This window comes from Mustela erminea, chromosome 10 (assembly GCF_009829155.1).
Source record: "Mustela erminea isolate mMusErm1 chromosome 10, mMusErm1.Pri, whole genome shotgun sequence".
Lineage (NCBI taxonomy): Eukaryota > Metazoa > Chordata > Mammalia > Carnivora > Mustelidae > Mustela > Mustela erminea.
The window spans coordinates 15,743,136-15,813,556 of NC_045623.1; the positions used below are offsets into that span (position 1 = coordinate 15,743,136).

Here is a 70,421-nt window from a genome sequence, read left to right on the forward strand (position 1 = left end):
AGATAGTGTCCTTTGGAAAAGCTCCCCTAGAGAAGACCGTTCTAATCTGTGCTGTATAGCCCTCCTGTGGTGGAGACACACAGGGCAGGCTCTGTTTATTTTCAGCAGGCCTCTCTGTGGGAGAGACATATATACAAACGAAGAGGGTTTAAACAAGTCAGTCCTGTTCCACATCCCCTCAACCCCTCCTGAATCCTGACGCCACATGAAACCAATGCCGAGAGAGGGTATTGCTCAACTCTTCTTGCCCAGCTAACCTCTCCAATCAGGGCATATTTATTGAGTACCTACAAGGTGCAACTTACTGGGGACAGTGGGGGTGGGGGATCAGAGCACATTTAAGACCATCTTGCTGATGGAGAGAAGGCCGACACAAAGATGGCCGCCAGTAATTGGGAATCCAGAATCCAGTTCTAAACTCTGTGATGCCCAAGAGAAGTCTCACCAGGATGAACTTGTGCACAAGAGAAGGAGATAAAGAAGCTACAGAGAAGGAAGCTTTGTGACAACCATGACTGGGGTGGGTCTTCATGCCCCTGTGCTTGGAGAATGTATGGTATGCTAAGGCAAACAGCTGATGTGTGCCAGGGAAATGCAAACCAATGACATTTTCCATTAGAGGATGAGCCATGCCCAGGGCAGTTTCTTAAAAGGCAGATACCCTAAAACCACTGTTACCTTGCTGCTGCTAAAGGAACAGGTGCAGGTGAAGGTTTTTTTTTTCCCCCCCAAAGTCCACCTCCCCACACCCAGTGCAGTCCATTTGGTCCAGGGAAGCTCCATTGTTTAAATGCTAAGACATCATTAATGATAGCAGGAGTGATAAGCAGGGGTTCATGAAAAAAATGGGTATATAAGTTCTCTCTTTTTTAAATTGGTTTTTATTTATTTATCTGAGAAAGAGAAAGAGAGAATGAGCACAAGCAGGGGAAGAGGGAGAGGGAGATGGGGAAGCAGGCTCCCCCGTGAGCAGGGAACCCAATGCGGTGCTCCATCCCAGGACCCTGGATCATGACCTGAGTCGAAGGCAGACGCTTAACCACTGAGTCACCCAGGTGCCCCTGCGTGTATACGTTCTTGTAATTCTACATAAGTTAACTCAATATCAAAGTTCTTGGCAGGTCTGTAACCTAGGTTTTATTCCCAAAATGTTCTTAGCTCCTGGGTAACTCAGAATGGGGTAGGAGCTCAAACCTAAAGCAAAGCTTTTGAAAAGGATTTGGGTTGAACCCGGTTCAACCGTCTACTATCTCTATGACCTTGAACCTCAGAGAAGGGCTTTGTGGTTCTACTTCCTCTTTTTGACAAATGGGGTGATACCACCTAGGTTAAGGGTTGTTGTGAGGATTTAACGAAAGATTGTGTGTGGAATGCCTAACAGAATTGCTGGTTATTATCACCATAGCAGACATCTCGCCACATCTCATCTTGTCCCCAGACTCTCCCCTCCAAAGCTGCCTAAGCTACACATGTAACCGCTTCCTCCGTGCTCTCCTCACACCTCTAAGTAGCCATAGTGGTAAATAATAACAACAGCAACAAATTCTAACAGCTGTTAGAGTGGGCCTAGGACATGCCATGCCCCGAGCAGGGTAGGGGGTACTTGGCAAACCTCATCTCCAATCCTCAATATATCAAGCCTACAGAGCAAGCCCCTGAAGCTGAGAAATGAGAGGTTGACTTGTCCAAAGGAGATAGATGGGCTCAGAACTCAGGTGTTCTCTGTCCAAAGTCTATACTCGTCCCACTTGACCTTATTTTCTCTTCTGGAAAGATAATCTCCTTTCTGGACACGAAGACCAGAGATAGCGGCTAGCCCTTAGCGCCATTCAGACCTTTCCTAACAGTCTGCCTACAGACCATTCACTCATTCACTCCACAAACATTAATTGAGTGTTTACTAAGTGCTAGGGATGTAAAATTGATTAAGACCGTTCACAGATCTAAAGAGTTCACATTGTGATGGGGAAGAGGGATCCATAAAAGGAGAAGAGGGGAAGTCAGCTATTAAAGAAGAAGGCCCAGTGGACCCCCAGAGTCCAGGGGGAGGGTTCAAGGGAACAGTGATGGCATCAGGAAAACTTTCACAGGAGGTGATCTGGGTTCATTCATTATCCTGCTCTTTATCTCATTCATCCCAGAAACAAATTTTAAGCAATGACTATGGTTCGGGCTTTAGGCTAAACCCTGGGATTAAATATAGCTGGGGCTGGGTTCAGTCTACGCCCCTAAGAAATGTATGCCTAGCCAGGAGGGATGGATCATAAATCTCTGACTTCACTGAAATTGCATTGCGGGGCACAAGGAAAGAATTAATGCTCTAGGCCAAGGGTGGCTACAGAGGCCAAGTTTCTTTTAAAAGAATTGTTATTGGGTTCCCCCCCCCCTTTTTCCTGTTTGGTCTTTTGGCACTTTAAACACCTTTGAGGATATCCCACAGACCATGCCAAGTAAAAATAGCACATCCCAAACTACATTTATGTTTTACTACATTCTCCAGGGGAAGAAGCCATAATTCAAAGTTCCATTAACGTCGTTTAACCGAGATGTTGTTAGTTATAGAGATAGCACCCATTTTGATGTATCATAGTTCAAATTATTACATGCAATATCACAAAATGCAGTATTAGGTATGTTAAAAAATAACATAATAAAACAATAACTGGGGGCACCTGGGTGGCTCAGTGGGTTAAGCCTCTGCCTTCGGCTCGGGTCATGATCTCAGGGCCCTGGGATAGAACCCCGCGTCGGGCCCTTTGCTCAGCGGGGAGCCTGCTTCTCCCTCTCTCTGCCTGCCTCTCTGCCTACTTGTGATCTCTGTCTGTCAAATAAATAAATAAAATCCTAAAAAAAAAAAACCAAAACTGCCTGCTCTTTGCCCATGGTTGCCCTCTCTGGAGTGGACCATGGTGGGGTACAAAGTAGAGGTCCGTTAACTGTGTGACTCTCATCTCCTAAATCATTCCTTCCACCTAGTGAGTCTCAGACCCTGTAGGCAAAAGCAGGTTCAATAAAAAGTCTTCCAAAGTAAGGAAATGCAATAGATGATAAAGCTGTCCTTTTATATCACGGTCAACTGTATGGCCATTTAGAACAAAAATAAACTTGGAGCCATACTATATGCCTTTATACTAAAATAAAATCAAGACGAATCTGAGATATCTAAACTTTGAAAAATGAAATTCTAAAAGTGCCAGAAGAAAACATGGGAAGGTTTTTTTTTTTTTTAACTTTCATAATCTTAAAGTAGGAGAGGGTTGAAGCCATAAGAGAAAGTATTGATAAATTCAGACACATAAAAATAAAACTTCTCTGCATAGCAAAAAAATCACCATAAATAGTCAAAATCAAATAACAAACTGGGCAGGAGGGAGTATCCGAAACTTAGAATATGGCACAAAGGATAGCATATATAATAATATATCATACCATTTATATTAATATATATTTATTTATATTAATATTGTTTATATGTAATAGATTATATATACAATAAAATATAATGTCCTTATCATATAAATATAAAATTATCCTGTTTCATATTGCAGGTAGATCTAATCAATTAGAGGGGAAATATATATCTATAAAATTTATAATTTTGTATAGTAAACATATTAAATTTTCTCCAGAATTGCTAGGATCTCCTTGGGGCTCTCCAGGACCTCAGCTGCTTGCTCAGTGGAGTCCCTTGGCCACTGTCTTCATTATCTTGTCCCCAACACACTGCCTGGTTTGTCCTCCAACAACATGAAACCTGGGCAAGGGCCACAATTGCATTAGTGCCCAGATCTGGGAGATATGCCTCTCCCCTCTTCTGGACTCAGAAAAACACCATGCCGCAGGACACCCTGTGGGGTAAACATTACCTCTGAGAGATGGCAGATGGGAGGGAACTGACGGAGGATATCCCATTCTCCCCATTCTCATCAGGCCTGGCCCCTGATATTCACACAACCGAGTGATGGTCTGTTTCTTTGTGAAGCTGTGAGCAGCTTGGTAATGGCCCACCTGGTATTTGCTTTCCCTACTCTCTGGCCTCATTCCCATTTCTCCCTTCATTCTTGCTGTCCTGGGATTGCACTCCCCCAATAAAGCACTTGCATGTGAGCTTTGTCTCAGCCAGTTTCCTAGGCCATCTGAGTCAAGACCACATATAAAGAGCTATTGGGAGGCAGTATGAAAAAGCCCAACAATGTTAAGGACAAATAGGCAGATAAAAATAACTAGTTCACAAAAAAGTAACTGCAAAGGCAACTATAAATAACTCTTTAAAAACCTGAAAAGACCCTCAACCCTACTCATGATAAGAGAAATACGAAGTAAAATTATAATCATCTATACTTTTTTATCTATCCTGTGGAACACTTTGATAACATAGTACGCTAGCGAGACTATGGAAATAGGTATTGCTATGACCTCTGGAGAGTAATTTAGTAATATCTTTAAAAATAAAAGAAAATTCGAAAAAATAAAAAATAAAAGAAAATTCACATACTCTGGAACCCACCAGTTTGAGCTCATTGTTGCTTTCTTTGTGAAAAGTCTGGAAATAACCTAACACCCATTCGTTAGAAACTTGTTCAGCATATTATGGTATAACCATAAAGGGACAGTTATACAGCTATTAAAAAGAAGAAAGAGGAGGTTTTTTTTTTTTAATGTACTGATATGTAAAGATCTTCACCTCATATTAAGTAAAAATATCTGCAAAAAGCTACCCAAGAAGGTTGCCTCTGTTAGGGCCACTAACAAAAGGGCCACTTTGCACCTTTTGAATTTTTCTTTTTTTTTTTCTTTTAATATTTTATTTATTTATTTGACAGACAGAGATCACAAGTAGACAGAGAGGCAGGCAGAGAGAGAGAGAGAGAGAGAGAGAGGAGGAAGCAGGCTCCCCGCCAAACAGAGAGCCCGACGTGGGGCTCGATCCCAGAACCCTGGGACCATGACCCGAGCCCAAGGCAGAGGCTTTAACCCACTGAACCATCCAGGCACCCCTGTACCTTTTGAATTTTTAAAGCACATGGATCTTTCCTTGCCGAATTTATTGTTTATTGCATAGGTAAGCCATATCCATTTAAAGGGCACAATGTAATAAGTTTTGAAAATTGTATACACTTGTGAAACCACCATCCCAAGCTGGATACAGAACATTTAGGTCATCTCCCACGGATTCCTTATGCCCTTTGCTGTCTCTCTCTCTCCACCCTGGTCCCTTGCAACCCCTGACCAGCCTTCTGTCACTAGAGGCTGGTCTGCATTTTATATAAGGGGAATCGAGCCGTATCTCTTTCATATCTGGCTCTCGCACACCATAGGATGGCTTAGAGATTTATTCACGTTATTTTGTGTATTTAAGAGCTTGTTCCCAAATAGTATTTTGTTGTATGGTTGTACCATATTTTGTTTATCCAGCCACCGTTGGTGAACATTTGGGTTGTTTGCAGATTTGGGTTACGCGAATAAGACTGCCGTGAACCTTTACCTGTACATCCTTGGGTGAAAATATGTTTTCTTTTCTTTTGAATAAATACCTCAGAGTGGAAAGGTTAGATTGTACGTGTGTATATGTCAATTTCATAAGAAATGCCGGTTTTCCAAAGAGATTGGACCCTTCTCCATTTCCACTATCAGGGCATGAATTCCAACTGCTCCACATCCTTGCCAGTATTTGGCATCTTTGGTCTTTTAAATGTTATGATGTATGTATAATGGTATTACCTATTTTACTTAATTTAAAACATTGTTTTATTAGAGAGAGAGAGAGGGAGGGGCAAAGGGAGAAGGAGAGAGAGTCCTAAGTAGGCTCCAAGCCCAGTGCAGAACCCGATGTGGGGCTCGATCTCACGACCCTGAGATCGTGACCTGAGCCAAAATCAAGAAAGAGTCAGACGCTAAACTGAATGAGCCAACCAGGTGTTCCTTACCTATTTTAAAAGATACACTTAAGATTAAAATAAACAGATAGATAACAGCTTATAGCCTCTACCTTCAAGTCTATAAATAATGAGATAAGAAAGGCAGGTGTTGAAATTTTGAGAAGGGAGGTGTATTAGTTTTCTATTGCTGTGTAACCAATTACCACAATATACTGGCTTAAAAACAACCTACATTTATTATTTCACAGTCTCTCTGGGTCAGGAGTCCAAGCATGGCTTTGCTGGGCCTTCTGCTTAGGGTCACACAAGGCTACAATCAAGGTTTTGGCTGGGGCTACATTCTTTTATGGAGCTTGGAGTCCTCTTCAGACATGGCTGTTGGCAGAATTCAGTTCCACTGATTGTAGGACTGAGCTCCCTGGTTTCTTGCTGGCTGTCATCTGGGGCCTGCTCTCAGCATCCAGAAGTCACCCACATTTCTTGGCATGTGGCCCTCTCCTAGGCTTCCACAACATGGCGGCATACCTTGAAGGCCAGTAGGAAACACTTTCTCTCTCCAGTCCTCTAATAAGACAGTCTTATCAAACCTACCATAATCACAGAAGTATCACTACCACTACCTTTGCCACACACATTCTGCCCACACTCAAGGGAGAGGCTTACACAGAGACAGGATGCATAGGGGGACATCTACGTCTGTTTGACATATGTGTCAGACTTAGGCAGTGGTTCTCCGATTTGAGTGAGCATGAGAACCCCCAGAGGGGCCCATTCAGTTAAGATGAAGTTAAGATTCCTGGGCTATATCCGCAGGGTTTCTGCCTCTATCAGTCTGAGCTGGGGCCTAGGAATGTGTTTGTTTGTTTTTTAAAGATTTTATTTATTTATTTGAGAGAGAGTATGAGAGGGGGAAGGTCAGAGGGAGAAGCAGAGCTCTGCACTGAGCAGGGAGCCTGATGTGGGACTCGATCCTGGGATTCCAGGATCATGACCAGAGCCGAAAGCCATCACTTAACCAACTGAGCCACCCAGGCGCCCAGGAATGCGTTTTCTTAGTGAGCAGTTAAGGTCTCAGGTATGTTTTAAGTGTGTGGTCCCCAGGCCACACCTACAGAAACGCCGTCATGGAGGTTAGTTCACGGCTTTCGAGGTGGCACACTTGAATCTGAGCCTCCCCTTTGCCCATAAGCCAGTGACATTGGCCAATTCCATCTTTCCTTCTTGAAGACTGAAGGAGAGGCTGGGTACGACTTACCAGCAGAGCCCTACAGAGGCAAAGAACACCGCCAGGGACAAAGAAGACCAGGAAGTAGAGAAACCCTGAAGACAAAATAGTCTATAATGACATTGCGAAAAGGCAAGGCTAACAAATCAAAGTAAAACCCACTGGCAATATAAGGAAGTTTTCTTTATGGTTCTATCACTTACTAGATGTAAAACATTGACACATCGCTTAACTTCCTTGGGCCTCAATGTCTGCAAAATGAGGATTATAATACCTGCTTCCCAGATCTATTACCACATGTCAGTGAGACACTGCTGGGGGAAAAAGCAAAAAACAAAAAACAAAAAAACCTGCTTTCCAATATCTGCCAAATCCTACCCGAAAAACCTAGAATCTCAAAAAGGATTCCAGACTGTCAAAATACTACCACAAATGTTGATGCTTCTGTTTCTCCACAGAGACAAGTAAAAGAAAATAGGCAAGTAAAAATAAGAAGAAATAATGATAAATGTAAAGGGCAAGAAAAGATCATACAAGTATATAATTTCTATTACATGTCAAGGGGATAAACCTCCCTATGAGGAGAAAATAAATTTAAAGTCTGGGTTATAAAATAAATACAACTATTCCTTACCTATAAGAAAACTAATTAAAACCAAAAGACTTGGGGCACCTGGGTGGTTCAGTGGGTTAAAGCCTCTGCCTTTGGCTCAGGTCATGATCCCTGGGTCCTGGGATGGAGCCCCCAATCGGGCTCTCTCTCTGCTCAGGAGGGAGCCTGCTTCCCTTCCTCTCTCTCTCTGCCTGCCTCTCTGCCTACTTGTGATCTGTCTGTCAAATAAATAAATAAAATCTTAAAAAAAAAGTCTTTTCAAAAAGAAGACCAAAATGATGGGCGTATTCTGACTATGTAAAAAACAGAATGTCAAATAAAGTAGATTTTACAATCACAAACATTAAAGGTGACAACATACATCAAACAATAAATGCCTAACAATTCTCAAGTTTTGGGTCCTAAATAATACAGTAGAGACATGAGCCAAAAGCTGGTAAAAATTAAAGAGAAGGAAAGAAAAATATAGTTGCGTCTGGATTCCTTGGCACTACATTAGTTAATTTCCATTGTATTTATATATTTATTTTTAATTTCCATTTTAGAAAGAGAAAATGTAGCAAATTAAATCAGAAGTGAAAAAGAAACTATTTTTTTAAGTATGTACTCGTCTATCTAGCAGTTGAAAAGAGAGTCAATAAAGTTTAATATTTATTCCTCATTGAAGCTTTGAAATAAGATGTGGAGATTTTTATTCTTTGAGGAGAAGAACCATGTACTCTTTCTTAAGGGTCAATGTCACACTTACTAGCGACTGAGGATGGTTCCTCCCGTTGAAAGCAGTAGCAGAAGTGTCACCCAGTGCTGTTCTTTCAACATGGTATTGGAATTGCTGGAAATAGCTATTTGCGCAGGACATAAAAATATAGAGATTAAAAAAAAATAGTACTTTTTGTAGTTGACATGATTATATACCTGAAAGTTCCAAGAAAAGCAATGCCTAAATTGCTAGAAATAATAAATGAATCCAGCAAAGATGTAGCCAAAAGAAACCCATACAGAACAATTTTATTTCTAGCTGTTAGTGAAATACAGCCATGTATTAATAAAAAGATAAAATAAAGAAGAGAGAAAGATTCCATTTATAACCACAAACCAAAAATAAATTTGGTTGAGGGTTTTCTTTGAGCCACAATATATATTCCAAGATGATTATTAAACCATAACAGGAAAAGGAAAGGAGGATGTGAACAAATGGAGAGATATACTGGATCATTACTGAAAAACAAAATCTAATAAATGTGACAGTGTTTTCAAAGTTGATAGATTTAATGCAATATTAGCTTAAGGCTTTATAAAATACTTATAGAAGCTGAATAATTGATGTCCATCTTAGAGAACAGTGGGAAAAAACAAGGACTCTCTCACAGGATTGAAAATGCATTGTAAAAAGCACATTTATCAAAATGAGGTCCCCAAAGAGTTAAAAAAAAAAAAAAAATCAGTGGAACACCTCCGCAAGGTATAGCATCTTAAGCTTAAAGCAGAACCAGTTCAAAACCAGTTCAAAATTCCCACTGTTCTTTCTTCAGTCTGTTTCCATCTCAGTATAGGCAAAACCACCCTTCCAGGAGTGCCTGGGTGGCTCAGTGGGTTAAAGCCTCTGCCTTTGGCTCAGGTCAGGTTCTCAGGGTCCTGGGATCGAGTCCCGCATCGGGCTCTCTGCTCAGCAGGGAGTCTGATTCCCGTTCTCTCACTGCCTGCCCCTCTGCCTACTTGTGATCTCTGTTTGTCAAGTAAGTAAATAAAATCTTTAAAAAACAAACAAATAAACCCACCCTTCCAATGGTCTGGCCAAAATAAGTGAAGTCATCTTTGACCTTCTTTATTTCAAGTCAAAAATAAATCCAGAACCCACCAGTTCTCACTGGCCCACCACCTGTGCCCCTGAAGGAGGCCCCCCAGCCTTCTGTCCTTACCGTAGCTTGGAGCCTCCTCACAGACCCACTGGCTTCCCTTCTCTCTTGTGGGCTTTCTAGCACCCCAGCCAGAGCACGTCAGGAACTTGATGTTCCTTTACAACTGTTGCTCTCTTCTTGCACCTGCTTTCCCCCAGATATGTGTGTGTGTGTTAAAGATTTATTTATGTACCTGAGAGAGAGAGTTCGAGCCAGCACGTCCATGCATGGGGAAGGGGCAGAGGGAGAGAATCTCCAAGCACACTCCACACTCAGCATGGAGCCTAAGTAGGGCATCGATCCCATCACGCTGAGGTCATGATCTGAGCAGAAACCAAAGTCGCTCAATGGACTGAGCCACACAGGTGGTACCTACTCCTTGCCCCCATATATGCATGCTTGTTCCTCCCCTTCCTTCTTGTCTTTGCTCAAATGTCATCTTCTCAGTGAGGTCGTTAAGTTCCCCTTTGGAAATTTCAACCCCATGCCAGTCTCCTTAACATTTTTCCTACCTTACTTGTTATTTATTTATCCATCTATCGTGTATTTATTTAAAGATTTTATTTATTTATTTGACAAAGATCACAAGTAGGCAGAGAGGCAGGCAGAAAGAGAGGGGGAAGCAGGCTCCCCGCTGAGCAGAGAGCCCAGACATGGGGCTCGATCCCAGGACCCCGGGCTGATGACCTGAGCCGAAAGCAGCTGCTTAACTGACTGAGCCACATAGGAGCCTATCATGCATTTTTTTTTTTTTTTTTTAGAAATTAGGTTTTTTTTTTTAAAAGATTTTATTTATTTATTTGACAGAGAGAGATCACAAGCAGGCAGAGAGAGAGAGGATGAGGCAGGCTCCCCGCTGAGCAGAGAGCTGGATGTGGGGCTCAATCCCAGGACCCCGAGATCACGACCTGAGCCGAAGGCAGCGGCTTAACCACTGAGCCACCCAGGCGCCCCCTATCATGCATTTTTAAAGAATTTATTTCCCTCCTTCCTAATCCTTCACCAGAATGTTGGCTCCATGAGGGTAGAAATGCTTGTTTTGTTCTTAGCACCTAGAACAGTGCCTGGCACATTGTAGGTGCTCAAACAAAATTTTTTTTTTTGTTGAGTGAATGAAACAAAACAAATTCCTGTGGATCAGATGTCCTACTTTATATACTTAATTTAAAACAAATGAGAAACAATACAACAATGTAGAAAGAATTCATTGCTCACTAATTGTTCAGGCAATGGGATAATAGAAAGGACGTTCATTACTTTATGCCATGTGTTACTTTAGAGAAATACTTTATATCACATTGAATAACAAATTTCAGAGTAAAATGTGCACTAGTATTTTTAAGAATAAGGAAAAATCTTGTGTTTGAAGGAGTGATAAAGGTCAGACTACTGAAGAGATGACAAATATTGAGGACGAGATAGAGAAATAGGAATATATAGACATAATTCTTAAAAAACAAAGATTATTTAAAAACTTATGGTAGACACGGGCTATAGAAAAAATAGATGTGAAAATATAATTATTGGAAGCTTATCCCAAAACAGGAAAGAATGGATGCATATATAGTTCTGTCTGGATTCCAGTTTGTAAGTTTCCAGAGACGAGTAGTTTATTAACAAATAAAAAGGAAGAAAAACATCACATAGAAAATATACGGCCTTGAAAGCAATAAAGAAAAACATATCTAAACAACTTTAAGATAATATTCTGGAACTATTAAGCTTGTAAAAACAAATAAAAATGATAAATCTCGTGTTAACAGGACTACAAGGCCCTATGTACCTACATGTTGCTGGTGATGTTATGTTCGGGTAATTCCTTAAACAATCAAATGATATGTACCAAAAGCTATAAAAATTTTCATACTGTCTGGTCATATCTCCCGGACTATTTATTCCATTTTCGGAAGCTGACCCACCAGGAAGTAAATGAAACACCGAGGCTCTTGTCATTATTATGCCCTTGGAGTGACCTGCCGACGTGAGTGAAGTGCCTGGAAGCTGGGGTTGGTTGGAGAATCAGGCCGGGCTAGATCGTGTGACAGCATCGGGAATTTATAGCCCAGAGTTACTAAACCAAGTGAGATTTTACTCAGACTCATTTTTTGGTTTTTTACTTTAATTTGGAAGGAGGAAGAAGGAAGGCTTTCAAGGCATTCACACTGGAGATGCTGGGCTGCCTTGGCCAGGTTGCACGTTCCAGAACCTTGGGGCCAGATAGGCCGCTGGGCAGCTCACTTCCTCACCCCTAGGAGTCAGCCTCTGGGCCCTGGCTGCAGGCTCTTCTGCTTGAATTTCTTCCTGGGACAGAGGGCTGGTCCCGAATATGGTCCAAATGGGATCACTGGGAAGGAGACACAATGCCTCACAGACTCTGCTGTGGGGAAGACAGATCCAGGAACACACCCAGGAATTTAGGAAGTGGATAGTGTTTTGTTTGGTTTTTTTTCCTTCTTCTTCTAGTGAGAGCCTGCCCATTGGTTGAGCATGGGTAGTGTCAAAATTAAATCCTGATGCTCCTGCATTTTCCCTGGGAACAATGACAAATTTGGCTGCTGCTTGGGGCAGTGGATGGGCAGAAGAAGGGAGAGACTGAGTGAAGGGGTCTGGAGGGGAGGGAGAAATGTCTCCAGGGCATTTTTTTAAAGGAAGCTTTGCTATGTACTGCGCTGTGTGACCTCCTCCTCTCTGTCCCCAAGAGAATTTTGCTAAAGACTGACTCATCTTTTAAGGCTTTTTGAAGTCAGATTTAGATTTCTTCGGAATGTTGTCCTGTGATGATCTGAGGGCAGAAGCAATCCCCAGATATGGGATTATTTATTCACAGAAGCATTTATGAAGTCTGTATGGGATATGAGGCACTGTACTAGGAGCTGTAAATATGGAGGTAAGCGGGGTACAGTCCTCGCTCTCAAGTCGCTCCCGGTACCCTAGAGAGACAGGCATATATAAAATTAAAAGGTGAATGGTGAGTATTAAATAATGATAAAAGTGGCAGCCTGAATAATACTTCCTAACAACACATGAATGGTCTTCCCTGAGGATATTACCTGATCCAGGTGAACCTAAATGGAATCATGGGTGTCCTTACAAGAAAGAAGCAGGTGGAAATGTGACCCCAAAAGAGAAGAGGGCCATGTGAGGGGAGAAGCAGAGGCCGAGGGATGTGCTTTGAATGCGGGGTGACAGGGCTAGGAATGTGGGGGACCTCTGGAAACTGAAGAAAGCCAGGAAAAAGATTCTCCCTTCAAAGGCTCCAGAAGGAAGCAGCCCCAATCAAGACAACTGAATTTTAGGCCATTGAAACTGGAAACTGATTCCTGACTAATGTTTTCCAAAACTGTACGAAGATTAGTTTGTGCTGTTCTAAGCCACTGAGTTTGTGGTAATCTGGTACAACAGCAATGGGAAATGGACACACCAGGGTTCAGGGCAGTAAGGAGCACAGAACAGAACGGGTGCTGCATCATGCTGTCGACACAGTGCATACAGGTGTCCGAAGGGAATTCCAAGAGGAAAGGTATTGGCCACAGATGCTTCTGAGTGGAGAAGGACCATTCAGCCAGCACTCTGAGATGTGGAGAAATGAAGGAATCAGCCTAGGCCTATACAGGCGTATTCCCCAAGTACACATTTATTATCTGCTCCGAGCTAGGTCTTGTGTTGAGTTCAATGGGGATCTGAGGATGCATATAGCAGAGTTCTTGTCCTCAAGGAGTTTCCGGTCCAGCAGAGGAAAACCTGGCACGAAAGCCCTGGCGTGTCCTTACCGTGGACCAGTTCCCTCAAGTCTCTGGGTTCGGTTCTTTCTGGGTAAATCATAAAAAGAGCTACTTCACCAGATGTTGTGAGGACCAAGTAATAAAATAGGGGTAAAGCTGTTTTGTAACCTATGAATCATATTCCAGGGCTGAATACCAGGCTCTCCATTACCCTTCTGGGTCTGCAGATCTCCCTGCTTCCACCACCTTCGCCTTAGAGAGGCTCCCAGCTCCTCCATAAGGCCTTCAGAGTTGAATCCTGGCTGGGGGACAGCAATCAGGGCTCACCTCACGATCAGAGCCGTCTAAACCACAGGCGCAGACTTAAGCACTGGGTTTCAGTCACTTTTTTTTTCTTCCTTTTAAAAAATACTGCTCAGGTGAAATCTCTCTCTTTTTTTTTTTTTTTTTTTTTTTAAATGAGGAAGTTGCTCATTGTCAAATATGTGAAAGGATGAAGAGAATCGTTTCTGGGAAAGATGATCTGTAACTGTAAGCCAGAAAGTCAAATGCTGTGTCAAGTATGCTGTTTGGCTCTCTGCTGATATTCCCTATCAGATGATATCGTGCTGAAAAATTGGTGATGAATGTTTGCAGTGGAACAAAAGTCCCAGTTCAGGGTTTGGCTCCTGGTGAAAACTAAAGAGGGAAATCATCAGTTTAGAAGTTGCATGTGTCGTCACTTCCTGTTTGGTTCCTTTCGGCTCCACAGAGGCCAACCGAGTGTCTCCTCTGTCCGGCCATGTGCTGGGCGAAGGGCAGGCTCTGGGGGTGGAGTTCACACCTGGTGAGGCTATGGATCAGGTGTGATTCCTCTGCCTCAGTGTTTGGACTTTTAACTCAAAGGGTTATAATTTTTCCGGGAAGATTCTAGAGCTCATTTCAGATCTTGCTCCCTCTGTGTAGCTTCACTGATCCTTAGCTGAAACTCTGTCTCTCTGTGTCTCTTTTTCTCTGCCTCTGTCTCTTTATGTCTCTCTCTCTGTCTCTCCCTCCCTTCCCCATCCCCTTTTCTCCAAGGATGGCCTTTACTCTGCATCTCCCAGGACACTTCATAGTTCAAATATTTTCCTCCACAATCCCTACGTTAGAATGTGCTAGAAATGCAAATATTTTGACAACCAAGCAACAGCTTCTGAAATACTTTTGTATCCCCCAAATAATAAAAACAGCAAACACTGGCATAGTGCTATTTCCCAGGACAGTTTAGAGATAGGTACTATAATCATCCCTACTTTACAGATGAGGAAACTGGGCTATTCTCTGACCAGGTCTCCTTGGTCAGATCTTGTGGACCAATTTCCAGCTCAGAAAATGTGGTCTCCACAGTCACGCATCCTGTCTCTTCCTTTCTCCCTGGCCTTGTCCGAAAGTTTTGCACGTCTGTGTCATCATGGACACACGTGCCGTTATGGTCTCATCCCTTTGAACGCTCCTCCTTGCCTATCTTGTACATAGCAGATGCTCAGTAAATAATTGTGGATTAGGTGAATTGGCTCAGAAAAATACAGAAGCTAGAAGAATAAAAGAAAATCTGTAAAAATTGTAATGATGTGGGAGGCATTTCACGATTATAATATTAAGTATAAAATTGCTCTAAAACTGAATATAGGGGTGCCTGGGTGGCTCAGTGGGTTAAAGCCTCTGCCTTTAGCTCAGGCCATGATCCCAGGGTCCTGGGATAAAGCCCCGCATCGGACTCTCTGTTCAGCAGGGAGCCTGCTTCCTCCTCCCGCTCTGCCTGCCTCTCTGCCTACTTGTGATCTCTGCCTGTCAAGTAAATAAATAAAATCTTAAAAAAATAAAAAAATAAAAAGCACATAATTCTTATTAAAAAAACTGAATATACATCATGATATTAACCATATAAAAATATAAACATTGTACTTTATTTTGAACTGGAAGGAAATACAAAAGAATGTTGACAGTAGTTGTCACAGAATGGTGCAGCTAAGAGTAAATTTTTATTTTCTTATGTATGCTTTTTGTCTTTTCCCATTTATGCATCATTGGCTTATGGGAACTTCATAAACAAAAAAATGAAAGTTTGCAAATATATCATCCACTTAGAGGAGAGCAAGAACAACATGACTGGAAGCTTGCCCCGGTGATCTGTGGTCTCCCTGGGGGGTTGAGTGGAATTTAGGTTGTGGTATGGATTTCACAGCCTCTGTTTGTGTGTGTGTGTGTGTGTGTGTGACATCTGTGTTACAATCTGATGGTATACACGGGAGAACATAGTGTAAATGATTACTTATGAATGAGAAAGTGAAAGATTTCTCCCTTTAATATAGATCAAATGGCCCATGGGCTTTGGAGGAAACTGGTCCTAGAAGAGAGTAGATTGCCAACTTTGTTCAGGGACTTGATGTGGGTTAATCTCAACAGGAAGGAGAAGGTAGAAATCGTAGGTGGAATTCTCATTTCTTGCTCTATCTGGGTCAACCCTGCAGCCTGGTCCTGCCGTCCTGGCCGAGGGCCGCTCAGGCTCACCTTTGGTGGTGGGCTACTGCATTGGTCCAGCTCAGTTAGCCTTTCTGATATGTTCTCTACTCTTTTCTAGGCCTGTGCACATCAGCAGACTGTGCTGTGACCAAAATGACCATTCAGAGACATCAAACAACCTGTCACCAACCAGCAACTGACCAGTAATTTGCTCAATTGGTCAAACTGCCTTTATTTGTTTAGGTTTCGGCTCAGAAGGTAACATTTTGTGGCGGGAAGGATGGCTTCAGGAAGATCATGACTTCGCACATGGAAGTAGAAGTTTCACAAAATATTTTGAATCATTTTTTCCAATTATAAAAGCAATATGAACATTTTATTAAAAATTAGAAAATGCAGAAAAAAGAGAGAAAAGAAATCCCCCATAATCCTAACTTTAGTGATAACCTCTATTAACATAACTGTTCTTGTAATTAGTGGTTCCTCCTAACCTTTTCCCTCTGTATAGATACATCACGTACTGTATGTATATTTTATTCCTGCTTCTTTCCCTTAAAATAATATTATAAGCTTTCCCCGTATCTCTCAATATTTTGAAAACTTTGATTGCAAAGGACTGCATAAAATTCCACGGTAACAATGAACCATCAGTATGTAACCATTCTGGTTTCAGGCATTGAAACTGTTTCTGTGTTTTAAAAATAAAAATGTTGTGATGCCTGGGTGCCTCAGTCGGTTAAGCATCTGCCCTCGGCTCAGGTCATGATCCCAGGGTCCAAGGATGGAGCCCCAAGTTGGGCTCTCTGCTTGGCAGGAAGCCTGCTTCTCCCTCTCCCATCTCAGCTCCCTCCTTGCATTCCCTCTCTCACTGTGTCTCTCTCTGTTAAATAAATAAAATCTTAAAAAAAAAAAGAAGAAAAGAAAAAAGAATAAAATAAAAATTAAAAATGTCATTAAAAAAAAAAAGAGACAATCAGCCCTGGGTATCTCCTGACCAAAGTACACACCAGCACCTCTAATATATAAGAAACAAGTGACAGAGAAACACATTAGTGACACTCACAACGCATTCAGAAAAATCTGGATTCCAGGAAATTATAGGACAAATGAACCAGATTTTTAGGGACTGAAACTGCCAGAGTGGGGGTGGGGGAAGAAATGAGCAAAGGGAAATCTAGGACAGAAAGAGGCTTCAGAGGAATGTCAGTCACTCGCAGTGTATGAATGACATTTGGGTTCACATGCAAACAAACTCCGAAAAAATTTTATGAGACTGAAAATTGAAACACCAACTTAGATATTTGATAATATTAAGGAATTATTAATTTTTCAGAGGTGATAAGAAGTTTTTGTGGTTATGTTTTAAAAACCAATCCTTACCTTTTAAAGACGCATGCTAAGTGTTTTACATTTGAAAGGATGTATTTGGGATTTGCTTTAAAATAATGGGAAGGGGGCAGAAGATGGTGAGTGGGGGTAGAGGTGGGTCCAGATTTGCCATAGTTGTTGAAGCTGAATGATGGGTGTGTGAAGATTCGTTTTACTGTCTCTTCACTTTAGCGTATGTTTGATATTTTCTAGAATTAAAAGTTAGAAAGGAGAACCAAGGAAAAGGAAGCCAGCATCTCTGAAGGCCAAGTGCTGAGCTGAGCTCTGGAGGAAACTGCCCTGTGCTTGAATGAGACAGACTTCATTTAGTCCTACCTTTTACACACTGGCTGTGTGTCCCTGGACTTTTACTTAACCTCTCTGAGCCCCAGAGCCATCACTTATAAAACTGATGTTATAAAGTCTGCCTCATAAGATTGTCGTGAGGAGGAAACATGATCTTATCTGAGAAAGTGCTTGGAAACCTAAGTAACATTTGAGTATTTTATCTCAAGCGATGAGTAGAGCATAAGGTCCAGGAGAATCTGCCCCTTTACCCTCCTCAGGGAGTTAAGGCTCCTCAGTTTTTCATTGACAGCTGAGAGTGAGCCTTTCATAGAAAAACACTCAGGTACACCATTTTAATTCCCTTGTTATTTCTTTTATTATACACTTTTGAATAATTTTCTTTTTGTTTATTGGGGGAGTTGAATTATTTTGTTTTGTTTGGTTGTGTGTGTGTGTGTGTGTTTTGAATTGTTTTCTTGGTGGTTATCCTAAGGATTACCATCAGCATTTTAGAAAAATCTGGCTTAGATTACACAAACTTAATTTTTAAAATATTTGTGATGTTTACTTCTTCTCAAGCATTGTGACATGAACAGTGAATTGAATACACTATTTATATTAAAATGTTGTTCTGAAAATTTTCAAAAATCTGCAACAGCATAGATTAGATGAAAACCAACTCCCACGCAGCTGTCATCTTACCTTGAAAATGGTCAATTCATAAATGATTTGGGTTCTGTTCCCATGGAATGAACCTGCAGACTGAGACTGCAGAGTGGGTTTTTAAAATGATTTCATGGGGTGCCTGGGTGGCTCAGTGGATTAAGCCTCTGCCTTCCGCTCAGGTGATGATCCCAGGGTCCTGGGATCAAGCCCCGCATCAGGCTCTCTGCTCAGCATGGAGCCTGCTTCTTCCCACCCCGCCTGCCTCTCTGCCTACTTGTGATCTCTCTCTCTCTGTGTCAAATAAATAAATAAAATATTTTAAAAAAATGATTTCATTTATTTATTTGTTTTTTCGTTTGTTTGTTTATTGAGAGAGCAGTTGTGGGGGAGAGGCAGAGGGAGTGGGGAGAATTTCAAGTAGACTTTGTGCTGAGCACAGATGGCCATGACTCCCTGCTAAATCAGGACTTGATCCAAGAACTCCGAGATCATGACCTGAGTGCAGTCAAACGCTTGACTGACTGAGTCACCAAGAACCCCATCCTTTCCTTCTTGGACTCCTATTATGCATCTGTTGGTGTGGCTTGTTCTTCTATCTGTCTCTGAGGCTTCATTGGTTTTCCTTCTTTCTGTTATTCAGGCAGGATTATCTCAGTGGATTTATCTTCGAATTCACTGATTCTTCCTCTGGATGTCCAAGCCTACTGTTGAGTACCTCTGGTGAAATTCTCCTTTTAGTTATTGTACTTTTCAGCTCCAGAACTTCTATTTTGATCCTTTTTTGTAATTTCCATATCTCATTGACATTCTCTCTTTGTGAGATATTACTCACGTAATTTACTTTAGTTCTTTTTTTTTTTTTAGTAATTTATTTTTAAATAAATGCCCAACATGGGGCTCGAACTCATAACCCCGAGACCAAGAGCTGCATACTCCACCCATGGAGCCAGCCAGGCACCCCTTCCTTTAGTTCTTTAGACCTGGTTTCCTGTAGTCTTTGAACACACAATACTAGATTTAATACCTTAGCCTAGTAAGTCCAATGTCTGTGTGTCCTCAGGGACAATTTCTATCGAATGCTTTTCCCCCCTCATGTATGAATCAACTTTCTTGCATCTTTATGCATCTTGTAATTTGCTGCTGTTGTTGTTAGAACCAGATTTGCAAAAGTATATAATGTAACAATTCTGGAAATCAGATTTCTACTCCCTCCCCAGGGTTTGTTGTTGTCGCTGCTATAGTAAAATACACAGATTCATAACACAGGCCTTGGGCCAAATTCTCTTCAAGACTAAAGCTGTTCTTTGGGAGACTAGAGACAACTTCTCACGTGTAGGCATGGAGGTCGTATGAGGAAAACCAACGTGGATTGGGTGTCCACAGGGCACTCTAATAATGACGCCTCTTTGAGGTTCCCGCAAACCTCAAAAGCAGAGGGAGGGTTATGGCCTCAGCCTTTTCTCTGTCTCCTCAGAATGATGAGAGTGTGTCAGACCTACGGACGTCACAGTGATCCTGTCATCCTCTCTTGTGCGATCCCAGCCTATGACAACCTCCTCTGGAGATCTGGCTGGTTATATGGCAAGCATATTTCCAGTCTCTTCTCCCAAGAACGTCATGATCAGGCAAAATAAGAATAATGTCAAAGCCTGCTGCCAACTAAAGTGATCAGTGCCCAGATGTCACCTGGGCCAATAATTAGCCAGGGGCCTGGGAAATGCACAAAGGGTGGACAGGGAGAAAACACAAGGGTCACGAAGGATCCAGCCCAAGGAAATCAGTAGAGGGGTTGCCAGTCAAGAAGGACCTTCCTCTCCTCCCCACAAATAGGGGTGCTTGGGTGGCTCAGTTGTTAAGCATCTGCCTTTGGCTCAGGTCATGATCCCAGAATATTGGGATCGAGCCCTGCATTGGGCTCCCTGCTTGATGGGAAGCCTGCTTCTCCCTTTCCACCTCCCCTGTGCTTGTGTTCCCTCTCTCACTGTGTCTCTCTCTGTCAAATAAATAAATGAATGAAATCTTTAAAAGGGGGGGGCTTTTCCTGAGGCCCAAGTGGTGGGCACATACCTGGGAAGGACCCTCCTCTCTTCCTGGTAGATGTAGGGTTAGCAGTAGGGCCAAATATGAATCTGAGTAGAAATCTGTCATAGGTACCCCTGGCCGGTGCCAGACTAAACAATCCTTCTGAGGGGAAGAAGAAGGAGGACACTAAGGCCCTGGGGACCCTCGGTGAGAAGTGGCCGTTTATTGTGCCAGATGTAATGAGCTTATGTTAAATGCCCACTAGACTGTGATCTAACAAGGCTGACAAGACCTTGAAAACAGCCAGGTTGGGGTTCAAAGCTAGGTTCTGCCACTTACCACCTTCTGTGACCTTGGCCAAGTTCTAAGTGTCACTAGACCTTAGTTTCTACATCCGTGAAAGAGCGTGTTACCACCCACTCATGGGGCTATTGGAGGATGGAATGACGTCGCATTTTTGACAGAGTGCCTCACTCACACCAGGCAATTAGTCAAGGAAAGTTGTTCATCTTGTTGGCAGCGTTGGATCAGGAAGAGGGATAGACCAACGCCACACTGCTTGAAATCTTTCTGTGCTTTCCTCTGCCTTGATTTTCCTGCAATCCTGCACGGCACTGTACCCTCTGGTGTAAGCTCTCCCGGCATCTGTATCTTCCTACCTCTATTTCAGCCTTATGCTCACTTATTTGTGTGACTGACTAATACCTGTCTCCCTCACTGACTCCTTGGCTCACCATTCTATGCTCAGTATCTAGCAATTCATGGGGAAAGGGATGAGTGAATAAGGATAAGCCTTTGGCCTCCGCAGACCTTACTAGGTGCACATGCTGGAAGGAACCAGACAGCAGAGTGGCTGGGGGCAGGTGTCTTTGACCTCAGAACAGTGCTGGGACCTGGGAGCCCCAGCTACTGGAGCTCAGCTTGGGGCTTTCACCCAGCTCTCCTCCAGGAGTTTTTTGGACAACTGCTTGACCCAGCCTCCTCTACTTCCCCCATCTGTAACCTCTCCTGCCCCACTGCCCCCCAGTCCCAGAGCTGCATCAATATGGACTCCGGATAAGGACATGGGGGTCAACCTGCGGGCCTTCCTGTGGTCTCAGACCAGGGATGGCGCTCTATGGCAGCCATAGTCCCTGCAGGCCTCAGTGACCCTCTCTGTGGGTCAGTCACTTTGCCATGGGGCTTTTCCAGCCAACGTGGTCCACCTTATTCCCTCAGCAGTCCCAGCCTCCAGGCCAGCAGAGCCTGGTCACAGGCCCTTCCCAGAAACCGAAGTGGGAAACTAGGGGGCAAATGTGCTGCTCTGGCAGAGGGGGACTTCACTGGAGTAGGGGAAGGTGGCTCTTCTCCCTTGGCTGCCCAGCAGCTGACCTGGGCACTGCCCATTCCTCCATCACATTAGCACCTTGTTCAAGGTGTCATCAGACGCCCAGCCAGACCCCAGGCCACCACTGGTCCCTTCCTTACAGGACCAGCCTTCTACAAGAGGTTAACCTCAGGCTTCTTCCTCATCATCTCTGATTCACTTTCCTGTCTCTGGCCGGATAATGGTTTGGGGTTTGGCCAGACCCTTCTCTGGCGTACTCGAAGACAGAGTTCCTGACCCTCCCTGCTGATGGGCACCTACGGCCTCCCAGAGCCACTTTCTCCTGGGTCTCCTACCTGTCCCCTGCCTCTGGTCAGAAATCTCTGAGCTACAATGTGTCCGAAACCTCACCCAGTTGGGAAACAGCCAGCTCTGCCAGCTTCCGCTGAGACGAGTCAGGCCATGGTAGGCTCCTGGCTCCCTGGTGAGACGAGTCAGGCCATGGTAGGCTCCTGGCTCCCTGGTGGTTGGCCAGAAGGGAGCTGTGCTTAGACCGGGCCCTCAGAGACCACTTGGCAAGAATAACACCAGAACCCTCTTTATTTGGGAGCAGCCCTTTCGAGTCCATGTGGTCCCTTCTGGTGCGTCCCCTCAGACGAAGTACACCTGATTTGTATTCTGAAACCAGTTCCAAGGATGAGGAGGAAGCCCAGGTTCAGAGAGGGCACATAATTGAAAAAGTCCGCCCAGCTCAGCAGTAGGAGAGCCAAACCAGCTACCTACGTTCTCTTGCTCTGAATCCAAACTATTTTTCCATAGATAAGAAACTCCTCAAGCAGCTGCTTGCAACCTGGGAAACCCAGGAAAGTCCTGCTGAGACTCTCTGGACTTTCTTTGTGGATGTTTCCTGAGGCTTCTGAAAAGGGAGGTGAAGGGCAGCCATGTTTTTTCTTGGTTGGTTGGGTTTTTTTTGGCCAATCTATGCTTTAAAGTGTCCATTCCATCCATAGCCCAGTGATTAGTGAGGGTTCTAACCTAACCTCATCTCCATCAGAATGCCAGGAGAACCTTCCTCTGAATGTTCCTCCTCTCCTTGGCTAATGAATGAGTATAGTTATTCAATATACATTCCACGGATTAGGACCAAGTAAGGCCCTAGAAAAGGACATCTGAGAATTCTGGTCAGAATTTGCATTGTTATGCCTTGTTCACTCATTCAGTATTAACCTTTTGACACGCATTTATTGGACACTTACTGTATGCCGGGTAATCTTGGGCACTGGGATACACTGGGAAGGTTGCAGAACATTTCCTCCTACAGTTCATGGCCCAGTGGGATGGACAGACAAATTTGCAAGCTCTCAGTTGGTGGGAGCACAGAGGAGGAAAGCACTAAGCTTGGGTGGGCCTGCGGGGCCTATGACAGGGCAGAAAGGCTTCTCTGAGGAGGTGATTTTTAAGTTGGGCTTCGGAGGAAAAACTATGAGTAAGCTTCTTCAAAAATCTTTTCTGAGGGGCTTTTCATGAAAGATGGGATAAGCTTCGGGGAACGGATGAGGAATAGGATGGTAGTTGGTGGGGGGGGGGTGGTTAAGGTACACAGAGGGATGACAGAATTACCTGGACACTTAGTCCCTGGCCAAGTTTGTTTAGGGCCAGTCCTGGCCCTATAACCTTGGTCCCTTAAGTGCAAAGACCCAAAGTTTTCAGTCAGCATGCTCCAATAAGATTTCTGTGATGGTTTGAAAGATCTTCCGTGTCCTCCAACATGGTAGCCACACGTGTGGCTAGTGAGCCTTTGAAATGTTGCTAGCATGACTGAAGAACTGGATGTTTACTTTTATTTCGTTTTAATTCATTTCAAAGTAAATAAACACCATGTCAGACAGTGCACCTCTACGTGCTTCTCACCCTGGATCACATTTGAATCGCTTAAGATATCTTTCAAATTTCTGATGCTTGGTGTCTGCGTCTTTCCCGGTGAGATTCTGATTTTCTTGATCTAGGGTGGGGCTTTTTGGGGCAACAACTCAAGTGACTCTCAGGTGAGCAGGGGTTGAGAACTACCGATCTAAAATCTTGTCTGCTGCATCTCACAGGTAGGGAGGGCCTGGTTTCACAGGGCTACTTAGGGTAAGTGTCTGGGCTGTGCTGGGCCTTCAGTCACCCTGGCCTTTCCCAACACCTGTCTACCCCTCCAGGCCACAGTGCCCAGTGGGAGGATCAGGCCCTAAGACCCTTCACAAAGGATCTCAAAAGAGACCTGTTGACTCTCCCTCTGCCAGCCTCACCCACTCCCTAGCAGAGGTCACACTCATCCACCTGAGCCCTGCTAGGCCGCAGTCTCCTGCCCCTGGAGAGCAGGGGACAGCCAGGGTCGGTGTCAAGGAGCCCCGTCCTTGCAGGCCTGGGGCCCTTGGACAGAGCCCAACCAGCCATTTTCCCAGGCTGGGCGAGGCTGGGCTAGAGCAGGGGCCACGGGCCAGGCCTGAGGTTTGGCTGGTTTCTGTCTACTTTCCCATTAAACAGATATGCCAGTGAATGTGTTTGGGACAGCAATGATGCAGAAGGTTTTGGTAACAAGACTGCAGCTTGGAGAGAACCCTCTTTCCCCATGTATCCTGGAAAAAGTTTTCTGAGCTGGAGCTCACCCAGCAGCTGCTGCCCGCCCACCCCTGTTTTTGCCCCCCACGCCCCAAAAGCACTTTTCCATGACTCACACATGGCAGCTTGTGCACTTCTTTTATTATTAAATATATAAGCAGCTTCCTATTTTTTAAATAGATATTTAAATGACTTTATATAAAATAATTCACCACTTCCAAGTATAAAAACAAAATCTCACAGTGTGTGAGCCAATGTTCCCTCTCAGCTTTCTCAATGAAAGGATTCCTGTGCAGGTAGCCGGGGGTGGGGCTCCCAGAGGTCTGGGGGCCTTCCCACACCTGTGTCACCAAACGCCCACAAAGAGCTTCTGCAATGGGCTGGCTTTGCTTTCTTCACTTTTAAAATACTATACGTTTGGGATGGGAGAGGAATGCCTTTTTTCTGTGTTTGTTTGTTGGTTTTTTTTTTTTTTCCCTTTCACTTTTAAATACATATTTTCTGGCATCAAATATAGAGTCTGTGACTAGTAGGAGCCCCACAAGGCAAGTTCCCCGCTGCCCTTCCTTCAGCAGAGAGCAGCAGGGCAGGGGCGGGGAGGGGTTGCGGGCAGGAGACCCCCACTTTTGAGGGCAGGAAGAAAAGTTCATAGGCCCTTGCCCAGCGGCCAGGAAGGCCGGGATCTCTCACTGGTGGGCCCAGGACAGCAGGAGAGGAGGGGCACAGCAGCACAAAGGGACCAAGGCGGGGTGATCAATGGCCCTGACACCTCCTGCCAGCTCTCAGAGCAGTGGCCGTGGGCTGGCCCAAGAAGCTGAAGCCCTCAAGGCAGACTTGGAAGTGGATGCCTGGGCTCTTTCCCACCCCGGCTGCCTTGGTCAGAGAGATAGTGGAGGGGCGACAGCTGGGGAGATCACTGCCTACCTGGGTGGGGAAGGAGAGGGTGGGAAGAGGATGGGACCTGGGTGCCATGCTGTGAGGTCGGCACAGGCTTGCCGCTGTGATGGGGCCAGGGCCTGGTATGGGAAAGGAGACCAGGTGGCAGGGTCGGGGTGCAGACCCCCTCCCCCAACCACCTTGGCAAACCCATAACTGCGAAGACCCAGTTTCAGTGGGAGCGCCCCCTGCAGCCTTCCCCCGGGGGTGGGGGGGTCTGCCTCTGTCCTCCCTTCCACTAGTCACTTCCCTCTTGGGAATGTCAAAGTGCAAGACGCAGAAACCTGCGAACAACAACAAGGATGCAGCCTGAAGACCAGCTCCGGCTGGAGGCCCAGGCGTTTCTCCTGCCCCACCCACCCTGGGGAGTCGAAGCCTCGGTCAGCAGAAGGTCAGGGGCTTAGGGGCTCCCTCAGTCGACACACAAGGCCAGCTCGGGCACTAGGCGCAGGCTGCTGGCAGGAGGCCGGAGGGGCGGGAGGATGGACGGACGTTCGCTCACAGGGATGGACAGGGCAGGCTGTTCAGCAGGCAGGTTCAGTATTCACAGTGCAATGGCTTCCTTCAGGAGGGGAGCCTCTGCGCAGCCTCCCGGAGCTGGAGGGAAGGTGGGGCAGACGCCGGAGCTGGCTCTTCCCCTTGGCCTTGGAGCCAAGCCAGACAGGTCCTGAGGGCAGGGTTGACCTCCCCTCTCCACCTGGCAACCAGCAGAAGACACCTGGGCAAGCGGAGGGTGTAGGCACCCCCCAGGCTGTCATCACGGACCGGCAAGCCCAGAGGCCTTCTCTTCCCGGCTTTTGGGCTGCACATCTTGACGGGAAATCTAGCCGACGCTGGCCCGCCCTGCCGAGCTCATGCTTCTCTCTCCGGAGACAAGTCCCTGCTTGTCGGTGTTGGGATCCCTTGGCACCAGGCAGTCCTCTGAGCACCAAGGCTCTTCCATTCCTCAGTGCCCATCCTGCTCTCCCACGTCCTTTGGGCATCTGGGTCCCTGGCCCATCACGGTCCCTGAGGCACAGAGGGTCCTCAGCGGGGCTTCCCAGCCTTCCTCTAGTGAATGGGAGCCTCCAGGGCCCATGATAAACATTAGCAGCGTGGGGGACATCCTCCAGCCCTCTCGTAGTCAGTCCAGAGTCTGAGGGTCGAGGGCAGAGGGACCCCAGCCTCGCTGCTCTGGTCTAGTCCTGGCAGGCAGGAGCTCTTGTGGTGGGCAGGTCACATTCCCAGGAGAACAGCTGGGGGGGGAGGGGTGGTGGACACTCCCATCACATCTCTCCTGTGGAGAGACTATCCTATGTGCCCAGCTGTAGGGGAGAGAAAGAAAGACCAGTCAGCTGAGTGGGAGTGGAGGGAGGGGTCACTGAGGACATGAGTGGGGGAGGCTTAGTGTTCCTGTGGGCTCATGGCCATGCTGCAGGCAAGACTTCCATCCGTCTGCTCCCTCGCCTTCCCAGCCACCCCAGACACCGCAAGAGACCAGGCCGCTTTTCCTGGCAGTGATCCAAGCCTCTGGCCAGACTGGCCTCACCTCCTACCTCCTCCTGGGGAACTAGGGACCGCAGAGGGAGGTAATGGGGCCTGGTAGAGGCTTAAGCAGGCTGGGGGAGGGTGTTGACCACTGCTCGAGTGGCAGAGGCTAACGGGGAGGGAAGGGGCATTAGAGGACCCTTAGACCCCTTTTCAGATAAGACCATCTCACTGGCCTTGGGCCAAGGAACGAAGGGTGATTCCAGCTAACTCTAGCAAAGAGTTATACCCTACACCATTCATCACAGAGGGTCATCACACGTGTTACTCTGAACAGCAAGTCATGGGTAACGAAGAGGAAGAACCAGAGGCAGTTCCGGAACAAGGAAACTCCCATTTTGCCAGTTGGCATGCTAACCCCTAAGCCACCCAGCCTCCTTCCCAGTGGGCTGAGGGACTTGCCTCCCTGCACCATCCATGGGAGCCGGAGCCCTGCTCCCTCCGACGCCACCCCCATCGTACTCCCTTGCCCAGCATCCTCGGAACGCTTTGTTCCCAGAGCAGAAATCCCCTGGACCCTATCCAAGAGTTTGACTTTGGATCCTGTGTGGAGCTTCCCATCCTGACCATCCATAGGCCCTACTGGCAAAGTCCATGTTGGACAAGGAGGGCAGATGGGGCCACAGCTTCTGGCTCCCAGCCCATTCCCATGCTCTGGGGAGGGAAGAAGGGAGAATCATAAAATGGACATGAGCCTCCCTGGGTACAGCTGGGCCCCTGCTGGAGCTAGGAGGGAAACAGGACCAAGTGGGTGAGCTCCACTGCCCCTGTGTCCTCGTTCCTTGGAGTGGAAGGATTGGGGTCTGTGTTTTCTTTCTGAGCATCCCTCTATCAATCTCTCTGCCTGTGTTTTTTCCTGTCTCTTTGTCAGAGTGGTAGGTACCCTACGGACATGCCCTGAGTCTCCTGTGGCTCCTGGGGCCTGGGATGGACCTACTGATCCAAGCGGGGTCTGGATATGGCCCCTGCCCTGGGTTCCCTCTCCCAGTGAGATTTTGAGGGGAGAAAGGGGGAAAGCTTGTCAGGGCCTGAGAACAGGCAGGCGGGGAAAACAGAGAAGGAGTATAGAGGAGATGAGGCAGAAGGTCAAGACCAAGGGGGGAGGCTGGCAACCAGTCAGAAGGAGGTGTAGCCTTGGGCCATGAAGGCCCCAGGGTCCTTGGTCCCTCCTCTGCTTTCCCAGTCTTGAGGAGGTCTGGGCTAGTCTCATAGCCCTGCCCGTGTCCCGTCTGATCCGCTCACCCATCTTAGCCTACCCCACCAACGAGGGGGGACCCCAGGGTTCCAGATATGTTGCTTCGCGCTCTTTTCTAAATAGACTTTCCTGATTTTGAGTGCTCGATAGGTCCCTTTCACGTCGAGGAGTGGCCCAGACCTGTCACTGTACACATGGGAAGGTCCTAAGGTACTCACTTGCTTTTGGCATGTGGTATAACGAGAAGCCCAAATGGGTTACCCCAGCTGGTCAGCCAGCCGGCCAGTTAGTCAGCAAATCAGGCTATTAGCCAGCTAGCTAGCCAATCAACCAGTCAGCTCACCAATCAACAACCAGCCAGTTAAGCAGTTACCAGCTAGTCAGTTGGTCAGTCAAAGTCACCTCATCAGCCGGTCAGTCAGTCTGTCAGAGTCTATTAGTTAGCTGGCTAACAGGTCACCCAGAAGACCAGTTGGTTAGAAACAACCAGCCAGGCTCAGGTGGTCAGTCAACCCTTAAGCCAACCAGGCCACATTTATTGAGTTTGTGACAAGTATGGAGAAGCCCTCTCTGTATAAGAACATGGGACAGAAGAAAATGGCAAAAAAAGTGGAAGACACAGTCCGTGCCCTCAAGGGGCTTACAGCCTCCTTAGGGATGCAGACTATACATATGCACACAGAAGAAGGTTTGAATATGTATAAAAACAACTTCCAAGTAAATGCAAATTGATATAATATGAACCAAATACAGAAGGGCTGAGGGATAGGAACTGAGGAGCAGGCAGGGGTTGGGGAAGTCAGTCTGGAAAAATGGGAGGTGGTGGGGTGGGGGGGCTGCCTGGAATTGGGGAGCCAGGGCTGAGGAAAGATAAGGATCACATCTTTATCAACAACGTGGGTGAGGACAACAGAAGGCACTCCTCAGTGTGCAGGAGACACACTTGGGAGGGCTAGGAAGACAGAATGAGGATTTAAAAACTATTTCCATGGGCTCAGGTGCTGGGCAGAAACCAACGAGGTGGTTTCAACAAGAACACACAGAAACTCCTACACCCGGGTTAAAAAAACAAATCTGTCCACGTAAGGGAAAGAAGGCCTGGCTTGACAGAGGTTTATGGGAAATGGAATTTGGGGTTTTAACAGACCACAAGCTCAACATAGGACAATAGCACGAGGTAGCTATTAAAAAACAAAGCAGAAAACCCACTAACGCAATATGAATCTGTGCAAATAGAAGAATACTGTCCAGATCAAGGAAGGTAACAGTCCCACTGTACTTGGAGCTGGTAGACAACATCTGATGCACCATGTCCAGGGCTGCAGGCCCCATTTTCAGAGGGACATTGACAAACAAGTGTGTCCAAAGGAAGGTCGCCAGGATGGTGAGGGGTCTGAAAACCACAACATATAAGGAACGTTTGAGGCACTTAGCCACACTCAGCTTAGAGAATTCTTTAAGGGGAAATGGATAACAGACTTGAGACACTGGAGGGCTCTCATGAGGGGGGAGAACCATCATGAAGAGAGCAGGGAAGCTCCCTAGAGGAAAGACCTCCTCCCAGCGCTCCTGGGAGATGAGAGGGAGCTTGCCTGGGACTGGGAGCATGGGCCCAGCAGCTGGCTGACCCCGTCGGGTGTGAAAAGGGAAGACCCCCATGGTGGGGGATGCTGGCCAAATGACCTCTAAGAGCCTTTCCAAGACTTAGGTTCTGTAGATCCATGAATCTAAAGCAGGGACATAGAAACGATCTTGGCTGGGGAGAAGGGTCAACTAGGGTACAGGCCGATAGGAAGCCAGTAAGAGGTGAAAGTTAGGGCTAGCTGCTGGAAGAGCCTGGGAGCCCAGTTGAGAATGGTGGGTTTGAAGTGGGTAGCGGTGCAAATTCCCCAGGAGGGTAAAGACTTTACACAAGATTTTGGTTGCTCTGGAATGAAGAGTGGCAGCAAGACTAAAAAGCGAATACAGAAATAATAACCCAGTACACGGGTAATAGTGCCTGGCTCAGACTGGGGGGCAGGGAGAGGGAGCGGGGAAGACCTGAGGATCCCGAAAGGAGACAGTTGGCAGGATCTGGTGATGGGTGGAAAAGGGAGTGGGAGGGGAGGAAGTTAAGTGTGGCCCAGCCTTGGGGGAGTTGGAGGTTTCCCCAAGGTCGAATGACTGGAAAGGGGCTAGCTCATTTTAAGGGGTGGAAAGAGATCCAAATCAGAGTCTTACCTTAGAGACCCCTCTACACGGGCAGTTCTACCTGTCTGTCCTCATCCTGGGTCAGGGGGCTGCAGGCAGAGCATAGGGCTGGTATAAGACTTCAGCAGAGGCTGAGGAGTGAGGGAACCCCTTACGTTTGTCCCCCAACCCTCCCATACATGTGCTCCAGCCCTCTCAGATTCAGAAGACCCAGAACTGCCTAGCCCTAAGAAGAAATCAGGAAAAATCCCAGCTATCTGGTAAAGAAGAAACGCCCTTCCTCCTCTCCGCCTCCCATCCTGCTCCACTTCCTCAGAGCAAGAGAAAGAAAATCTCCCCCAGGTCTAGAAGGGAGACAGATGCCAAGACACACACCCCCACCCCCGTGCCTTCCAGAGCATTCCCACCCCGTGGAAACTCTCACCTGCCCTCTGGTCGCTCCATGGGAGAATCCACTGTCTGAGGCTCTCGATGGCTCTGGGGACAGACAGCAAAGAGCAGGTTCACTGAGGAGCTGGGGACTGATGTGGGAACTGCGGCCTCACCCCCAGGCAGGGGTGCCCAGGGGAGTAGCTGAGTGAGTTATCAAAGTCGCCCCCAGCTACCCAGATGTGGGGATGAGCCACAGGCCAGGAGAGATTTCTGAGGCCTCCCTTCTAGGTCTCACCCTCTCTTCTCCCCAGGCTGGCTGCTTCCAATCCCGGGGGCTCCCTGGGCCCAGGCTCCACAGAACTTCCAGCGAACACCCTACCCTCATAGCACTTTGCTTGGCCATGTTGGTTCTCTTCCCATTCTTGGCCCAAGAATATTCTCTCCCCGTCCCTTCCCGTTGACTTTATAAGCTTGGGTTTCTCGCATTTTTAAAGAAACCTTCCATTTCAACCTCTTATCTTCTGTGTTCGGTTGGGCCCCCGTCTTGGTGCCGGAGGAATCCAGCAGGGCCCAATAATCCTCTGACCTGCTCCTCCCCGCAGAGTGTGCCCCTCCCCCCATAAGCTGTCCTCCCCTCTTGGGGCCTCTCCTTACCCGCCATCTCCGCCTGTAGAATAGGAGGCCACCGACGGCCAGCAGGACCAGGATGATGCTGGGCACCAGCAGGTGGAAGGTAAACCGGGGGAGCTGAGGGTCAGAGTGTCTCTCCTTCTGCCTCTCATGGCCTGTGTCAGTCAAAGGAATGGAGTTATAAGGGGCGGGGGCCCTGGCTGCCCCCTCACTTGCTTGTCTTCCTTCCAGCTCTGTGGGGCTCCTTCGATCCCTGGTGCTCCTTCTGCCCTCCAACTCCCCGAGGGGCAGCACATGGCCCCAAGAGTGCCTTCTGGAAAGCTTTGGGTGTGCAGAGAGGGCCGAGGGATTGCTGAGGCCTCGTGGCGGCCGTGACGGGGTCCTGGCAGAGCTTGGCTCCTGGTGGTCTCTGGGCGGGTCAGACGGACGGTCTGTCTTCTCAGGTGTGTGACTCTGGGCCTGGCCAGCGGATCTTGCAGGTCCCACCGTGGGCAGGGGAATGCCAGTCATGTCCTCTGGCTGCTGTCCCCTGGCTGAGTAGGACAGGGGAAAAGATGTTGACAAGAGGTCACTGGGCCTGGCGGTCGTCTCGGCCTGGAAGCTGCCTCCTTCCAGCCTGGTGGAAGAAAGCTCTGCCCCTTGGGGTACGGGACCCTCACTAGCCTCTCCAGAGGCCTCTTCCACGGTCCAGTTGGTGCCCAACGCAGAGTTAAGAGTGTCCTCCATCCCCAGGTCGGGGGCCCCGACAGAAGGCTGGGGCTGAGGTGACTCTCCAATGGAGCTGGCCCCCACACCTGGGGGCTCCGGAGATTCAAAGCTCTGGCAGGTGCTCCTGGGTGGTCGCTGCTTGGCGCTTCCTGGGTCCAGGTCCACTGTGCGAAGGGGCTGCTCACTGGGCAAGAGGGAGCTGCCCTCTGTCCCCTCAGAGTCAGCCCGGGTCAAGCCAGCCATAGGGGCCATGGAGGGGGCAGGGGGCTGCTGAGGGGAGACAGAGGCCAGGTCACTGCTAGGGGTGGCTTTGGGGTACAGGCAGTTGCAATCAGGCTTGGTCACCACATCTGAAAGAACCACAGAGAGAGGGAGAGAGAAAGACGGGGAGGAGATAGAGTCACCAGCCTCCAGCACAGCTTTCCCAGGTGGGGGAGGGGGTCGAGAGGGGGATATGGGTCCAGGGGCAGTCCCTCACCCCCTAATTCAGCGCTGGGGCGGAGGAGAGGACAGTACTGGTGCCAGAGCTCAGGACACAGGCCTCAGGCAGTGAAGGTACAGATTGCGGGGTCTCACAGGCAGAGAACAAAGAGTGGGTGTGTAGACACAGATCGGGGGCCGAGGGCAGGGAAGACAAAGGAATACCCTTTCCTGAAGTTCCAGCCGGCTAGGTGCCAAGCCAGGGTTAAGCAGCAGCTAGCCAGGAAGTGGAGCAACGGCCTCCAGGACTAACCCAAGTCACCCCCAAGTCCCATAGACAGTGTCGCTTGGAAAGCAGCGAGGCAGTTTCGTGCACAGCCAGGGGCCACACAGCCAAAGCCATGGGCGAGAACTAGCTGGGGCTGGAACACAGCCAGTACTTGAGGCCTTGGGATTGAAGTAACGAGACTGGACTTGGCCACTGGCAGGTCGCGGGGACTCAGGCCCTGCCTCAAGGAGCAAGGTTGAATGTAGGAGGACACAAGTGACATGGGACGCAGAGACGAGGACACGCAGGGTACGCATGTGTGCAGCTGGGCCTGCACTGGGAGCTTCTGAACGATGCTCAGACTTCAAATCCAGCCTTTTCCATTGAGGGGACACTTAAGGCGTCCTGGGGACTTCTGGAGCCAGGGTATCCTGGTGGTTCACAGCAGGGCTCCTGGCGCAAGGCCCTGGGTCCCAGATGGAGCCTCGGTCTCTCCACGGAACCCCCTGTATGTTCAGCCAGCCTGCAGAGCTGGCAGGGAAAGCCTCCAGGCCTGCAGTGTTCTCCGAGGGGGGCCCCTTTCCCCTGCCCTAATCTTACAGCCACCAGCATGATCCTTCTCAATGCTTCCACATGCAGACATAGTTGGTGTGCATGCACACACATGTCGGAAAAGACATGTGCCCAGGCCCACCCAGAGGCACAGGAAGCCACATATGTACACAAGGAAAGCACATCTGCACACACACAGGAGCACGAGTAGCAGCCAGGCTGCCTCCCCAGGGTCCCTCCAGCCTCCCTCTGGCCTCCCTCCAGCCTCCCTCGGGCCCCATGTCTCACCTCCCAATCCCTGCTCTGTTGCCCTCCCTCCTCCCCTTGTCCTGCACTCACTGGCCTTTTCAGTGCTGACCTTGGATGGAGCACTTAGAAAAGCTGTCGTTGCAGTTCTTGCTGAAAATGTTCCAGTCCTTTTTCAGGAAAGTCTTGGTTTCATTAAAGACATTCTTGATCTTTTCCAGCAACTGCAGGGGTGTCTCATAGAAAGTTCTGACACAGGCCTGGAAAGAGAGCAGGGACCCCTTTGGTGAGGATGAGCATTGCTCTATGTCTCTTGCTTGTTTGCCAGACTCCCCTGGCCTTTCTCACATCTGTCTCCTTTTTCTCTTTTTCTCCTTCCCCTTGCCCCTAGCCTGTGGTGGAATCAGTCCTGAGAACTTGAGATACGTCATTTATTTGCAGATCTATTTAACACATATCTGTGTGCCAGGCATGTGACAATTACCTGGGAATCAAGCAATGAACACCAGAGACATGGTTGGTGGTTGAGTTGGACACTGAGTCCAGCAAGGCATTTGCCTTATATGCACTGTTACAAGTGCAGTGAGTCACATGGAGAAGTGCGGAATGATGTGAGAATATTACAACAAGTGGAACTAAATGAGGGCTCAGGAGAATTTCCCATGGAACCAATGAAAAGAGGAGCAAGAGTCACCCAGGAAAGGAGGCAGGGTTGGAGAAAGCTGTCCACGTGCTGAGAACAAACTGTGCAAAGGTCCTGAGGCAGGAAAGAGCCTGAAATGCTCAAAGACTGAAAGATGGCTGGAGTGGATACAGGAAGGCCATCTAGGAAGAAGGTACAACAAGAGATGCAACTGAGAGAGGTCAGCAAGGGCCAGTTCCTGCAGGCCCTGGTTGGCCATGTTGGAAACCGTTAACTCGATCCGTAGAGCAAAGACAAAACATCCGAGGGGTTGCAGGGAGGTGGGTGGTGGCACGATCAGACTTAAGTTTTAGAAGGGTCATCCTGCTGTGGTGTGGAGCAGGCCATGAGGACTTGGGTCCTTCTTCGGCACTGGTATGCCTTGGAAGGAGGGCTGAAGCTACCTGTAGTCCTGTCTGCTGAGCTGTTCTTTTCTATTCTGCTTGTAAGAGCCGGGTTCCCCACACCCACTGGAGCTCGCTTCACACACTTCTGGCTTTCTTCCCACCTCTTGAGCTGCTCCTCAGTCTCCTTACCAGGCTCCCATCCTCCAGCTGATTTATAAATTCCGGCATTCCTCAAGGCTGTCCTGGATTCACCTCTCCTCTCACCCCAGATGATGCCACACAGGCCCATGGGTTCATCGGTGGCCTACTTGCCGATGAGTTCCAAATACTGAGTTTTCCCTTACCCCCAGGTGCACAGGGGAGAACGGTAAGCTTAACTAGGCTCTGAGGTCCTCAGCGCCATCTCTAAATGCCCACGGCCTGTGTACAGTAGGTCCTGGGGGGATGGTGACCCAAGGGATGAATGAATGAACACAGGCATGAGAAGACCGTCGCTCAGCTCCTCCACTCACTGGCGGAGCGGACTATCGCGTTTTTGCTCTTTTCCTCCTCTCTAAAGTCAGAACCATCATCCTTTCCAGCCTCCCCACCAGGGCTGTGGTAAGAAAGAGGGACACTGGCGCTCTCTCGCCCTTCTACGTAAACCTCCGTCTCCTTCGTACCTCACCTCAGTCTTCATAGAGAAGACAGCAGCCATCCGACAGAAGGTCCGGCTGCCCACTTATGACACAGACACTACGCCTTATCTCCTCAGGGGCTCTGATCCCCGCACCAGCCTTCCCCTCAGTACACCGGCTCCTCTAGCCTCAAAGGCTCCCTCCTTCCTCAAGGCTTCCCCGCCACCACTGCTTCCACACTGGATCTAGGCCATGTGCAGGGTGGGTGGCTGGTGAAAATGCAGGTTCCCAGGCCCGCCCACGGACCCAATGTATCAGACTTTCTAGGGGTGCATCCCGGGAATCTGGAATTTAAGCAAGCTCTCCAAGGGATACGTATGAACTTTAATGGTGGAACACCCTGGCTTCAATACCTCTTGGGACAAAGGGTTCCTCCTGCAACCCCACATCCCTCTGGCAACCTCTCCCTTTTTCTGGGCCCTTGTGGAGCTGAGCTCCTCTACAGGGCAACCTCTATTTCCTCTGTGTTCACCCATTGGTACCCACCTCCAGTGGCAGCTGCACACTCCTAGACCCATCAGACGCTCTCCTACCCTGGTCTTGCTTGGACTTTTCAACCCCATTTGATAAAGGTGACAACTCATTCCATCTTGAGACCCCCTTCTCCATGGATCCAGTGAAATCAGTCCCCTCATTTTCCTCCCACCCCTCAGGCTGCTCCTTCCCAGTCTCCTCATCGGGTGCTGTGCCTACCTGGCTTCTGAGGGCTGGGGTTCCGGGGCCCTGTCCTACCATCTCCTGGCCTCCTGCATGACATCCTTGCTGCCCCCTCTTTCATGAGCATCTTGGCAGCCCAACTCAAGCCCCAGCTGTCTGCTCCACATTTCTGCTCGGCTGTTTCACAAGCATCTCGGGGTTGTGTTCCCCAATCTGAGCTCCTGCTCTTCCCCCGAGTCTGCTCCACCTACTGATTTTCCCCATTTCACGAGTTCCACAGCTCCCTAGTCCAAGCCTCTAGGATCTCCAGTCCAACTTGTGCCCCCTGTTGGCCTCCCGGCCTCCATTCCTGCCCCCTGCAGTCCCCTCTCTGCAGGGCTACCAAACCCGCCTCACAGTTCCTTTCGGTCACTTCCTGTTCACCAGGGTGCCCCTCACACTTCAGACAACATCCCATGTCTATAAGGCCCCCCGGTGCGCCCCCGCTGGCTTCCACCTCCTCCCCTCTCTCTGTCTCTTCCATGCCTTGGCTCTGGTGACCACCGGTTGGGCTCCTGAATGTGTGTGTAGCCGACCTCAGGGTTTGGTGTGTAGCCTTCTCTGTTCTGGAATGTTCTGACCAGCCTCACTGCCTCCTAACTCTTACTGCTCTTTGGACCTCAAATGAATATTCTCTTACTCAGAAACCTTCTTCTTCCCTGCTTCCTCACCACCTCCCTTTTTAAATGAGAGTGCCCTTTGTCTCTCGGAGCCGCAAGGAGGCTCCCTTCACGGCTCCCTCCCTCGCCTCCTTCAGGCCTTCCCTTGCCTGGTCATTGCCACCCTACAGCCCCCATATTTTACTCATATGTTTTGTTAACGGTCTCATCCCTTCCCCCAGACGTAAGCTCCCTGCATGTGAAGGTTTTTGTCTGGTTTGATCCCAGCTGTTTCCTAGTGTCCGGACCAGTAAATGGCATGCAACAGGCACGCAGTGACTATTTGTTGAATGAATGAATGGTCCTCAAGCTTCATAATGCTATTTATTTGTCATTGTTTAATGGTTGTCAGCCTCCCACGAGGGTGTGAACCATGCTGTTCTTGCTCGTGATAACACTGATGACATCATCAAGGCCTAGCACTGTGTCTCCCACCTGGCAAGTCCTTAGCAGAGGTGTGTGGGGTGAATCCATGAATGAGAGCGTGAGTGAGCAATGACCGAGGGTTGGGGGAGAGTAGGGGAGACATGGGAACACCCTCTGTGTATCTGGGCAGGCGTGGGACCACCAAAGCTGCCCTCTGCTCTCACTCCAAGCTCCCGGCTCCAGAACACTCCTACCTTGCCCTGCTCTTCATAGTCTTTGGTGAAGCAGCTCTTAAGCCTCAGAGAGAGTTCCTGGAGCTTCACAATGACGTAGGCATTGGGAGTATTGTCTTTGAAGCGCATGGTGTCCTCCATGATGTCTTGCATCAGGAAAAATGCCTTCTTAAGGTAGCACACAGGATCTTTCTGGAAAACGAGAACCTGGAGTTTATGGTCTGGCTGATGTGGTCTGGGAACCCACCAGGCTCTGTGGCGGGTGCCCTCATCCCTGGCTGAACGAGGGCTGCAGTCTACCCTACCCCTGGCCCTGAGGGGGCCTGCCCTTGAGGGAGGGCCATGCCACTCCAGTCCGAAGGGGGGCGCTGACCCGAGCTGCTCTTTCATGCTGTGTCTGGGATCTGGAACTGCTAGGAACTGGGGTAGAGGGAAAGACATGCATGGGCTTCTGATCAGAGATAGCCTCGGATTTCTGGAAGATGAAACTTTAATCAGAATGGGTGCACATGCGTAGGGTGGGTTCTGGGGGAATGCTCCGTGTCTCTGTCTCTCTTTTGGCTTGCTTTCACAAGTCCGTTACCAGGTGGCTCCTTCTAATCCTCCAGGCCACAGGAGAACTAAAGACCATCTGAGGGCCCAAAGAATAACCTTAGTGTTTTGTCTCCCTGAGAGATGGTAGTTGCTTCAACAGAGATTCTGCTTTGGCTCTGTATTCCTAGGACCTAGTCCCATTGATTCCTAGCAGAAGAAACTTGCTATGCTTGTTGAGGTGTGAAGGAGGGAGTGAAATACTAAGGTGATTCTTTGGGCCCTGATGTGGTCTCCAGTTCTGACAGATGTGTGTATGGGTCAGGTGAGCGGAAGCTCAGAGATGGGAGCAACTTCTGGGCACATCACAGTGATTTTGTGTGAGGCACAAAGATGAGCGGATGTGGCCCAAGGGATGGGGTGGGAGCAGTTGGAAAGGCCTCACAGGTACAGGAAGAGCTTGTGCAAAGGCCCGGAGGCCAGAGGAGGCAGGCGACCAGGGCAGTGGGTGGGACTGTGCCGTGTAAACCCCAAGCTGACCAACCTGGGCTTTCTCTTAGAGTGAGGGGGCCCTGCCAGGTTAGGGAGCGAGAAATGAAGATAATAGGTTGGAGTTCCAAGAGCTCCCCCTACTGGTGGGGTGATGAGTGCATTAGAAGCAGCAAGGCCTCTTAGGAGACTGTGGAAACTGTCCAAGCAACTGATTGGGTGAGGCTGGGGCAGAACCCAGAGCTGCTGGGAGGCCGAATGAGCAGCCCTTGGTGGCTGGCTGGGTGTGGGGTAGGAGGAAGAGGGAAAGGGCTGGACCGACTCCCTGGCTCCTGCTCTGTCTATTGGATGGAAATGACATCCTTAAGGAAAGCATGTGACCCAGAAGTCATATTGGTTTGCCTCAGGCCCTTAGAGCCAGCCTGCCTGGGTTCAGATCAGGCCTCCACCACTCAGTAGCTGTGCTCCCTTAACCTCCCTGAGGACAATAACCAAGATCAGCATGTCACATAATTGTCAGGATTAAATGAGAAAGTGCCTGGCACATTGAAGACCTTGACAGGTGCCAGGGCCAGGAGAAGGGAGGCTGTAGGGGGCTTGAGGCCTGGACCTTGTTCAGCCCTGGACCCTAGCACCCCAGGATGGAGCACCAGCGATCCTCCCACCCTCCCCCTACCCAGTTACGGGATTTCTCCTCCCTTCAAGCTCCTACATATACCCACCTTGGGAAGCACACAGAGGGTCGGCACATGGGCCTTGTAAATAACCATAACTCACCAACTGCTCCTGGTCTACAAACTCAAAGGCAATCTGGCAGGAAGTCTCCATCTGACTATCAATCTGCAAGAGAGAGTAGGCCGGTGGTGGCTGGGTGTCTGCAGCTCAGCTGAGCTGGCCTAAGAATGAGAACTGGAGTTTTGATCCTCCTCTACCTCCCCATCGACTATGCTGGGAAAGACAGAGCCAAGGGGAAAGACTTGGGCCTCCCACAGGCCCAGGCTGGGCTATAGAAGAACAAGAAGTCTCCTCCTTCTACCTCCCACTCCATCAAATCTAGCAAACAGCCATTAGTTATAAGGAAAACTCTCTAAGAGGATCTAGGGCCTAATCTTCCATGACAGGTAGTGAGCTCCCTATAGTGGCAGGAATTCAAGCATAGGCTAGACAAGCTCTGGGGATTTGGGATCTATAGGGGTTGGGGCTAGATGTCCTGAAAGCCCTCCTTGGCCCCCAGAGCATTCTAAGCCTCAGAGAATGCTGTGGCTCTTGGCCCAGCTGGGACAGCTGCAGTAGCTACATGCAAGAGGGAAAGTGTAGAGGTAAGAAAGGGAGCAGACCCAGCCTACAGGCCCCAAGCTCAGGGCCCCGGAGCCGGAGCCGGCCTCAGCAAGTGGTACTCCACCCTGCCTGGCTGGCCCAAGTGATAGTAGATTCTCTTCTGAGCAGGACAGCGGCCATGATGGTAACCTGATTCTGCCTGGCTGAACCACATTTGGAATTGGGAACCTCTCTGCCAGCCCAATTAGAATAAGGCACAGGCTCCTTCATGACGGCCTGGGTGTGCAGTACTTCCCAGTCCTAGGCCTCAGTCCAGAGCCAGGAAAGGGAAGGTGGAGGGCTGGGAGTGAGGCAGGAGCTTCCCCTCCCACCAGATCTGGCTGTGGCCCTGATGGCAGGCTAGTGGCATGTCTGGGAGCCCGGGAGTCCGGGCCCACACCTGCACACAGCAGGCAGTCAGGGCTGGCTCCCTGGAGATGCTTCCTCTCACTGAGGGAGATCAGGCCTCACCAACCCCTTCTGAATCCAGGGGTGACCTTCCAGGCAATCATCAACTCGGGCAAAAGCTGGAAGCCCACCCACTCCACTACCTGCAGGCAGAATCATGGAGGGCTTCAGGGTTGGGTGTGGGTCAGAGGCCCTGACACTGAGAAGGTCAATGAGGAGAGCATCAGTGGAGCCATGAATCACGGCCTGCACAGCTGTGCTTCTCTGCCTGCAGCCCTTGCCTTGGACCCTGTTCCCTGGCTCCTGCCTCAGTTTTCCCAGAGGGGAGAAGGTAGATAGGCACGGCCGCATACTCACCAGCTGCTGGAGGAATTGCAGGTGTCCATTCCCAATCATGTGACTACAGTGCTCCGACGCCTCCTCGGTAATACTCCCTCTCACCAGGAGACAGAACAGCAGAAGCAGGGGTGTCAGCCATGTCTATAATAGACAGTGCATCATTACTCCCAGCTTTCCATCTCCCTAGGAACCCCCATGCCCTGCCAGGAAGGAAAAAACAAGGACCTCATACCCACAGTGCTCCAGACTACAAAGCTGCAGGATGCAGTGTTCCCCAAATCCACTTTCTCAGGATTTCCTAACTGGCATGCGCAGTCTTGCGCTCCCTTGACAGCTACCCACACGTCACCTCCTCCAAGAAGCCTGCCCAGATTCACCCAGGCCAAGCCTGACAATGCACTGAACTTTTCATGAGGACCTGAGAAGTGTTCCTACCTGCCCAAATTTCAATTACACGGGCAAATCCTCTAGTGCAGGACTGGCACCTGCTCATTGCTGTGTCCCTGCAACATCAAACACAAACTAGAGAACTTGTGGGTTGCCCACTCTTCTCAGGTTCACTTTCATGCACCCACTCCAGACTTCAAGTTGGAGACATTTCCCCTGGGCCCAGCCCTTCCTCCCACCTGATTCCACACAGGTCTGGCTTTGCTAATGGTAAAACCGGGGCCCCAAACTCAGTTTCACTGGGAACTTATCCCATGCTGGAGACCTTTTGGAGCTCTGTGTGTGTGTGTGTGTGTGTGTGTGTGTGTCCAAAGGAGCCCAACTGCTTAACCAGAGGCAGCCCTGCCAGCTCTAGGCCATCCCTGCCCCTTGGAACCCCATCAGGCTCTATATCCAGCCAGCCAGCTCTGATATGACCAGGAAGTGTTCTGAGATCTCTCCCTCCTTTTGCGCCCACCTGGCCTGGGAGCTGCTCACCCTCAGAGTGATGGGACTAGCGCCTGATACTCCATCATTCCCCCTTCCTTCCTCTCTCCCTCCTCCTCTCCGAGGTCCCCTCAACCCTCTCCCTGGCCCAGATCTCCCCTTCTCCAGCCAGAGGCAGCGGGATTCTTGAGCCTTCTTCCCCCCAGCTCAAGGTTGCCTCCTGGCAGCTGATGTCCCCAGATTCAGGGAAATGCTCTCAGGGTGGGGAGAGAGCTGGCACTTTCCTGGGTTCTGGGCTCTGCCTCAGAAACCCAGATGATGAGACAAATACTGCAAATAAACAGCACATTGGAAAAACAAGGAGGCTATGAAACAGCCTACAACAACGACATGCTGATTTACATATAACTACAAGTCCAAAAGCTTGTTAGCTCCTACCAGAGAGGAGAGGCCCTGGCTGGGCTACCAGGGAGGGTGCACAGAGGGGAGGCCTCAGTGAGGCCTTGAGAATGGGGGAGAAGTTGATGGCAGAGAGAGGAAAGGGGAGGTCTGGAGGGCAGAGGCCCGGGACGGCCCAATGCCATTCAGTAAAGGCTGGGGGTCCTGGCCTGATCTGGGGGAGGGAGAGTAGAGAAGAGGGAGGACAGCCATGGGGGTACTTCAGGCTCTGTTGGGCAGTTGAAGAGGTAGCCTTCCGAAACCTTCAGTTCAGGACCCACTGGAAATGGGGCCATGCAGAAGGTGTGTCTCCGTCCCAGACTGGCTGCCACTGAGGTTCTGAGCCCCCGGTTTTGCACGATATGGAGGAAAGAGCCCGTGGGAAAAGAGATACTCAGGAAGACAACCTTGCCACAGGCACTTCAAGATCTTGATGCCTCCTGGCTTTCAGAGCTGTTTCAGGCACTGGTGTGGGAATACTGTGGCCACCACGTGGGAAGCTGACTTTGAAGGTGGCCCAAAAGGACCCCCACCCCTGCCCCTGGGGTCCCAGTTTTGCCTCAGAGGATGAGCCAGATGGGCACCCAAGGGTTAACACTCTGGTTCAGCTCAAATGTGGCCGGGCAGGCTCTTCTCCCCCTCCATTCTTCCTCCCACCTTCAGGCCTCCGCCTCTGGCAGAGCCACGAAGGCACCTTTTCCCTTTGCGGCAGGCCCAGACATCTCTCAGCCCCACTGACCAGCATCACCTGTCCCTTCCTCCTTGTCAACAAGGGCCCTGGAGGGACCTCAGCGGGACCGGACCTCTGGCTGCTCCCGTCTAAAACCAGCCCCCTGCTCTCTCCACCTTAGCCTTCTTCATGGTCTCCCTCCAGCCCTTACCTTTGTCTTGTTGCCTATCAGCTCCCCCTCCACGATGTCCCCTCCCGGCCTTGCCTCCTCTCTCTCAGCGGGGCTCTTCCTCCCTCTGGGGATGGATGTGCTCTTCCTCTTCCATCTCAACCCCACCTGCAACTCCTTTCCATTCCCCTCCAAATATGTCTGCTTCTCTCCCAGCCAGGTTTCTCTTCCCATTCTCCTCTAGGGCTCCCCAGAAGCAAACCCACCCAGAGACCACCTTATCGATCATTGACAGTGCCACCCTGCACTTTCTAGAAGATGCCCCAGCTAGTGCCTGCAGTTGGGTCCAGACATTCCCCCATGCAGCCCTGAGCAGCCCTTAGCACACCCAGGGTTCTGTGCCACCAAACCCTCTTTCCACCTTCCTCTGCCCCCTCTAAGACCAGGATCCCCCCAGCTGACTGAACCAGATTTTGCAGTGAAAAGGTTCAGAACTAGTCCCAGAAAGCTCAGGAGTCCCATCCCCTGCCAAACAGACTTGATCCAGCCACCCAAGTCCCCAGTAGCTCCTGCCCGCTCCCTGGAACAAGTAGAGGCTTGCCCAACTCCTTCCTTCTGCCAGCAGGTTCCTGGGCACAGGCCTTGGCTATCTGTAAGCCGGCTGACCCCTGAACTTCCCCCACCCAAAAGCGCCCACTCCCCCCAAGCAGGGTCTGGAAGCATGTGCGTGGCCCTGAGGGGAAGATGCCGGCTGCGAAGGCGCCACACTCAGCGCCCAGCCTTTGCCCCTGACTCTTGGCGGTGTCCGGTCAGGGGAGAGAGAGGCAGGGGCTTCCACAGAGCTGGCAAAGAGCCTTGGCTTCTAACCCTTCTCTCCTGACAGCGGGTGGCTCAGTATGCGCCTCGGTGCAATGGGGTGAACAGCGTCCCCTTTCCAGGGCAGTACCGCAGCCCCGGGAGCAGCTGCAGGGCGCCAGGGGGCTCAGTCGGGGCGCGCCCGGGACCTCAAGCAGCCGCGACGCAAAGATGGGAAGGACACCGGAGCCCGCGGTCTCCGCGGGGGAGCGTCGCCGGCCGGCGCGCCAGGGTAATGGGTTCCGAGGAGCCGCGCCGCGCCGCCCGCTCCCGCCTCAGCCTTGCCGGCCCCCCGCAGCCCCGCGGCCGCCGCTTACCGTGGGAGGGCAGCGCCCGGCGGCGCCCCGCGCGGTCATACGGGCAGCTGGGTCCCGGGCCGGGCGCGTCGGCCGCCCTCGCTAGCTCGCTCGCTGGCCGCCGCAGAGTCTGCTCCCCGGCCGAGGGCCGCGCTGCCGTCTGGGGGTGCGGAGAGCGGGCGGCTGCGCCGAGAGCACCCAGGCAACTTTCACTTTCCACCAGCCGGGCTCCACTGGCCAGCTCCTCGGCACAGCCTTTTAAGCGGACTTGTGGGACATGTGGTTTATGGGAAATCACCTTGGATAGGCGCCAAACACACACACACACACACACACACACACACACACAGAGACACACACACACAGACACGCGCGCACGCGCGCGCGCGCACTGCCACAGAACCCAGACACAGACACACTCCAGAGCCCCCACTCATCCGTCTCCCCTCCCCCGCCCCCGGGGCCGGTCTTCCCCGTGGTCCTCCCAGTCGCCCTGTTTTCTGTGCTCAGCTCCGGAGCCCTCAGCAGAGCACGCGGGCTCCACTGACTCCCGCCCTCCCGCGCTCCCGCTCCGGACCGAGCCTTTCCTTTTCTTTTCTTCCGCGCTCTTTAGGCAGATCCGGTGCTCGCTCTCTCGCTCTCTGTCTCTGTCTCTCTCTCTTTCTAATACTCCTCTCGAGGGACTTTCCCTCCAGGCCTGAAAATTCCCAAATCTGAGCAGGAAATGGTTTGAGAGCAGGGGCAAACACTGGAGCCCGGGGCCTCCCCGGGTGGTGCACGGGGCAGCAACCTGGTGGCGCTTGAGTCAGCTACTTGCAGCAGCCCCCTTCTTCTCTGGCAGCCCGCTCCAGCCGGGCTATTTCATTTGGGGGCAGGGTACAGGCAGGGAGGCTCGCTACCTGGCCCGGGAGGAGAGGGACCGTGTCCTGTGGCACAGAGCCACGAGGCTGTACTCTGTGCCAAGAGACACCCGGAGCACTTGACCTGCCCGGTGGCTGATAACCGTGCTCCTTTCTGACGGCCCAAACCTGGGGAGATTGGTACCTGGGCCCTAGATATCTCTTGATGCTTTTGGAAATGGATTTTCCGAGATGGTTAATCGCACTGTGTCTCTCCATGAGAGTGAATCTACATGAAGCCTAATAGGATGAACCTATTAATTATAATGCCAACCTCAGGCTTTTTTTCCTTCTTGCATTCATCATGATTCCATGTCTCGGTCCCTCTGGGAGGCCACCCACCCTCACCCCCTGGGAAATACATGATATGAGGCCTGGTCCCAAAGGCGTATCTCTTGTCGCTTGCTCCAACAGTAAGCAGTAATTTTACATCCTCGTGCCCTTGCTCACACTGGTTCCTCTGCATGGAATGTTCCTCCCCCCTCCTCGTTAAGGCAAACTCTTCATCCTTCAAGCCTGAAATAATACCACATCCGCCACTAGCAAAGCCTTCTTTGACTCCCCAGGCCGACCAGTGGTTCCTATTTCTGTATTCCCACCTTGGCTCCTTCCTTCATGGTGGCCCTGGTAAGTTGCCATTTATTCATTGTCTGCCACATTCTGAGAAGCATCTAAGGGAGTACTGGTAGTTTTTTTGGGCCCCCACTCTCACTGAGACTTCCTTCAGGCTGGTCCTTTGCTCACTTACCTAAGAACAAGTGCCTAACACACCCTAGGTACCCGGTGACTGAGTCAAATGAGGCCAGTAGAGAACAATTCATTCATTCAACAGATATGCACTGTGCTGGCCCCCAGGGGCTATGATAATGGACGTGCCCACAAGTCCCTGCTTTCAGGGGCTTGAGAGTGGTTAAGAGCTAAGGAGTGCTGGCCAGTGGTGGGTCCTCAGAGCCTAGAGGAAGGAAGATAAGAGACAGCCCAGCCAGAGGAAAGAGGTAAGGATTTACTTCCGCCAGGCGTGCTTTGTCACGTGTCCCTTGTACAAAAAACCCCACACAACACAGTAGTGCTTACAACTGATAACGGGTTAGAGGAAGTAATGTGAGGAGACAGACCACTTGGCTTGTTGAAAGGAAGTTAAATTTTACTTGCTCCCTCCTTTACCACCCAGCGCTGGCTCAGGCTCCTAGGAAGGCAGCGGTCCTCTCCGTGGGCCCAAGCCTGCATCCCTGTTCTCCCTGAACCCTGACTTTGCCACTTAGACATTAATTTCCCTTTCTTGCCAAAGTGGTGAGGATTGAACGGGACGGCGCGTGCAAGTGTTTCCCATGGGGCCTGAAGGGAGTGAGTCCTGCTGTTGTAGTTATTCTTGTTATTATTATTGTCTGTCCACTCACAGGGACCGTGAGCAATGACACAGCAGTGGCGCAGTGGACTTGGGAGTCCCAGAGCCAGACTTCAGTCCCAGCTCTGCCGCTCATTTGCGGTGTAACTTTAGACAAAGCCCTGAATTCTTCTGGGCCCTTCTTTCCCCATTTGTGCAATGACAATGGCAAGCCCTTTCCCCCAAGGAATGGTTGTGAGGTCAAATGGGCGACACATAGAAGTCTCTAGGGCAGGCGATGGCATGGAACAAATGCTCCGTTATGAAAGAACACTCTGGAATCTCGGGCTGTGGGATGCTGGGAAGCTCTGTCTGCCTCCAGCCGCAGAGGGACCAGGAGGGCCCAGGATCACCAGGACACCACAGCCAGACTCACAGCTGTCTCATGTCTGCTTCCTTAAAAGGAGAGGCTGTGACTCTGCTTGACTTCATATGTGCTTTATCACAGGACACGGGGAAATTGAGGCTGGAAGAGCTTATTTATGGTGTGCCTGATGGGCTCCCCTGGGCTGCATCTCCTGTGCTCTTTCCTGCACTGGACCAATACTCCTGCTCCCTCTCCCTGCCTATCTGCCTGGGAGACCTCAGGCAGGCGAGGCCTTGTTGAATCTCAGGCCTAACCCAGAAGGACAATTCCACATGCACACAGCTCCTTAGCTGTTCACACCAGGGGAGGCCTGTCTGTGCCTAGCCACAAGCAGGGAGTGTTGGAACCACACAATTAGAAACATTTGCATCCCCAGTTGCCTTGAGTGAGCAAATGAAGGCCCAGACAGGTAAAGGCACTGCCTGCAGAGGATTGCACAGTGTACTCTGGGGTGAGGGCTTTAAGAGTGAGGCCTAGAGTGAACCAGCCCCAGGTCCCATGAACTCTCCCCGGTCAGATTTGCTGCCGTTCTCCACACTGACTTCCGGGGGAGTCTTGTCCGGAGCTGGGTCACTGGGGAGGCATGGAGGAATTTGGAACAATCCAAGATTTTGGTTTCGATGCTTTCCTAATGCAGCAGCATCAAGAGGGCAGCACTCAGCTGACCCCGGAGGAGGGCAGAAGGGAGTACGAGAGGGACCCTGCTTACCAGAGGGATGAACCAAGGGTGGGAGGAGAGAGGCTGAAAAGAGAAATGGAGGTGGATGGCAGGAAGTGGGAGGAAAGCCTCATTTGCTGGGCGTTGACATGTCATTTCCTTGAAATTACTCGACAGGCAATATTCCCTTGAGATCCTTTCCAGAGAGCTGACTTCCATCACAATGGGCTTCCTTGCCCGTTCTTTCTTCTGCCCCTTTCTTTCTCCCCCTCCCTCTCTTCCTCTCCTCCTCTTTCCTCCTTTCTTCCTTCCTTCTCCTTTTCTCTCTTTTTCCCTTCCATCCTTCCTCCGCTCTCTCCTTCTCTCTTTCCTCCATCAGTGTGGCCCCACGGCTCTCTGGGAAGTGGCTGGTGGCGGGGTGTGTGCGTGTGGATTGCAGCAGCCGTGGATGCTGGGGGCTAGAGAGGGAATACCGCTTTCCTGCTCCCCGTGCTCCTGACAAGGTGCTCCTCAGGACCAGAAGGTGTTAAGACCCCGAGCTGACCAAGTTAGGTATCCCATCTCCAGTCCTTCCCCACATTAGGCGGCCCTTCTAAACATGTCTTCTCCGCTTTTAAGAGGCTGGGTGGGGGGCACGAAATGTGGTAAAGCAGTCATAGTGGAAGGTTCTTTGGCAGGATTTCTCATCAGTTCAGTGGGAATGGTAACTCTCAGCCAGCTGGCTTCCCAGGCCTCTGTTGTGAAGACTTTGTATTTGATAAATGAACAAGAGCCCACTATGTGGAAAACTACCAAGCTAGATGTTAAGAGCCCTCTTCACCTGGCTGGGGGGAGAACCTGCTATCCCCCTTGACCGTGAAGCTGAGGAAATACCTGTGCTGGTGTCATAGCATGCCACCCAGAGTCACTGGTGGGAGGCTGTCTGGATCAGGGACCCCGCTCTGCCCTCTGCTTCCTGCCACCAGTAGGCTGGGCACCGTCTCCTGGATGTGGGCAGCAATGGGCCCTCTCAGGCTGCTCTCATGAACTCTTCAGAGCTGATCAATGTAATCTAGAAATTAAGCAAACCACCCACAGCCAGTTTGGGCTTCCCAAGTGCCCCTCCCCACTCCCCCTAGAGTCACAACCCTTCAGCTGAGGAAATGTCTAGAAGAAAATTTTGTTCCAGTCTTCATTGGAAAAAGAGAATCACAAGGAGGATGAGGTGTCCGCTGGTGTCCAAGCAGCACACAGGCCCACTTCCTATCTTTGGTCCTGTGTGACTTCAGAACAAATGGGACAAAGAATTACCTAGAAACAGGAAGTAAAACCTACGCTCTCTGTATTCATCTGTTAATGCAATAAGCACGGTCACTGTTGAGTTCGTGTTGCATGCTGGGTCCTGAGCTCATCCAGGCCAGCTGAATGACATCCCTGGGCTCCTAGGCCACCAAGGACAGTCCGACGCATGGCAGGGCCAGTCATGACCCAGAAAGGTCCCAGTGCCCCAAGGGCCAGTGTCTTGGCTTCTAGAAGTCACTACAGGGAGTCAGAAACCTGAAGAGAGAAGAGCCTGAGGATTGGAAGAGTCCAGGTGCCAGATACCCTGGCTAACGACCCCTTCCTTCTGCTCCCTGTGATTTAAGGGGATTGCTTGCCTGGGCTCTCTGTGTTGGTTTGCCTGAGGCCAACTGGGAAATCCAAGAGGAGCCTTTTTCACTGGAGGGCCAGGCTTTGTTGGATGTCCTGCTCCCCGACACCCTCCCCACTGCCTCACCGGCCACCCCGGGAGGAGGGGCGTGAGTGTGGGAGGGAAAGCCTTTCCAGGGTTCCCCTGTGTGAGGGAAGGAGAGGCATGAGTGACTCCCACTCCTGCCTACGCACTCATCTCTGTGGCTGCCCTAAACTCCAGGCCAGGGGAGCAGACCTGGCCCAGCAGTAGGCTCTCAAGGGGCCCGGTGGCAAGTCTTCCTGTTGGCAGGTGCTGTGCACTGTTCTCCAGGGAGGAAGATGAGTCAGAGGAGCCCTCACCAGTGCAGCCGTGGAGGGGGACGAGCAAGAGATCAGTTCTATAGCTGTCCCTCTTGGGTTGAAACTCGACTCTGCCTCCTGCTAGCGCTATGACCCCACATAGGTTACATAACCTTTGTATGCCTCAGTTTCCTCATCTATAAAATGGGGATAATAATGGCATCTTCTTCAAAGGGCTTCTATAAAGTTGTTATTATGTGTCTAATCCTTAGAATATTGTCTGGAATACGGTAGGTGCTCTGCAAGGGGGCGAAGCCTTCGGTCAGGAGGGCACTGCATCTTCTGACCAGTCGTCTCTTACCCTATTCTCAATTAAAAGAGGACTCCAGAGTGGCCGGGCTAATGTTTTCTCAGCAGTGCTTGGGCTGGGGGAACAAGTCAGGGTGCGGTAGGGATGTTCCAGGCCAAGGCTGGTTGCCCTTCAGGAAAGCCCCTCCCCTGCTGGGTGAAGGTTCCCCTGGGCCCTGCGGTGGCTGCAGCCCTGCTCTGGAGGCCAGGAGGGTGCAGGGCACCCCCTTAACCCTGGAGCCCAGAGGGATGGATGGGCCTGTGCTCCCGCCCTGTCCAGAGCTCTCTGAGTTGCTGACAGGAGCAGGAATGCAGTGTTCCTTGGGAGCCTCTTCCCTCTCCTAACCACAATTGGCCCACGTAACCGCAACCACCAATGGTCCATTCATTGGAAAGCCTCCTGCTCCTCGGGAGCCTGGCGCAGCTCCCTCCCCCTCCCTCACATTCCTCCTCCCCAGCTGGGCTCCTGGAGTGGCCCACCCTTCCGGCCTAAGAGTCCCCTACTTTCTCTCTTCCCCCAGACAGGCATCTGGAGCAGAGTCCAAGGCAAGGCTACGGTGTGGCATGAAGGTTCTTTGGGGCTCTTAGGTGAGAATTTCCTTTCTAGAATGAAATCCTCTTCCTAGAATTCTAGAGCTTTGCTAGAAGCTGGGTGGGTCCCAAACTCCACGATCCAGTCCTCCTTCGGCGTAGCAGAAGGAACACAGGCTTTGGCTCCAGCTCAAGTTCTACATATATAATTCACCAACACGGACTTTTGGGCAAGTTGCTAGAATTCCCTGAACCTCTGTTTGCTCATCTCTTAAATGGGCATTATAATCACTATGACTTCACATGATAGCGATAGGATCCAATTAGATATTTCCTGGAAAATACTTTGTACTCTTGCAAGACTCCGCCAGATGTTGGCTATCATTACTAAGGACTTTGGGTCTGAAACCAAAGAAGCCACACTCAGATTGCAGATCTGCTACTCTCCAGCTGGAAAAACCTCGTTGGAGCCTCAGTTTCTCTCATCTGTTAAGTAGAAATAATGCTACCTGCCTTAGAGAGTTGGTGAAAAGTCAGTAGAAGATAAAAAGCAGACCCTGGTCGCAGGGACAAGGGTTGCACTGAATGTCAGTTACAGTTTTTCACTGGATTAGTAGTGATGATATGGCCAGAGGAACTTGCCTTGAAAAGTAACCCAGGCTCGCAAGCATCTTCCGTTCCACTCAGCTGCAGCTCCCAGCACTGGAATCACTCAATAAATATTTGCTGATTGATTGCGGATGACTGATCCCAGACTCTGGTGCCGACATCCCTCAAAATGCTGGAAACTCCAAACCTCCCGGTGCCAGGCCCTGGGCTGCTCTACGGGGGATGGGACCATCTTGCCTGGAGCACCCCCAGCTCCCTGCACCCCCTCCTTAGGTCAGATAGTTGCTTCCCTGAAATCGCACAAAATGCTATTTCACGAAATTGTATTTTCACTTACGCAAGAATGCTGTCATGCCAAAAGCTATTTTATTGTGAATAAGCAAAAACCATAGAAAAAATATTTTTAGAACACAACAATAAAAATCATATTCCAGTTCTTCCTTGGATGTTAAAAATAAGACCGCGGACTCTACGCCTGATTTTTTTTTTTTTTAAGCCAACTTGAAAAAGGGATCTTCTTAGAGTTGAGTTTTCAGGGGGATCCTGGATTGTGGGCTCACGTCATCCCAGATGTGGTGTCTTTAGGGAGTTTCCCCCACCCTTTCTGCCACTGGGAGCAAGGACCAAAGAGAAAAATTAGACAGGTGTCTCTAAAATCACTAGCATTTCTTCAGATATTAATTAACTCATGCATTTACTGAACTTCTAGGGAGCACCTACCAGCTGCCTGGACCCTTGGCACTAAGGCTAAAATCATCAAACAAGACTTGTCCATACCCTCAAAGAGCTTGTAAACACACTCTTCCTTCACAGAGCAGCAGTGTCCGACAGTATCAAGAGAAGGTATGGGTGGCAAGAGAGCCAGGAAGGCTTCCAGGAGGAGGAGGCGATCTTTGAGCTGCATCAAGAGCAGAAGTGTACCAGGTACAGAAATGGGGAAAGGACATTCCACAGGGAAGAGCATGTACAAAGGTCAAGAAAGGTGAGCCACAGAGCAGTGGGCTTTGGACAGTGTACTTATTTTGGAATGACTGGGGCAAAGGAGGAAGAACGCAGAGGGAGAGAGGCAGACAGGCCTGTAGGGCACATATGACATTTGACTTAACCTAGAGGAGCCACCAAGGAAGCTGGTGTGGGTGCCAGGATGGGATCCATCTCCATTCGATGGATGTTTTCTGAGCTTAGGATGCTGTTCTTGGTTCTGAGGGGCCCAGGAAGGGAAGGAAAGAGCTCAGCTAGGAGTAGGGGGTGTGGGGAACAGGACGGGCGACAGGAGTTTGGGAGTGGGGCGGTCTTTTCCAGATGAGAAATGACCTGTGTTCTTGAAGACCATTCCTTCGTTTATTAATGCATCCATTCAACAAACTTCTGCTGAGCACCTAGTGTACTCGGGTGCTGTAGGAGATAGAAAGCTGTCTCCATCCTTAAGACTCACGTAGTTTAGTTGGAGGAAGGATGAGAAGCAGTCACACAAAAGGTAGAGACAGAAACCAAAGCACCAAGGGGCCCAGAGGAGAGAGAAAGCATTCCCGGGGACAGCAAATGGGAAGGGAGGGGACATTTCGGACACCTTCAGACAGGTGGTTTCAACAAGAGGGCTTGGGAGGGTTGGGCTGGGGCAGCAGGCTGGGCAGAAAGAGACCAGGACCTCTGGGAGGTGGGAACCACAGCCACAGGGGTTCCTTGGTAATGCTCAATAATTGTTTGCCTCTTTGAATGAGGCAGTGAACTTTGGACCCTCCTCCTTCCCTCCCCACCTGGACCCCCCCCCATCCTTGTCCTTGAACTCCTCTCTCCACAGCACTTAATCTAGGCACTCAATAGAAGTGTGTTGAATGGATCAATTAATGGACAAACGAAAGAACAGACTTCAAGAAACTAGGTCACTCCTCATCTGGAAAAGACCACCCCCCTCCCAGCCGCCCCCTCCCCCCCCCCCCCCCCCCCCCCCCCCGCCCCTGCCCCTGCCCTCCTCCCCTCCCCTGCTCCTTAGCTGAGCTTCTCCCTTCCCTTCCTGCGGCTTGGGCCCAGGCTGGCTGCTGGGTCACATGTCTGTTGCAGGCCCTCTGGGCTAGGGTGAGGTCACGGCTCTGGCCAGAGGCCAAGCTGCAGGGTTTGAACTCACTCTGTCAGTGAGCCCAGGTGTGAAAAGAACCTGAGGGGCTTGTGCAGGCTCACCAAATGCCCCTGACACCTACTGACAAGATGCTGGAGCAGCCCTCAGGCCTTCCTCCCTGGTGGTCTCTCTTTTCTCTGCTCCAGCCTTCATGTCCCAGCCATCCGGTCAGTGGACACCCTCAGCTACTGCAGTCACCTAGTGCTCCAGTGTCTCCGTGGGTCACCCATCCCTGACTCCCACCTTTCCCGATGGTCTGATGGCCAGCCTTCCTCGGGTTGGTCCCAGTCTTCTGCTTCAGCCTTAGCTTTCATTATCCACCCACAAGCCCCACAAAAATTGGATACCCACCCACCCTATGAATCTCTCTCTCTTTTTTTTTTTTAAGTCTTATTTATTTAGATAATCTCTACACCCAGTGTCGGGCTCAATCTCATGACCCGGAGATCAAGAGTCAACACTTCTTTGACTGAGCCAGCGAGGCGCCCCTAATCGATGAATCTTTATTCAATGTTTACCCTGGCCCAGCTGAAGATTAGTTGCCGGAATTTCTAAAATAAAAGACAGTCCATTCTCAAGGAGCTCACAGTCCTGCGGGGCTGGAGGGCGTGAGGCAAGGAAGCAGCCGGCTCGGAGCCCCGCCCCTTCCCTGAGTTAGGGCCAAAGGCAGGAAGCCCAGGTTGCCATGGGAGCGCTAGGAGGAGGGGGTCAGGATGGCTAATAGGGAGAGGAGGGGCACACTCCCCCCCCCATTCCCCACACCTCCCACACCCCCACCCCACCGGGGAGGAGAGAAGGGAGGGGAAGGGAGGGGTGTTCCAGCCAGAGGGAGTGGTGAGCACAGAGGGGCGGAGGGGACACTGGTTTGGCGTGGCTGGTTGTGGGCAACACCGGGTTTGATAGTCAGGTGGGCAGGGGCTGGACCACAGAACTGTCACTGTGCACCTACGCCCATCCATGCCCACCTGTGGAAAGGAACCCCTCCTTCAAGAACATTCAACACTTCTCCCAGAATTCCTGCTCCCCCAGCCCACCTACTTTCCTCCTTTCCAGCCTCCGGTGGCATTGCGTATCCCTCTGAGGGCCCTTTTCATGTTCTAGCTTATTTTAGCCTTATCTGTGTACCAGCCCTACCTCTTCCACCAGGCTGGCAACTCCTCCAGAGAAGGAACATGTCATTTTTATACTCTCCACAAATATTTAGAGAACACCCGTTCTGGGCCAGGTCTAGGATCCTCGGAAGGCAGCAGAGACCTCCACAAATCAATAGAACCCCCTAAGTCCCCACCTAGAGCACCTGTCCCTTTATCAGGCTCACCTGAGTCATCAGGAGGTTGTCTGATGAGCAAGGAGCCCAACCAAAGGAAAGACAGTCATCTGATGCCATTTGCTGTGTGACTTTTGGCAAATCCTGTAGCCTCTCTGATAGGGGCAAAAGTAATACCTCCCTCAGGGATTTGTCAGAAGCAAGCGCACCAACAAATGTGAAAGAGCTAGGTGAAATTTAAAGCAGACTCCAAAGGTCAGAAGTTTCCAGTGTTCCTGGCAAAGTGCCCCTTCCAAGAGATGCTGTGTGCAGATCAGGCGGTCCTGCCTGCACAGAGCCCACCAGCTCAGCTAGGCTTGGCTCACTCCTCTCTGGTTTGCCCCTCCTTTGTTTTTCTTTTCTTCTCTTTTTTCCTCCTTTCTTTTCTTTCCTTCCTTTCCTTTTTCTTTCCTTCCTACCTACCATCCTTCCTTCCTTCCTTTCTGCTTCCCTTCCTTCCTTCTCTTCTTTCTTTCTCCATTTCCTTCTCTCTCTCTTTCTTTCTTTCTGCATTTATCAGCAAGGAAAAGCTTCCAGCTCTGCTAGGAGGCCTCTTCCTGCGTAAGACTGTGATTCCCAAAGCTGCAAAGCATCCTCTGATTCTAGAAGATTTTGCTTCTTGTTTTCTTTAACCTCTGGGTTGAATGGTATCCAAATTTCAACATCAGAATGGGAAGCTCTCAAACATGTTCACATGGTGGAGCCCCTAGAAACCAAAACCTTTTTTGTGGAACTTAAAACAGAAGAAGAAGAAGAAGAAGAAGGTAGTATGTGCCACCTAAGATCATCCTTACCTGTGCCAAACCAGAGACCATGGGATCTTCAGTTCTCCTAGAGACAAGCAGTAGCAGGAGCCACAGGTTTAAAGTTTAAGAAGAATGTCAGAACCTCAAGTCCTAAATAGAGGACATTCTACACTCACCCTTCAGGTGGGTCTTTATGTTTAGGGGTGGGACTCCTGCTCCAAGGAACAGAATTTGAGAGCTCTGGGTCTCAGGCAGGCCAGACCTCAAAAGAAACGGCCCAGGGTCCTAAAGGGTCTGCTGGCCTCCCAGCTGCCCTAGCTTTCCTTACTTTCCATTTTCCTTTCCTTTCTTATAGGCTGACCCCCAAGATGCCCCAGACACTCCTGATCTTCCTTCTCTTCTTATCTCTTCCTAGAAAGGTAATGGCACTTGGCAGTTACCTAAGAATATGGGCCTCAGAGCAAGACTGTCTGGTTTCAAATCCAACCTCTGTCCTCACTGTATAACCTGGGACAAGTGCTCTGTGCCTCAGTTGCCCTATTTGTAAAATGGCAATAAGAACGGCACTGGCTTCGGTGGTACCTGTGAGGCTTGAATGAATTAACACGGGGGCCAGCAGTCCTTTCTGTAAAGTGCCAGCTAGTAAATATTTTTGTTTTTCTGACCCTACAGTTTGGGTCACAACTATTCAACTCTGCCAGTTTATCTCAAAATCAGCCCTAGACCGTACATGCATGATCGGTCAAGCAGGGCAATGAAAATTTATTGATAAATGTGGGCAGAGAGCCAACTTTGCCCCGAAGCCTGTAGTTTGCTGAGCCCGAGTTAAGGCATGAAGAAAGTGTTTGTCATATAGTAAGCATTCAATAAGTGTTAGCAATTATTTTTAAGATTTATTTGAGAGAGAGACTGTGTGTGTGTGTGTGTGTGTGTGTGTGTGCGCGCACACGCGCACACAAGGGGAAGGGGCAGAGGGAGAGAGAGAGAGAGAATTCTAAGTAGGCCCCATGCTGGAACCGCACACGGGGCTTGATCTCAGGACCCCGAGATCATGACCTGAGCGGAAATCATGAGTCAGATGCTTGACTGACTGAGTCACCCAGGCGCCCCAGTGTTAGCAATTATTATTTGTTCATGAGTAAATTAAAGTTTTGAGTACTTACTCTGGACCAGGCACTGGTCTAGGTTCTGGGGATACAGCTCTGAGCCACACAGACCAGGTCCCTGAGCAGGTGGAGTAACATTATGGGGTGGGGGGGCGCCGTGGGAGAGGGAAGAAATGCGGAAACCAATCAGGGAGAAGAGCAGGTGGTGGTTAGGTCTATGAAGAGAATGGAGTGTGGGCTGGGACAGTGATGTCAGGGTGACCTCTATGACAGGTGCACTGAGAGTGGCCTCCCAGAGTGTGTGACATTTAAGCCGAGACCCCTGTGACAAGGTGCCCCCCATGTGGCCACTGGAAGAAGAGAATCCCAGGCTGAAGACACAGCAGCTCTCACTCCCACCCCGTAGCCCAGTTCCGGTCCGACAGCAGGGGCTGTGGTTCTAAGAGGACCAGGAGGAGGGTGAGGAAGAGGAAGGACAGGATAGAAAGGAAAATCTGGGTGCCTTCTGATCTCCAGCTCTGGTGCCACAATGACTGTAGGGGGCACGTGTCTCCTCACCCTCTCGGTCCTCAGCCCCTCTCCAAGGATATATCCTTTTGCTCAACACCCCACCTGTCTGCCCAGCTCTGCTACTCTCCTCCTCTCCTCCCACCGCCTAAGTCAGAGCTCTTGGTGCCCGGGCCTGGCACCTGCCTCTGCTCTTCACATCTGCCTCCAGGTCCCAGGCTTGCGGCAGCCAGTTCCCCTCTACCTGTAGCCAGAGGCACTTCCTTTCTGCCATCCAATGCATGAGCAGGAGGTCGGAATCCACATCCTTCTGTGCATGGGAGGCTGGACCTCCAGATATAGGGAATGGGGAGACCCTGGTACTGGAAGAAAACCTGGGAGTCCTGCCCTCCGGTGCATGGTTCCCTAACTTTTTGTGGGTTGAGAAAATGCCTATGTACCTATATCATCTGGACTCTGTTTCATGTCCCCCGTCTTCCTTTCCTTCACACCCAAATTTGCAGCTTCTCTCTCTTTCTTTTTAAAAAATCTTTACTGAGGTATAATTGATATAGAAAAAAACCTGCAGATTTAATGCATACAATTTGGTGAGTTTGGACATATGTGTATGCCCGTGAAACCATCACAATTAAGGTAGTGGACATAGCCACCACTTCCAAAAGCTTCTTTGTGGCCCTTGATGTTTTCTTTCGCTTTGTTTTATGTTTGTGGTAAGAACACTTACCATGAGATCTACGCTCTTAACCAAATGTTAAGCACACCCCATAGCATCATCAACAGTAGACACCACAGCCTTCTCTCACCAAACCTCATGGCCCACACAGATTTCTGTGGCACAGCTGAGTCCAGGAACAAGGCGATGTGACATCGATCTTCTATGAACACATTCTAAACTCCAAGAGGGTTTGGAGGTCGGAGCCAGCCTTCCATGGCAGCAGCTCTAGTAGGTTCGCTCTTGCCTGCCTCTATGTCAGAGGGAGGGATTTCCTGACCTGGTCCTAGTTCCAGGTTACACCCTTCTGGGGGCCTGGAGCCCTCTGTCCTTTCGTTCAGTGCTCACTTCCTTAAGAAGCCTTGCCAGACATTGTCCTGACTCTGATGTCCTCCGTGGGTCTAGCGTCTCCCTCACAAGGGTGTGCCTCAGAACCAGCCTGGGCCGGTGTGCCCCCTTCACACTGTCAGGCCTGGGAGGAACAGAAGGGTGCCTCCCCTCTCCTTCATGGCCTACACTACCTCCCCAGATCACTGGAAGAAGGTTTCTAGAACAGCCTGACTCACCCACAACCGGTGTTGTCAGGCTGTCTGTCATGTGGCACAGTGGGTCCCGAGCGGCAAGGCAGGCAGCAGGAGTTGGGGTGGGTGGGTGTGCTCCCAGCCCATTTGGGGGCCTCCCTCCCACTCTGTGTTGTCCTGTGTTGTTGTCTTGGTGCCCAGGAGGCTGGCTGGGGAGGGGAAAGTCTGACCCCTCTTCCTGTCAACAATGACTTTCTGCTGAGAGCTGACCCCTCTGGGGTGAGTCACCGGGAAGGGCCATCAGCCTCTGCCAATGGAGGAGGAAGCCTCAGTGTGTGAGCTTTCCTTCCACAGCCCAAGACTGCCAGGGGCCTGCGGCTAGTTGAGGGCATCCCTCAGAGAGAGGGGCTCACAACAGCCTGCTAGGGCCCCCCTCTAGTCCATCTGATGTTCTCAAACATGGCTTTGGCCATGTCAAGCTTGCTTACAATCTTTGGAGACTCTTTACTTCCTCTAGAATAAAGTCCAAATGCCTTAGTTTGGCCCCAACCTCCTTTTTTACCTCCCCTCAAGTCCTCGGCTCCAGTCAGCGTGGCTCCTTCACTCCTGAATGTAAGAGCGCTCATGGCCACCTCCACACCTTTGTCTTTGGCTGCTTGAATGTCTAGTCCTTTCCAGACCTGCCCATACTTTAAACCTTATTTCCACTCTCACATCATGCATCTGTTCAAAAAATACTTGCGGAACGCCTTCATGTGTCAAGCCCTGGGCCAAGGGCTGAGGTTTCTACCACCAACAAGCTAGACAAGGTAAGCATTCAGACTTGTGGAGGGTGCAGACACATACATAGGCACTTGCAATGTAGCAAGGGGGGCCCGGGGTGCTGGGGAAACACCTAGGAGGAGCACCTGGCCCCACCCTGAGCAGATCATGGAGGATTTGCTGGAGGAGGTGACAGTGTTGATGTCTTGAGGAGTAAGGAGGAGTTAGGTAGGCAAGGGAACCAGGGAGAGAAGGGGGCAGCGAGGATGTTGGGACCAGCAGAAGAGGAAAATAGGAAGGCCCGAGGAAAGGGATGGTATAATCTAGGAACTGAACATTGGTCAGAATGTCTGAAGTTGACAGTGCAAGGGGGCATGTTGGGAGAAGAGGCTGAGAGCTTCCCAGTGTCTCTGCACTGTTTGGACTTTTCCTCAGAGTCACGAGAAGCCGACCCAAGGTTTATTACAACAGAGGCTCATACTAAGCAGACCGGAGCCTTAGAGGGTCCAGAGTCATGACAATGAAGGCCACAGATTGGAGGAGGGCAAGCAGCTCCGGACACTGGTTAGCAGACAATTTATGTGGTCTGAGCCAGAGGCATGGTGGCTCGAACTGAGTGTTGGCCCGGGAGCTGAGGCCCAGAGGAAGGATCCAGATCTCCTCCCAGCCCAGAGGACTTGGCGATTTCCTAGCTGGGTGTCAGGGAAAACAGTCAGCATGGCTGATGAAGCAGGGAGGAATTCAGCCGCAAGGAGCAGTCTGTGATGGGTGCAAACCTGGCGGTGTTCAGTCTGGGCTTTCCGAGGGGCCGTCAAGGGCAAGCAGGTGCCCCTGGGGCGGACAAAGCTAGATCTCCCGAGACAGGTCCCTGTGCAGGGATAGACTTGGAGGCCCTGGGTGTATATGGTCATTAAACTGGGAGATGATGAGATGTCCCTCTTCCACAAAGCCCACCCTTGCCCTCCTACTTACTGCTTACTGTACCCAGCCCTAGCCCTCCCTTGACATTGTATGTGCTGCCTTGTAGGATTAGCTGACCTCGCAATATGTTCCATCTTTCTGATCAGAGAGTTCTCAGAAGTCAGCCAGTTAGGAGACCCTTGCAAAATCTTCCTAGCAAGGGTGAGAGCCTGACCCAGAGAGAGAGGGAAATATTTAAAAATATTTAAAATATTTTAAAATAAAATAGGGAAATATTTTAAAAGGGCTTTTAGTGGGGCTTATGATTTTCTGAGTGTGTGGGGGTAAAGGAGAAAGAGGAGTCCCAGCTACTCCCAGTTTACTGAACTGGGGGTCAGTCTAGAGGACAAGAAGAGAGACAGGTTTCAGGAGGAGGAAAACAGGTTCTGTTTTGAACACTGATTTTGTAGTGATGGCTGCAGAAGGAACCTCTAGCTGAAGAAGTCCAGAAAGTCACAGGACACTGGCGCCTGAGGCTAGGAGGAGAAGCTGGAGTCATACATGGAGCAGTCCCATCCGCTATCCCCCTCCGTGCTGCAGCCACATCGGCCTTCTTCGCAAGCTCATTTCTCACCTCAGGGCCTTTGCACTGGCTCTTTCCTCAGCCCAAAACACTCTTTCCTTACACATACATTCACATGGCTTGTGCACACAAATGATTTGGATCCCTCTGGAACAGCCCCTTACCCCATCACTCTCTAATTGCTTCTTCTGCTTCAGTTTTCACCACAGTGTGAATCACTGTGCCTTCCATTGTGAATCACTGAAGTGTTTTTCTGTCTCTACACCCAGGACTTAGCTTCTTTCAGGGCAAGGATTCAATCTGTCTGGTTCACCCTCACCTTGAAGGCACCTGTGGGCTGTGCAGTACAGGCAGCTGGTAAACACAGGTTGTAGAAGGGCTCGATGGGGAGGGGGCCGCTGTGCCAGCAGCAGGGGCAGAAGGGTGTCAAGGGGACACCGAGTGGGAGAAAAGGCTGGGGCAGAGGCTGACACCTCAGGCAGGGGAGAGGAACCTCAGGTAGTGTATGCTGTGCCAAGATGCCCAGGAAGCACAGAGTCCCAACAGAAGGAGGGGACCCAGAGAGTTCTAGGCTGGAAGAGCCCCTGGGAGCAGGCTTGTGACGGCAGCCTCTGTGGAGTGCGGGACCAGACCCAGGATACAGTGAGGAATGAGCTGGGAGACTGGAAGGGAAGAGGAGGAGAGATGGGAGAGGTGTTAGACTCTGTGCCAGCTCCCCTGATGGAAACCGGTGGTGGGAACAGAGGTATAGGGACATCGGTGGTGAGGAATGATGATCACAGCCTCCTGCTGGCTCTCCTGGCCCCACTTTGGCAGTGAACTCCAAGCAGAATAATCTCAAAAGCATAAATCAGATCATGTCACTCCCCTGCTCAAAAACATTACTTAGAATAAAACCCAAACTCCCTAATGTGGAAAACAAGGCCCTCTGGGCCCTGGCCCTGCCTTATCCTCTGACCTCATCCCCCCACACTGGCCCTGCTCACTCCACTCCAGCCACATGGGCTCCATGCTGGTCCTTGGGCCAAGAACCTCCCTGCCCCAGGGCATTGACACTACTATTCCCTCTGCCTGGAATGCTCTCCTCCAGACTGTCACCTGGCCCTCTCCTGCCCTATTGTCAGGTCTCTGTCCAAATGTCACTTCCTCCGAGAGGCTTTTCTTGAACATCCTAAGAGGGAGCCATCCCATCTTCTGTTGCCTTACCCTGCTTTAATTTTCTGCATGGCAGAACATTATATCTACTCTATATTAAATATGTAGTTATTTGTCAGTTTCTTGTTCACCTTCCCTACTGAAGTGTAAGCTCCAGGAGGACACAGATTTTTGTCTATTTTCTTCACTGCTACATGCTTTTTTTTTTTTTTTAAAGATTTTATTTATTTATTTGTTTGTTTGGGAGAAAGACCAAGAGAGCACATGCAGGGGGAGCCACAAGGGAGAGGGAGAAGCAGGCTCCCCACTGAGCAGGGACACCCTTCCCTCAATGCGGGGCTCAATCCCAGGACCCTGGGATCATGACCTGAGCCAAAGGCAGTCAATTGACTGAGCCACCCAGGTGCCCCTCACTGCTACATGCTTAGCACATAGAAAAGTGTTTGGCACATAGTAGGCATAGATACATACTGTGTGGAATGGATGTTTAAATAAATGAATAACTAAATATCTAAGGCAAATTTTCAGAGTCCTTATACGCAGTGGCTCTGCATAGCAGCTTTGCAAAGGGGATAGATAGTCTTGTACTGAGCAACAAGCTGAGGCTCAGAGAAGCTGGATGGCTTTGCCCAGACAAAGAGCCAGAGCCCAGCAAGGTGAGTGCAGCAGGCGGGCACAGACCAGACCTTAGCTCTTCTCACGATGTCCCTGCCTCATGGACCTTCTACAGAAAGAACTAGCCTAGCCTCCCTTGCCTCTCATTGCTCTTGGGGCGGTGAGAGGAAGACTTAGGGGAATAAAGAAGGGCCAGGGAGGAGTGCTAGGAGGGGAGGAGAAGGAACCCAGGAAGAGCCAGGAAGGGCAGGGAATGCCTGGGAGGGGTTGGGGGTGGGGTAGCCTGCCTCAGGTGGGAACCCTGGGAACCAGGCACCCTGGGTCCCGAGCCTTGAAGGAACAACTGTGGATCCCCGCAGGCAGCTCAGCCGGGAGTCTGTGAGTCTACATCCAGGGAATAAACTGGGATTTGTCTCAGGAAGGGGTCCTCTGCTAATGAAATACTGACCTGGTGGCACTTTCTTCCCTTCACTCCTCCCCTCAGAGCTGCTGGGAATTCCCTACTTCCTGGTGGGAACCATAGAACCCCAGGGGGGATTTCCTTAGCCCTGGGCGTGGGACACCTTCCAGCTTTTATTAGGACTTCTTCACACTCTTCGTAAAAGTTCTCCCTGCTCCCTGCAGATAAATTTGGGGGGGGGGGGGGTTGAAGGGAGAGGAGAGAGCCTCCCGGAGACCTCTGTACCTGGTCTAGGAGCAACCCTTTCCCTCACTTCTCCCCACACTTAGGGAACAGGTCCCCTCCATCTGTGGGTCCGTCCTCTCCTTAAGGTGACTCAATGGCTCAGGCTACCACTGCAAAGGCACACCTCTAAAATCAAGATGGGGCCCAATCCCAGCTCGGGCAGGAAGCTTCCACTGTGCATCTCAGTGCCCCAGTCCCTTTCCCAGTGAGTCACTCTAGCCGGCTCCCTATAGTTCCTGTCCCTGCCTCTGCTTGCTGGAAGCTTCCCTTCCCTGTGCCTGGGGCCTCATTTGGAAGAGAGTGGCTATAGGGTGGGCTGGAAGGTGTTGTCAGTCAGCCAGCCTCAGGGGGGGTCCCCCAGGACAAGCCGTGACCCACTGGTGCCTGGGTCTAGACAGCAGTCACATGAATCCTGAGCACTCGTCTGGTCTGAGACACATCTCAGGCCAACTGTTTACTCACAGGTCCCCAGAGCTCTTGCTACTTCTGAGCAAGTCTTTCTCTCAGTTCATCATGGCAAATGTTGATCCTGCCATACCTCTTGCAAGGCATTAGAGGGAAAAGGGATGAAAGAATGAAGAAGACACAGCACCTGCCTTCAGGGACCCTGAGGTTCATGCAAACAGATCACTCGGGTGGGCTTTCACGACACTCCATGCTCTGGGTGGGGGCATGGGGACTCGGATGAATAAAGTGTCTTTTTAAACTCAAGCAACGTGGGTTCTGCCGGGGGAGACAGGTGTGCGCAGGTAACTCCACTGTAAGGTGGTGTCTCGCCCATCTCAGCATGCGCCTCAAGGCTCTGTCATTGCCTGTCAGCTAGCCAGGACCCCCACCAGGACATGAGCTCCTTGAAGGCAGGGACTAGTGCTCTCTCTTCCTATCTTCAGAATCTCACAAAATGAAACATATTTACAAGGTAAGTTACGCAAAGGACTTCTAAACCGCTGACTGTATCACGAGACTGAAGATCCGTGCTAAACAGAGATCTTGGCAATTTCCTGCCTTTGTTGGAGAGGAAAGAGTTAATTCTGAATATGAGGATCAGATGAGGGGTGATCAGTTAAGCCCTAGAGGATGGAGGTAGAGAATGAATGGGAAGAAGGACATCCCAGGCTGAGGGGACAGCAGGGACAAAGCCCCACAGACAGGAAGGAATATATGGCTTATTACAGCAAACGTGAACTAAGCTGGAGGGACTGGTACATGGTGCTGGAGGGAGGAGCTGAAGATGTGGGGGGCAAGGAACATGGGGCCAGGTCAAGAGGAATTATGGAGACCATGCTAAGGAGTTTGATCTTTGGTCTGTAGACACCGAGATCTTCTGGGAAGTATTAAGAACAGGAGTCATGGAGACCAAGCAGTGTTTTGGGAAGATTATACTGATGGCTATGAAGGGTCTGTGTGGTAAAAGCATTGCTAGGAGTGTCTTTACTTTGGCCTTGGCTTCTAGAAGAGGGGGAGAAGCTGGGGAAAGTCAGGATGGGGGATGTGCTGAGAAATCACTTGGGAAGCCATTGTAATGTTGGGAGACAGATGACAATGATGTGAATCAGAACAGGGGTACTGGCAACAGAAGAGGCAGAATGAATAACCAATTTGATATGGGAAATGGGAAGTCAGACTGAACTTTTTAGCCAGAGTGGCCAAGAGAACACAAGAGAAGGCACAGGCTCTTGGTGCTGGGGGAGGAAGATGAGGCATGCTATTCTGGGTTGTTACCAGTACTGGCTCCTTGGGCTCCTTAAGTAACGTTGAGAAGAGAAGGACTCCTAGAAGATTCTCTTAGTCCTGCTGCCTATTGCCGACAGGCTGGATGCCTTCAGCCTAGGAGGACACGGAAGAATCTATTTTGCTCGAAGATCACACAAAATCTCCCAGTCCCATCCTGGTTTTAGCCACCGCCACCTCCCCTCTCCCCAGCCACCACCATAGCAACCCACGTGGCCTGACAAACAGGGACGCGTTGCCAAGACGCAAGATGTGTGCTGTCACTGTGGATGACGTCAGCCTCCGTGATGTGACCCAGCCCACACCCTAGCCTCTTGGTCGCTTGGCTTCTCTATCTCTGACAACCTTCTGTCCCACTGTGTCATGGCCGCCCACTCCCATAACCACTCCCCAGACCTAGTCACCACCCAGAACTCCCCCACCTCTGAAATTACTAACTCTGACACCCTTCTATCCTCTCTACATTGTCACTCAGTCATTAGCCTGCACCTGTCTTCTGACTCCATCTGAAGCACCTGTCCACAGCTCCCCCCACCCCACCCCTTCCTCCCTATCTTTCCTCTTTCTTCACCCTCCTCTCTCATGGCTTAGATTGTGCAGCTCAGAACTTCATTCATCCTTCCCCGGTATGTAAATTCCCCTTGGTTGCACCACCTGGCAAAAACCCAACTGTAGGTCCACGAGCTCTGCTTTTCCTCTCAACCGTACCTATGACGTGGGTGATTTCTTGCCAGGGAAGACCACACCAGCAAGCTGACTGGATACACATCACTGGTGGTCACCAAGCTTGACTGGGTCCTCAGCACTGCCTGCTGTAGCTTCCCCAGGCAACACTTATTCAACTCCTTGTACAACCGCCTTTTAAAGCCTTATCCCCTGTCCTCAAACCTTCTACATGTTTACCTCCATCTTAATTCTCAGTGGATGATATCACCTCTTCCTTCAAAGGCAAAATAGGAACCTCGAGGCAGGAAATCTTTCGCCATCCTGCCATCCGTTCTATCCACCCGCCTGTACCCTCCATGTGCCTCCTGGGGAAATGGAAGATGATATCCTTCTGTCTAATCCTGCTGCTTATCTTCTGGGACTCAACCCTTCCTTTCTGTCATCTTAGGGACCCTGCCTGTCTCCTCTTCTCCCTTGTCTTCAGCTTCTCCCTCTCTACTCATGCCTTCCCATCAACACTTAAACAAGTTCAAGTCTCTAATATTAAATTAAGGTTTAGCCCTGGTGCAGTGGATTTTTCTGTTCTGTGTCCTTTCTACCACCCTTAGATCTGGAACATTCTCTTTTTATCCTCTTCTTTTTTCTCTGCTACCCAGACCCTAAATGTTGGCATTCATCAGACCTTGTCCTAGGCCTTGTCTCCTCTAAGTATTGACCCTAAACACCTCTACATTTCCAATGCTTCTAGTGCTTCTCTATGCAGACAGTTGTCAAGCATACACCCCCGTCTAGAACTCTCTACTGAGCCTCAGATCCATGCATTCAGTGGCCTGTAGGGTTATCAGGTTTAGCAACATAATGGCCTGATGCTGGTAAACTGAGGCCAAGACCCAGCCACGAGGGCAGCCTTGTCTCCGGGCCTGGCTCCTGAAGTGTGACCTCCATCATGGTGACCCAGTGCCCTGGAAGCCCCCCACCAGTGGATGTGTTGAGCTTGGGGATTACGGAGGGCTTCCAATTGCACCTGCCCAGCAAGAGAATTGAGAATCAATTATGGTGATGTCCAAGGTGATGATGGATGATGCAGTTTGGGAGACGCCTGGCTTAAGGGATTCAAGAAGAGTAAACTATTCAAGAAGTAGAAAAAGAGGAACTGGAGTTGGAGAGAGAGAATCGCGAAGGTGGACGGGCTGGGAGCCCAAGAGATAACATTTAAAGAAGCAAAGATTGAGCAACAGTCAGCTGCCCTCGAGAGGTTAACTCTGAGAAGTGGAAGCTGGGGTTGGAAAATGGTTCGTCAGTGGTGACCTTTGAAGAGAAAAAATTTGCTTCTCTCTCTTATTCCAGCCCCTTCTACCTTCACTCTGAATGCTTTCCCTCCATGTCCCTTTCTATAAGTGAGAGAGCTGTATAGGATTTGGGGAGTCTTCAGGAAGAAAGAGAAAGTCAACCCCAGTCAGGCAAGCTCAGGGCTTCTGTGTCTGGACTCGAGAGCCTGTGACTGTTGAGGAAGGTGGTGGGATGGTCGCCATCTTTCAGAGGCTGATAGTCTACGGGAAGTTCTAGCACCACTGCTCAGTTCTGCCCCTGCTCAGGAAGGGGGGTTTCCTGGATGACCTCCCTTTCGTGGGCAAGCTCCTACAGCCTGCATGCTTCTCTGTGTTTCTCCCCGCCAGCGCCCACTCTTTGGCCTGGGATTTGCCTTTCACCTCCCCCTTCTCAGTGTCCTAGAACCTGCCTGCAGAGAGGGCCAGAGTCTCCCCAGGTTTCCACTTTGTTCTTTCCCCTGAGACAAGCCTACAACATCCTCCTCTACTTACATCTACTTCAGGGAAACAAGCAGCAAAGCAAGTGACCGATCAATCCAGCCTGGGGCTGGGAGTTAGGAAGTCTGGCAACTAACCAAAGATCTTAGAGCTGTGTGTGGTTTCCCTCCTGGGAGCCTCCAGGGGCCTTGACCTCAGAGCTTTGTGTCTGAGGGTAAGGCCTCTTTCTCCACTCCACCCCAACTCAGATATGCAGACCCCACTTCCCAGCCTTCTCCTCTTAGCTTCAGGGGCTACTCTGGCCTGAGGGACCCCCATTCTACAGAACCTCAGTCTTATTCAGGAGGGTCCCAACGGGAAGGACTCTCTCTTAGAAGAACACAGGGCACATTAATGCTTCATACTATCTTATAATCAACACTTTAATCGTGATGCTGCCAAGAAACTTCCAATGGTTCCCTGAGGCCTGGGATCTGCCTGGGAAAATCCTTCATGGATGCTTTGCTCCTTCAGGGCAGGCTCTGGCGGGAGAAAGTACCTTCCGTTGGGAGGAGAGCAGTGAGAGAGAATCCACTGATTTCTCTGCCCCAGAGGCCCCACTGAACCTAGGCAGGTCTCCTCCCCAACACTGCCCCACCAGAGGCCTCTAGCACACAAGGAATGGGTGTTTGGAAGGGATGGGACAGAAGGTGTGCTGGAGTAAGGAATGAGTTGCCTTGGACTGCCATGTGGCTGACTCCAGATGGCTTCTGCTCCAGCCTGACCCATTTCCTTAGGCTTCCAGACACTCTGGGCCAGAAAGAGCCAATAGACCTATTTCCACTTGACAGCTTTAAGCAATCTATGATGGAGACATTGAGAGTGACTATGCATTCAGGGGTTGTGGAAAGAGTACGACCATCAATTCACAATGTCTTCTGTGGACAAGGGATGGAAGAGAGGTGTCATGCATGCTGTGTATTTGCCAAACTTGATCTATACGCTTTCAGCCCTTGACTCAAGCAATTCCTCCTGCCTGGGAGCTCCCCACTTCTTCTCTCCCTGTCCAAATTCTTTGAAGACCCAGATTCTTCAGGGGCACCTGCTTGGCTCAGTTGGTTAAGTGTCTGCCTTCAGCTCAGGTCATCATCTCATGGTCCTGGGACCGGATCCCGCATTGGGCTCCCTCCTCAGTGGGGAGTCTGCTTCTCTCTCTCTCCCTCTGCCCCTCCCCTTGCTCACACACTCTCTCTCTGTTTCTCATTCTCTCTCTTTCAAATAAATAAATAAAATCTTTTTTAGAAAGACCTAGAAATTCAGGAAGCAGGGCTATCTTCCCACTCTCAGAAGAAGCCTTTTTCTCATCTTCCCTGTTTAAAGGTAATGACTGTTAAGGGGCATTGGTTTGTTTTTAGTTTTTAGAGGAAATAGAGCTGCTGCTGTAAGCAATAAATACAGAAGTAAACAAATAACCCCCCCAAAAGGTAATGACTCTTCTGCTCATTTGACATGGAACCCAGGCTGCCTTGCCAGGGGGAATTCATTCTGGAGGGCTTATGTGGTCTCTCCCTAACGAGACTGGGAGCTTCTGGGGGGCAAGGCTCGCTGGTATCACTTGCTCTCTTGCTGAGGAGTGAGGCACAGAGCTCAGAGAGGTTGCTGAGTGGAAAACATGTTTCTACACAGGAGACCAGAGAGATCCTGGACCTGAAAGGAGGGTCGGGGGGAGCTGACAGTGGGGTGCCTGAGCTGGACCCTTGGGTTCAGTCAGATGGGAGGCTTTCCCTAGAAGTCAGTTTCAAAATCAGGGCGGGACCTGTCTGGTGAGAGGAGGAGGAAGTTTCAGGTCTGGGGACAGTGTGAAGGTTCAGAAGTAGGAACCGTGGCATCTGCTGGGGCAAATCTCACTAGAGAACAATTCTAGTCCTTATTCTTTCTCGCCCCTGAGACCATATGCACACTGCCACGTGGTTTTCCAGGTTTTTCCTGCCTCTGCACCATATTGCCCCAAACCGGCATGTGCCGGCTGCCCCCACACTGAGAATCAGCCCATTGGTGGAGAGATGGATGGTGTCAGTGGTGCCCTGGGCTGGGTGGGGGGGGGCGGGGGGGGTGGCCCGCAGTGCGAGTGCCCTGAGAGCTGTCAATTCAGGGATGGACCTGAGATGTCACCGATGCCTCACGGAGTCGTGATTTAAGGGAGATATTCTCTAGCCTCTCTCCCGGCCCCGTTATGTAGGGGTGCTGTGTGTGTGTGTGTGTGTGTGTGTGTGTGTATGTGTGTGTGTGTGTGTGTGTGTGTGTGCACACGCGCGCTCGCGCGCGCGCTGGAGGGGGACAGCGGGGGGGGGGTGGGTGGTGGGGAGCAGGAAGGAGGGGTGGTAGAAGGAAAGAATGGAAATAAAAGACCAGATGCCTGCTGTCTCCGCTGCGGCAAGGACCCTCCCCCACAGCCTCCTATTGTATTCGGTCCCCCACGGTTGGCTATTTAACCATTCTCACAGTGATCTGATTTGTGTGTGCTTGTTTACGCTCCCCTCCTATTCCACGGGCCCCTGGAAAGCAGACACTGGCTTCTCTTTCTGCTGTCTGCCTCCCCCACCCCAACCCCGCTCCTAGCCCCACATGGGGCTCCTGGGAAGCCTGGAGACATGCCAGTTGCTTGCGCCGCCTGGCTGGCTCAGTGGAGAGTAGCAGGGGTTAATTAATCCTAGAAGGAAGGGCTCCCAGAAAAGTCCCAGCTGCCTGATCCCTGAGGGCCCACAAACTCTTCATGGCACTTTCTGCCAGCTCAGTGCCTCCAGTGTGGGATCCTGCCCATGCTGGCTCTGGCTGGCCTTTCCCCTCAGGCCTCTCCAGGGACTTGTCCCTGGCCTCCAGTTCTGAGCATGTCAGCTGGTTCTGTGACCTGGCTGCTTCAAGGCCCCTCTGAATGAACGTAGCCCCTCCCAGTTTTACAAGTCCCATTCCTCCAAACTTCTGTGGCCTTGCCTTCCTGCACTGCCCAGGCCTCTGCTCCCTCTCTGGGGGAAAGCCAGAGGCTCCAGGCTGTTTCTTCTCCAGGCCTTACAGCACCCCCTCTCTCTCTGAGCAAAACTTGCTGGGCCCTGGCTCTGGGCGAGGGTGTGGCAGTGATCTGGGTCACAGTAAGAGGACAGCAAGGAAGGCCCCTGTCCTCCTGCAGCTCCAAGTCCACTGGGGTGACCAGAACACATTGCGAAACCTTGCGAGGCCTGCTTGATCGCTTGATAAGCACCACATGTGTACAGAGAGCGCTGGTCCTGGCCCAGGCTGGGCTCTCCTGGGTGGGCTAGGGTCTGGGAGGGACCCATAAAAAAAAATAGAGAGAGGATTCTTCCAAGAGCATGGAAAGACAACCAGTTCAGCTACTCACCAGTTGTGTGACTTTGGACAAGTCACCTAACCTCTCTGGATTTAGGTGGTTTTTTTTTTAAGGTTTATTTATTCATTTCAGAGACAGGGATGGGGGAGGGGAGGAGGAAGAGGGAAAGAGTCTCAAGCAGACTCCACACTGAGCACAGGACCTGACACAGGGCTCCATCCCAGACCCGAGATCATGACCTGAGCCAAAATCAAAGGCCAGGCACTTAACCATCTGAGCCACCAAGGCACCCCTGGATTCGGGTTCTTCATCCACAGACCAAGGCTCCCTGATCCAGGATTCTGATGGTGCACGGCCCAGAGCTACCACCCAATAGCTAGACAGAGAGAAGATCTCTGAACGCCCAGTGAGGTGGAGGCAGAGGCCTAGGCCAACAGGGATGGGCAGGGGGCACATGACCCTAAGTCAACTTCCCAAGATCAGGAGGTGCAAAGGGTCACTCCTGAGAGAACCACACCCTCGAGTCTGCAGACCAGGTGCCTCAGGCACGAGCGTCACCTCAGCGCTGTGTCCCCCACCCCAGAGCCCAGCTCCGAGGCAGCAGTAGGCAAGGACAGAGGAACCACAGCTGGGCAGGAGGTGGGCAGCTGCAGGAGCCACACCAGCCCCAAGCAGCCTGAACAAAGATGAGCTGTTTCCCCCCCAGCTTGAGGCTGTTTATTTGCAAACAACAGCATTTGCACTAGCTAGTGTCCTCTGCTGCCTGGGCCAACAGAGGCCATCTGTGTGCCTGTCCCGCCCCCTTCCCGGGCTCTGTCTCTGGCCTCCACCAGGGCCTCCTGCACGTACAGATCCCCTGGCTCTTTGCAGCAGCTCTCCACACACAGAATCTGAGCAACAGAAGGATCAGTGGCAATTTCGGGGGCAGTTTGGAAGGGCGGGATTTGGGGAGAGCCAACAGCATGCAAAGCGGGCCAAGTGTGTGTCCCGGACACCTGACTCTGACCACCCTCAACATCCTCCCTCTGACTTCCCCCACTGTAGGGCCATAAGGTATCAGCGCTGGGAATCTAGGGCTCAGAGCACCTCCAAATTGGTCTCCTGAGGTCCCAAAGCCCTGAACCCAGACCAAACCTCCCTGAAGTTCTGGCAAGGTCAGGGGCAGACTCTTCGCAGTGTCCATCTGGGAGGTCAGATGACCTCTTTCTAGCAATTCTCCCCTTTGGGATAAATACTTTCTATACAGGGCCTTGTCAACCAGGAGATTACCCCACCGGCCCCAAGCACCAGAGTGTTTTTTTTTTTCTACCAA

At 50.5% G+C, this 70,421-nt stretch overlaps 1 protein-coding gene across 2 annotated transcripts; it reads right to left on the reverse strand.

Moving 5' to 3' along the window:
* Positions 1-24,541: 24,541 nt before the first annotated feature.
* CSF1 (colony stimulating factor 1) lies at positions 24,542-43,488 on the reverse strand. 2 transcript variants are annotated; one of them, XM_032301830.1, is made up of 9 exons: positions 43,186-43,488; positions 39,882-40,004; positions 38,577-38,639; positions 36,801-36,971; positions 33,232-33,379; positions 30,950-31,080; positions 30,348-30,400; positions 29,954-30,012; positions 24,542-26,315 (listed from the first exon to the last, which is right to left on the reverse strand). In XM_032301830.1, the coding sequence occupies exons 1-8, from the start codon at positions 43,222-43,224 to the stop codon at positions 29,967-29,969; spliced, it is 774 nt and encodes a 257-aa protein (XP_032157721.1). In that variant the 5' UTR covers positions 43,225-43,488; the 3' UTR covers positions 24,542-26,315; positions 29,954-29,966. The 2 variants fall into 2 exon arrangements, with proteins under 2 accessions (XP_032157721.1, XP_032157720.1); XM_032301829.1 differs by having other exon boundaries at positions 30,950-31,983; positions 43,186-43,487.
* Positions 43,489-70,421: the final 26,933 nt, after the last annotated feature.

Excerpts from the sequence above, each read along its gene's own strand:
- CSF1 (XM_032301829.1), bottom strand. The coding sequence starts at position 43,224 with ATGACCGCGCGGGGCGCCGCCGGGCGCTGCCCTCCCACG. Across the intron at positions 33,380-36,800 it reads ACTATGAAGAGCAGGGCAAG|GCCTGTGTCAGAACTTTCTA; the intron begins GTAGGAGTGTTC and ends CTCTCTTTCCAG. Across the intron at positions 30,401-30,949 it reads TCTACAGGCGGAGATGGCGG|AGCCATCGAGAGCCTCAGAC; the intron begins GTAAGGAGAGGC and ends GTCTGTCCCCAG.